The sequence below is a fragment of the Triturus cristatus genome, chromosome 2_1 (genome assembly GCF_964204655.1).
Source record: "Triturus cristatus chromosome 2_1, aTriCri1.1, whole genome shotgun sequence".
Taxonomy (NCBI): Eukaryota; Metazoa; Chordata; class Amphibia; order Caudata; family Salamandridae; genus Triturus; species Triturus cristatus.
Genome location: NC_140581.1, coordinates 196,705,038 through 196,777,126, shown reverse-complemented (window position 1 = coordinate 196,777,126; position 72,089 = coordinate 196,705,038). Strand labels below are relative to the sequence as shown.

The following is a 72,089-nucleotide window of genomic DNA, read 5'->3' as shown; positions in this document are numbered from 1 at the left end:
ATTGTTGTGCCTCAGTTTCCGGTTGTCCCCGATATAACTGCCTTGTTAACGATGATTCCAGCCTCTGCTGCATGGTTTTCAGTGATCGATTTAAAGAATGCTTTCTTTAGTATCCCAATTGCAGAAGAGAGCAGAGACATTTTTGGTTTTAGTCTGGGAGGCCGAAGCTTCCGCTTCAAACGCGCTCCCCAGGGCTACTGTGAGAGTCCATCCATATACAGTCAGGCTTTGAAAGCGCAGCTTGATGCACTTGTTTTACCTAGTGGCGCTATCCTGATCCAGTACGTGGACGATTTACTGATCGCCGCGGATACTGAGAAGATCTGTAAAGAAGTCACATTGTCACTGTTGCGCCATTTATCTGCTTACCATCACAAAGTGTCTCTCTCTAAGCTGCAATATTGTCGACAAGAAGTGACCTACTTAGGTCATCTCTTATCGAAGGAGGGAAGGAGACTGACCCCAGAAAGAATTCAAGCCATTGCACAGTTGAGTGTGCCAAAGACACAGAGAGAAGTGCGTGCTTTCTTGGGCATTACCTCATACTGTAGGCATTGGATCCCTAGTTTTTCTTTGTTGGCAAAACCTTTATTAGCATTAACATGCAAAGACACACCGAATCCTATCCCATGGTCTGAAGAGTGCCAGAAAAGTTTTGTGGAATTGCGCAATGCGTTGTGTTCAGCTCCTGTGTTGGGCACTCCTGACTACAGCAAGCCTTTTACATTGTATGTTCACGAGAAAGATGGATGTGCGTTGTCAGTGTTAACACAGCCTTTTGGCGACAGACCGCGCCCATGCGCATATTTTTCATCCACCTTGGACCCTGTAGCGAGGGCATTGCCAAGCTGTCTGAGAGCGACAGCTGCTGCAGCGATGTCTATCCGACAATCTGCTGGTCTGGTAATGGACAACACATTGATCGTTATGGTTCCACACGCTGTAGACACATTATTGAATAGGACCAAGACACAACACTTGACTAGTGCGCGATTATCAGGGTATGAGCTCACACTGTTAGCGAATCACATACACATAAAAAGATGCAATACGCTGAATCCAGCCACATTATTGCCGATTCCAGCAGACTCAGATGAGATTGAGCAACATGACTGTCTGTTCAGAACAGAAGAAGAGACGAAAGGGAGAGTAGATCTCAAAGATACTCCCCTGACTGAATGTGATGGCACTTTATGGGTAGATGGGTCCTGTTTCAAGCTCCCTAATGGTGACACGACTGCTGCATATGCTATCACGACTTTGCATACGGTCGTGGAAACTGCACGAGTGCCACATAATTCGGCCCAAGCAGCGGAATTGATCGCCCTCACGAGAGCATGTGTGTTGTCTGAAGGAATGAGAGTGAACATATACACAGATAGCCAGTACGCCTTTGGCGTGGCTCATAATTTTGGGCGTTTGTGGAAAGAGCGTGGGTTCCTGACGTCGCATGGAGCTAAAATTCAGAATGGCAAGTTGGTGAATGATCTCCTTGAGTCACTGACCCTACCTTTGCAAGTTGCGATCATGAAATGTAGTGCGCACAGGAAAGTCACAGATGATGTTGGACGTGGGAATGCGTTTGCTGATGAGACCGCGAGAGAAACCGCACAGAATGTGAAGACTAGAATGTATGTTGCAGGCCCCGCAAGATGGGTTAATGATGTGGGAATGTGTGAGAACACAATAGAGAGTGTGAAGTCGCTTCAGGCTGAAGCTACAGAAGAAGAGTTAAGCAAGTGGAGAGAGAGTATGGGTAAGTTGGATGAGAATGGTTGTTGGATTGACCTGACAGAACATAGGCGATGGTTGTTGCCTGATGCATATGTGCTTCCAGTGGTTACTATGGCGCATGGAATGGCACATATCAGTACGAAAGGTATCTGTAAGTTGTTGGCTCCAGTATGGCAGAATGTTGGGATTCCCAAGTGTGCAGAGAATGTGGTCAAGAATTGTATAGTATGCTTGAAGTACAACCCTGGTAGGGGAACCCCAACTCCGGCCGGTCACTTTGCACCCCCATCATGTCCATTCGAAGTTTTGCAGCTGGACTTTATTCACATGGAAAGATGCAACAACCTGAAATATGTATTGGTGGTTGTTTGTGCTTTTTCCAAATGGGTAGAGGCTTATCCTCTGAAAGATAACACTGCCCTATCCACAGCCAAAGCCCTTGTGAAAGAGTTTTTCCCCAGGTTTGGGATGCCGAGAATGGTATGGTGTGATAACGGAAGTGAGTTTGTGGGTAAAGTGATGAAGAATGTATGTGAAGGTTTAGGCATAAGGCAGAAGTTTCACGCTGCAAATCACCCCCAATCAGCTGGACTGGTTGAACGCTACAATGGAGCCTTGAAGCTCAAGTTGGCCAAAATCCAAGCGAGCACTGGTCTTAAATGGCCTGACGCTCTGCCTTTAGCACTCTTGTCCACCAGAATGACGATACACTCACGAGTGGGACTTAGTCCTTATGAAGTAGTCTTTGGCCGCCCGGCCAACGTATGGGGTGTGCCAAGGCCTACGAAGTTCAGCGAGATAGAGCATCCAGTACTGCTCGATTACCTGTATGATTTGACTGTTAAACTGCGTGTTTTGCACCAACAGGTACATGATACTCTTCCCCAAGCCTCTGAACCTCCTGGACACCCCATCAACCCTGGCTCGTGGGTCCTGGTACGGAATTTCCAGCGTAAGGGCAACGACGAGCCTCGCTGGATTGGCCCTCATCTTGTTCTTCTTTCGACAAGATCAGCAGTGCGAGTGAAAGGGAAGAAGCACTGGATTCATGGTACTCACTGCAAGGTAGTTCCCTTGCCTCTGCCATATGACCAGTGGGTCAAAGAGGGTATCACCGACTCAGAGACAGACACTGTACCTCGTTTTGTACCATTCAGTGACGCACGCCTAAGAGACACAGCTTCAGTTAATGTTAATGTTAATGTTATATGAAATTTGTTAAGCGCTCGTACGCCCGGAGGCTTCATGGCGCTATAGGAAGGAACAGGCGAAGCCATCGGTAGGTAAGGAAAAGCAGCTAGTGATGCGCCTGGGAAAAGAGCCAGGTCTTCAGAGAATGTCTGAAGCTGAGGATGTTGTCGATGAGTTTAAGATGAAGAGGAAGAGAGTTCCAGAAGGCGGCTGCCAGATGGTCAAAGCAGCTGCCTCCCAGACGTTTCTTCTTATACGAGGGAATAGTTAAAAGAGCTTTATGAGCAGACCGGAGGTTACGGGAGGGGCTGTATTTTTTAAATAGGTCTCTGATAAAAATAGGGCCAATGTCATGTAGAGACTTGAAGAGAATACACCCAGCTTTGAAGGTCACGCGTTGCTCAACCGGGAGCCAATGCAGCTGTTTCAAGCCAGATCTAACTGATTGCCTATTAGAGATATTCAAGAGAAGTCTGGCTGCCTGGTTTTGAACCAGCTGGAGGCGTTTAAGCTCTCCAGTATGGAGCCCGAGGTAAAGACTGTTGGAAAAGTCCAATCTGGACAATACAAGGGAGATGACGATCTGAGTGAGGGCAGCTTGGGAAAAGAAGCGGGCGATTTTCTTTATTTTCTTCAGCTGAAAGAAACTAGAGGAAACAACAGCTCCGACCTGTTTTTTCAGGGAGAGATCCTCACTAATAAAAATACCAAGGCTCTTGACCGAGGAAGATTTGGATGGGGGAGCACCCATACAGGAGGGCCAGAAGCTGGGGTTCCAGCTGAGGGTGCTACGTCCAGGCAAGACCAATTCGGTCTTGCCTGGGTTGAGTTTCAAGTGATTGCGGCTCATCCAACTCAAAATGTGGGACATGGTGTTTTGAAATTCTACCACAGAGTCCTTGGTGTTCAGAGGAAAGATGAGCTGCAAATCATCGGCGTAGTTAAAAATGGTGACCTTAGCGTGCCTGAGGGAGTACAGAAGAGGGCGTAGATACAAATTAAAAAGCAGGGGAGACAGCGAGGAGCCCTGGGGTACTCCACAGATGGTAGGTATGGTGGGGGCAGTAAACGAGCCCAATCTGACCGATTGAGTGCGGTCGGTGATAAATGAATGGATCCAGCTCAGCGCAGGGCCCCTAAGGCCTGCCTGTTCGACACGGTCGACCAAGATGGTATAGTCGACCGTGTCGAAAGCGGCAGAAAGATCTAAAAGTACCAGAGCTTGATGGATCCCCTCATCCGCATTCCGCCTCAGAGTATTCTGCACCGAGAGGATGACCGCCTCAGTAGAATGGCAAGGGCGGAAACCGGCCTGATTAGGTGCTAAGTATTCCGACTTTTCAAGGAATGTGGAAATGCTGTCACATACATGAGATTCCAGAAGTTTAGCACAGTATGGCAGCAGAGATATAGGCCTGTAATTGAGAGGGTCTAATGGGTTGGCTCCTGCCTTTTTTATGAGGGGAATAAGGAGGGCTTTCTTAAAGTTGTTAGGAACTTTACCCTGAGCGAGTGAGCCATTCAGCAAGGGGAGTAAGCCCCCAGGGATGATGGTGCCCACTTCTTTCAGGATGTAAGGGGGACAAATGTCATCAGGGGAACCAGATTTAATTTTAGAGAGAAGTAAAGATAGATTAACGTTATCAATGGGGGGGTAGGAGTGCAAAGTAGCAGGGTTGTAAAAAGTGTCTGCAAATAAAAGGGGAGACTGAGTGGTAGAAATGTTTTGTTTAATGGTGCAGATTTTGTCAAAGAAAAAAGAGTTTAATGAATTGCAAAGTTCCTGAGTGGGAACAGTCGGAAGGGAGGTTCGATTACTGGTGCTAAGGTCTTCCACAATGTTAAACAGTTCCTTGGATTGATTGTGGGCCTTGAGAATTTTTTCCGAAAAATAGTCAGTTTTGTGTTTTAGGATAAGCTTTTGATAGTTTTTGCGAGCCTTGCAGTAGTTAGCCTTATCTTGTTCTGAATAGGCTTTACGCCACTTGCGTTCCAGTTGACGGACCTCTAGTTTGAGGGTTTTCAGAAAGGGTGTAAACCACCTATGGGCGTCATTGGGGCGAGAGCGTGAAGAGTAGGTACATGGAGCGTGAGCATCCGCTGCCTGAAGTAACCACCCTGAGAAAGCTTCTTCCATTTTTTCGATGTCCCGGTCAAACGAGGGAAGGGAAGAAGTTAATGAAGAAATAAAAGCAGGGACATCAACATTCTTCCACCTTCTAGTTTTTCCTCCTGGCTTAGGCAGGGGGTTTCTACTTCTCCCGGTGGTCATAGTAAAATTGATCAGATAATGGTCCGACCAAACACAGGGCGTAATAGACTGAATAGCCATGGAAATATTTTGGGACCAGATTTGATCTAGGCTGTGCCCTTTGACATGAGTAGGAAGGTGAATATGTTGAGAAAGGTTCATATCAAGAAGGGTTTCTTTCAGCGTGGCTGCCTGAGAGTCAGACTCGGCGGAGTCCAGCCAAAGGTTGAAATCTCCTAGCAGCAAAATTTTCTTATGGGAGATTATCAGAGGAGCAAGTTGTTCAGCTAGAGAGGCCGAAAAAGAGGACGTATTTTGGGGGGGCAGTAAATAAGGATGAGAAGTAATGATTCAGTGTTAGTATCCATTTTAAAAATCAGATTGTCTGTTCCTGGTATGTCCAGAGATGGTAGAGAGGAGACTTTATGGGTGCTGCGAATAATTGCAGCGACTCCCCCGCCTCTTTTACCGGCTGGTCTATCAACGTGCAAAATGTAGTAGTTTGAGGGAACTGCCGCTAAGATATCGGGTAAGGAGCCCTCAGTAAGCCATGTTTCAGAGAGAAACAGGAAATCAGGTTGTTCCTCCTGAAGCAGGAGAAAGATATCCAGATGGTGTTTGACCATGGATCTAGTGTTAAGGTATAAGCATTTGAGAATAACCAAAGAGAGTGACAATATTCTGCAGGAAGCTGTGCCGCCATCGAATCGACTGGACACCACTGAGCCTGAACTTCTGTTTCAAGACCAAACGGCACCTGGCCGTCTCCGCTATAACTTGAGACCTAGGCCTATGGACAAATAAAGATTTCCTCATTTTTTTCCCTTTTGACATTTTTTGCTCTCCCATCTGAAGGACTTTCTTGATTTTTGTTTTTCGAACCACCATCCGGGTTCTGCTGCAGGGTCGCGGTGCCAAGACTTTGGGGTACAGGCCGAAGACGCTAGGTCGACGGTTCTGGTTGGTCTAGGGCGTTTCCCTGGACTGACAGGCGTACTCCTTAGCAGAAGCAACTCATCCACCGCGAGCGGCCCGAGTAGAGGATGGAGTTTTGTAAGATGGAGAGACCGATTGAGGAAATGAACTTTCAAGCCAGAATGTGTAGAATTGTAAAAAGTAAATGTTTTGTCTTTTTGTGCCTTTTTACATTGTGTAGTATCATGATGTTTATTGTAGGATGTGTGTTTTTCTCTGCTCCAAAGCCCATTGCACCCACTCAACAGCCTATACTTCTTTCTACTGCCTCCTCTCACTCTTTTCACCCTTTGCCTGAGCACGAACAGACCAGACGATCAGAGTTCGTAAATAACTCGTTTATCCAACTCTTGCACCAGCACCAACTGGTAATGAATACGACCAATTGCTGGGTCTGTGGGTTAATGCCACATACCACTAACAAGGGTATTCCCTACCTGGTGCTACCGTACAGTTACAATGGATCGTCATGGGCATTCCAGACCATGTTTCTCTATGCTCTAGATACGTACTCCCCTCGCCCACCGCGTTCCATCAGACCCATCACCAATAATAAGGCTTTGATGAAAGGAGTTGCCGATATGAGTAGAGATATCGATGCATACTCATCCATTCCCAAAGAAGAGCTGAGACCTTATGTAGGATGGAACGCGACGGGGTATAGTATTAGTCTGGGTGAAAGACAGCGAAAAATCTCATCTCCAATCTGGGTCGTACCCCACATGGGTCGGTTCTGCTTACAGGGTAATGGTCAGAACCCTAGGGCTCAACTGGGAAGAAGTGACTGTACTGAAACGTACACTTTCCCGTCACAGTTTTCCCCTGCGTTTTTGGCTGCTAAGGGCACATATTTCATCTGTCATGACCGAGCATATACATGGTTGCCCCCTGATTTCTCGGGCACATGTTATATTGCGAACTTGCTACCGCCGACATTTACTGCCGCCTCTGACTATCACAAGACCAGAGTTGTGAGAGGTGTGATTAGTAAGGAGGACACTGCCGGTCAGGAAGCAGGAGACTTCTTCTTGGGTTTCCTGCCGTTTTGGGGACCTATGGTCAATAGTAGGAACCTGAGACAGCTGACTCGTGTGGTTGAATCCACCGTCAATGTAACGGCTGGTGCCCTTAGTAATTTGACAGCTGAGCTCCAAGCGGATCGCCTTATGACTTTGCAGAACCGCATGGTCCTAGACGTTATTCTTGCAGACCGCGGTGGGGTATGCAGGGTTATCCAATCCAGTTGCTGCATTTTCATACCAGATAATGCTCCAACAGTGTATCAAGCCATCTCCAAACTCCATAAAATATCTGAAACCATACACGTGGATAAGGGAGATTGGTCACTGATGGGATGGTTCTGGGAATTAATATCTGCCTGGGGTTGGAAAGTTCTGATGGTCATTGGAATGATCTTAGCCATTCTTTTCCTGTTCTGTCTATGTATACAGTGTGCTCCCGCGATATGTGGCCTCTGTGCTACCTTATGTGTAAGGAAACCTGTATCGAGGGACGAGCTAAGCAATAGGATGATGCTACAGCAACATCTCCATGACTTCGTGAACATCGACCTAGACTCGGATTAAGATGAGTATAGTGATTGCCTATGTAAGGGCAAAAGGAGGGTCTGTCGTACTTTGATCTTCGGAACCGCGTAGGGAACAGGGCCCTACCCCTGTCTATTTTGGTATTAGCGAACCGCAAATGGTAAATGCGGCACGTACGAGTGCTTTGCGTGTCGTTCTAGCTACGAATGCACTGCGTACATGTTATTCTGCTCAACTACGCGGGTTCCATTTTGGAAGCAGTGGCCATCTTGTCATTGCCCTCACATAGGCTATGATGGAGTTAATACGGGCCTCACAGTACATGGGCTTTCCCTCTGACTTCTCTGTGACCTGGGCAGCTGGCTCTGCTGCCCCGGGTCAAACCGGTCTCACGAGCTCCCCTTCCTCCGTCCACCTGTGATTCGTATCAGGGCTTGACCCGTCATAAAACCCTTTCATTCTACACAATCCCCCGGCTAATCTCTTCCACACCTGCTTGTTCCTACTTTATGACTTGTTTCCCAAAACAGGAGATGCTCATGTTTATTGGGGGGTCTATTTACTTCAAACATGGGATCTGAACCTTCCGGTGTAAATCATTGTGGGCTGGCCGAACTGGAATGTGGGATGGTCATCATGACTCTGCTTTTTCGTTTGTAATGTATGCCTTTATATGACCATATCGTAAACCAAGGAATGTGTGCCTGGAGCATGATATTTTGTACTTAAGGAGAAGTCCGTTCCTATGATTTTCAGCAGTCTCCTGAGAACATACACGCTGGTGTACTTCTAGGATACCTGTCATTGGTCTGCAGCCAATAAACGATTCTTTGACTTCACCCAGAAGACTCTGTGTTTCTGTAGGTCCGGAACAGGGTGAAACCCCGAAGTCATAGGGTGTGTGCCCCTGCACCGCTGGGTCTAGAATACCCAGTACTTCACTATGCCACGCTCAGCCACCCACTCCGAGCACTGACCAAGCAAGGACGAACGTTTGAGTGGACTTCCGAGTGTGAGCGAGCCTTCCAGGAAATTAAACAAGCTGTAGGAGCAGCTGAAAGTCTGGCATACTTCAGCCCGGACCGCAAGACTGAAATTACAGTAGATGCAAGCCCTGTCGGCCTAGGTGCTATCCTAGCCCAATATGACAATGACACTGATCAGCGTCACATAGTAGCACATGCCAGCCGAAGTCTCTCCGACACGGAAAAAGCCTACTCCCAACCTGAAAAGGAGAGCCTCGCGGTAGTGTGGGCCTGCGAGCACTTTCACGTGTTCATCTACGGAAAGCACTTCACCATGGTGACGGACCACCAAGCGCTCGTCACTATTTTTGGGAATCCGCGCTCGAAAATGCCACCTCGCATTGAACGCTGGGGACTGCGACTGCAGGAATACACATTCACCATTGTCCACAAGCCGGGGAAATCAGCCAACCCCGCCGACTATATGTCGCGCCACCCTGAGGCATCTCAACTTCCCAAACCGTCTGTCGCTGAGGAGTACATCCACTTTGTGGTGGACCAGGCGAGATCACCGGCTGTTCCTCTGGAGGTCATCCAACAAGCCACCTCGCAGGACGAGATGCTGCAAAAAGTGATTCGCAGGGTGCAGACGCACCGATGGCGGCAGGAGGAACCCTATGAAGGGAGTGATCCGTTAATGCGTCAGGAACTGCAGGCGTTCAGGAACGTGAACGAGGAACTGTCCATCACCACTGAGGGTCTGCTATTAAGAGACCACCGAATCGTCATCCCCAGGCAACTGCGCCAAGGAGTCATCAACCTGGCTCATGAAAGCCATCGAGGCGTAGTTGCGACCAAGAGGGCCCTCCGTGAAACTGGTGGAACGCACCCTGAAGGACTGTCCGCAGTGTCAGGTGGTGGGGCATGGTGATCCCCCAGCTCCACTGCAAAGGACGCCACTGCCAACGGGGAGTGTGGCACAAGCTAGCCATGGATTTCTACGGCCCAATGCAGTCGGGCAAATACGTTCTGGCAGTCATCGACGAATACTCCCGATTTCCCATTGCCCAGTTTGTGTCATCTACCGGTGCAGCCCCTACCATTGCTGTGCTGGATGAGGTCTTCGCAGCCTTGGGTGTACCTAAGGAACTGAAAACAGACAATGGCCCTCCTTTCAACGGGCGGGAATTCAGTGACTTCATGAAGCTGATGGATGTGCGACACCGGCGGATAACGCCACTATGGCCACAAGCCAATGGCACTGTCGAAAGGTTCATGGCCACCCTCAAGAAGGCATTCCAGCAGGCCTCACTCGACAAAAGAGACCTGCAAACAGCCCTCAACGACGTGCTCCGATCATACCGAACAACGCCTCATGCCACCACAGGCAAATGTCCAGCAACACTCATGCTGGGGCGCCCCATTCGAACACGGATACCTACATGGGAAGGAGCCTTACGACCAGTGTCTCCAAGTCGCATCCATCAAGAAGTGATGGTTGCCGATAAAGCCAGCAAAGAAAACATGAAAGCGTTTTTGGACGGCAGGAGGCGAGCCCGGTCTCTCTCTCTCCAAGAAGGGGATTGTGTGGTGGTCAAGCAAGAGCAGAGCAAAAAGACGGACAGTAGGTTTAGGGCGGAACCTTTGACAGTCACTCGACAGAAGGGCACCATGCTGACTGCGGAATCAGACAATAGGCGCATCACGCGGAACGTGTCCCACTTTCAGAAATGCAGCCCTGCCCTGCAGGAAGCCCTTGAGCTGCGGTCAACGACGCCGAGAGCTGAGCAGACCGAGAAACGAATTGAGTGCGCCGCCAATCAGGAGCAGGACGATGGGGGCACCCCCAGAGCGGCGGCAAAAGGCCGGTCCCTCAGACCACGACACACAATTCAACAACCGAAACGGCTAATTGAGGAGATGTAGACTCATGTTCTTTGTGTTATTAACAAAGGGGGAGATGTACAGTCGTGCATGTGTGACGGTCTAGTAGTTGGAGGGGCGGAGTATCCGGGCAGGGGAGGAAAAGGAGGAGCGAGAGTGGGGACGGCAGTTAGAGTAGGGACAGAGAAGAGGAAGGTAAAGAAATAAAGAGTTGGTAACGAGAACACGGTGTCGGCCGTTATTTGGTGTAGAAGCACGACACGACAGGGCTGATGCAGACTGTGCTGGCTCTACACAAGTAAGAAGGTGATTGTTGGTGCTGGCTGCTCGGCTCAGCTGCTTTCTTTTTGCGGGCACCTGTTTACCAGTGGCTCTTTTTCTCTTTACTTCTAGTGCAGTAGGGGGACAGAGATCCATCAATGTTATTGCAGGCTCTGGAGGATCTGGATCATTACTAGAAAGTGTACTTATGTTTACACTATGTGTCCTATGCTGCAGGGGAGCCATTTCCTTGGGTTTGTTGTGTTATGTTTTGTTAATATAACTTATTAAGCCCACATATACCCGGAGGTGTCTTGGCGCTAAGACTTAACGTAAGCCCGGGGATATGAGGAGACGTAGTTTTGGAATAACCATGTTTTAAGGCCTTTTCTAAATAAGGCAAGTGAGTTTGCAGCTCTGATGGCCATAGGAAGCATAGTCCATCGTGTTGCCGTGCCGTAGCCAATGCTTTGGCCTCCCCTAGAGGTGCTAATCCTCAGAACCATCATAAGCCTGGCGCCAGTAGAGCGTAATTGTCTGCCAGGATGATACCATGAGAAGATGCTTTTCAAAAATACTGGTCCCGTGTTATTCAACGCCCTGTAGGCTAAACATAGTGGGCCCGATTCACAGAACTAACTTAAGCCAAAATCCTAAACTTACTACCATTTTGGTATTCACAGAAGGCACTTACTCATTTTGGTATTCACAGAAGGCACTTACTCATTTCGGTATTCACAAAAGTTAGGAGTCCTAACTTTAGGACTCTTAAATGCCTTCTGTGAATACCGAAAGTCTTAAAATTAGGATTTTTCTCAGTTTAGTAGTAGTATAGTTAGGACTCCTAACTTTAGGACTCCTAAATGCCTTCCGTGAATACCGAAAGTCTTAAAATTAGGATTTTTGTCAATTTAGTAGTGGTAAAGTTAGGACTCCTAACTTTAGGACTCCTAAAGGCCTTCTGTGAATACCGAAAGCCTTAAAATTAGGATTTTTCTCAGTTTAGTAGTTGTAAAGTTAGGAGTCCTAACTTTAGGACTCCTAAACTGAGAAAAATCCTAATTTTAAGACTTTCGGTATTCACAGAAGACATTTAGGAGTCCTAAAGTTAGGACTCCTAACTTCTGTGAATACCGAAGTGAGTAAGTGTCTTCTGTGAATACCAAAATGAGTAAGTGCCTTCTGTGAATACGAAAATGGTAGTAAGTTTAGGATTTTGTCTTAAGTTAGTTCTGTGAATCGGGCCCAGTGTCTTAAACTTGATAAGTTGTACCACAGGAAGCCAGTGAAGTTTCCAGATTTCTTAAGAGACTGATTCGAGCTTTGGCAGATTTAATAGGAGCCTTACAGATGCATTTTGCACCATCTGCAGTTTTCCACCTTCAGCTTAGAGCAATGGCGATCTCTCAAGGTCCAATGATAATCTATGTTGTACTAATTCTATCTCATTGCAAACTATCCCAACAACTCTTTGTAACATGGTGTCAATAGTGACAGTGGGTCAAATATCATGACTTGGCTCCTGCATTATATTGAAATCTATGAGAAGAATCTCGGTGTTTGAATGATTACTACATCAAGTCGAATTTGGAATACTTACTTGACCTCCCAAGCAATTTTTGTTCATTGGCTGGACCTGAAAGAAGAAGTTGCATGATTGGAATAGAATCTAGACTGACATTGCATTGAATTAATTTAAATTTCGATTGAAATGTTTTTTTTAACTTCCCAAGCACTCCCGTTTTATGTATATCTCTGCAGAATAGGTATGCCTCTACAAAGAGGACCTCTGAAAGGCTGGGGCCCTGGGCCACAGTCCACTTCACACATGCCTCAAAACCTCTATATACATAAGACCTGTGGATTGATATATATCAAGGACAACTAATAGCAAAACCAAGTGCCATGCATATTTGGGAAAACTTTAAGTGCAAGTCATTAAAGCAAACCCAGCAGTAACAGCATTTGTCACACATTTAGATAAAGTAGGTGTAAGGTTCACACATGAAAATGAACACATATCCATAGAAATATCCACTATGGTGTGACAATGTAATACCCTCCATGTGTGGATAAACAAATATCTAACTTGCACACATTAAACACATATCCAACCTACATCATAGGGAGACGTGCAAGCCAAATGATGATATTGGCAAAGCCAAGCTGAAATACTTACCATATGAAATTCCCTCCAATGCAATGTTAGCCCCAATTAGAATGTATCCCACATATCCATCCATTGAATATTTACCCTTGTCCTGTGTGACTCCAGAACTGGTTACAAGGTAGTCACACATTCTAAAGTATCCTATAACATCATGTAGTTAGAAAATGAACAGTGGGACTAATGTGAACTAAAACAAGCAATGTTTTTTATTTGTCAGAAATAAACAAATGGATTTAAACAAAGGTCAATGGCCAATCTATTACCACAATGTGTAGTCCAGCACACAGCTGTGCCAGGAAACATGCCTTTCATGACACTGCCAGGGGAATCTCCCCAGGAAGGAGCATTTAGTGGGCAGTCCAGGCACCACAATGATGTCACTTGGGAGGGGTTGGGTCGGCATTGGGAGTGGTCGGTTTGGTTTTAGGAGGGGTGATCCTGAATTTGGGAGGGGTCTCTTTAGTTTTGGGAGTGGTTTTGGTCTTCTTAGAGGTACGGCTGGGTTTATTGTTGGGGGATCATGTTTCCTAGGGTTCTATTAAGATGTGGAAGGGATGGGTTGGGTGTGGAAGAGGTTTTTTTGGCTTTGGGAGGGGGGGCGGCTTTGACATGGATAAGGGCAAGGGCAAATAATGCAGGATGTTTAGTAAAGAGTAGGGGCTGGGAGGTAGTTGGAGTGGAAGTGTCAGGTGTGGGTAGGTGTGTTGTTGGTGCAGGCGTCTGTGTGTCTGATGTATCCTGTTTGCGTTTTGTAGGTGTCTGGTGTGTGGTTGCGTGAGTGCATTTGTGTTTTTTGGGGATGTGTGATGTGGACGTGCTGGCAATGCTGGGTGTTGTGGATGAGTGTAGCGGTTCAGGTGTGGTGTCTGAGGTAATTCTTGGGGTGATTGATGGGTCTGGTGGTGCAGGTGTGGTGTCCGGGTTAATGCTGAGGGTGGTGGATGGGTCTGCTGGCATGGGTGTGGTATCTGGGGGAATTCTGGGGGTAGTTGGTAGGTCTGGTGGTGCAGGTTTGGTGTCTGGGGTAATACTGGATTGGTTGATGGGTCTGTGGGTGTGGTGTCTGAGCATGATGCTGGGGGTGGTTGATGGGCCTGTGGATGCAGGTGTGGTGTCTGGGGGAATGCTGCTGGTCGTGATGGTGAGGGGGTCAGTGTCAGGTGAGTGGTTGTGTGCTTGCTAATTTTCTGGTATTTCAGTTTGCATGTGCTGCTTGGGGCTGTTGAAGTGTGTATGTGCATATGTGGGAGTGTACTTGGGACAGGCATGGGAATTGGGAATTTGGATGGGGGAGAGGCAGGAGGTGGTGTGGAAGTTTGGGATGGGTGGAAAGATGCCATAAGGGATGAGGCCAGAGCCTGAAAAGATCGTTGTAGGCTAGACATAGCAATGTGGATGCCTTCCACGTAGGCCACCATCTGTTGCAGGTTGCTGCATTGCCCCTGGATGGCATTCAGGTGTGCCACCTCACCCACAGAGATGTTTCTCAGAGGTCAATAGCCTCCTCACTCGGGCCTGAGGTGCCTGGAGAGAAGGAGACTCCTCCCCTCTTAGGTGAGCTGGCCCAGCCAACTGGGTGGGGAGTAACTGGGAGGGAGGCGATGGAAGGAGGGGTGGCGGTCAGGGATAGTGCTGGTACAGGTCCTGTGTGTCCTGCCACCTTTAGGAAGTGTCCACTGGAGGTTGACTCTGAAGATTATGATGCTGAGTCTGTGTCCTCCGTGGCACTCCCCTCACCCTCTGGGCCACTGGCTCACTTGGTGTCATGTCACAACCGGAGTCCCTGTGGCCAGCTGCTTCCCCAACGATGTTGGTCCTTTCTCCTCTGCTTGCCTGAGATGATGCTGAATTGACTTTTAAAATAGGTTTATTGCATGTTCCAGAACACACTTGACCAATAGCTTTAATTACAGAACATTAATAAAGTGTACAGAAGACTCAGGCTACCAGATCCACTATAGTGGCTTCAACATTGGCATGAGCTCATGCTACATGAACTGTAAACAGTTGTTCACAGTGAAGTCATAACTAAAGACAGCTCCAATTGCACAAGTGTAGTTTTCTGATCTCCATCCTCATGTATCTAGTAGGAAGCTTGATAACCTTGTATAATTTGACTCTTGTAGAATACCCTAGTAACCTGATGTCATCAAATGGGATGGTAAAGACAAATTAATACCTACAGATTCCACACAAGGCCCTGCAATTAGTAAATGGTCATATATGTTGCAGAAATATGTACAGTAGCAGGAAGAAGGTGACATTGAAATGCTAATTTCACATTGTTGATGATTCCTAATAGAAACTTCCTCATATGTCCACTGTCAGAATAGTCTCATGAAAGCTGTACTTAAGTAGCTTTGCTATGTATCACGTAGCACAGAAAAGTTGTCTGGAGAAAATCTGGCCGAAATATCTTGGAGATGCGTCTACAAATACCCACAGCATAATAAATTATCTAGGCCTAGCAACATCCCCAATCCAGATTGGACCTGGTGAGAACATAATTCTTACATTGCATACCTAAAAACCAAAAGACCATTGAAGGTTGTTGAGGCTCCAGGAATCTCCATTACAGGAGAGGCGGTTTTACCTGTGTCCTAATGGGAAGGCACATTGCAGTACCTTTTTGTCTTGCAAATACAAATTCCATTGTAGTACTTAGAGTAGACACTCACATATGATCTCTACATTCCTACATATTATTCCCTGATGTATGTCACGTGTGAGTGTACTTGACAAATTGACATATGCAGTTCACATACCTGAATACTCCCACATCAATGGCATAGAAATTCAGATTGTGACATATTACTGTAAGACTACCTGTCATGTACTTCATTGCTTCATCAACTGGACCTGACTAATCACATTGAGTAATTGCTTACGGTATGTGGGACCCACCCACCAATGTCTACACACTCCTGTCTGTAATAACACATGAACTGTATACCAATCACAAATAACTATTCTCAAATACAGATTGGCCTCCGCACACATTTAAAAGACTATAGGCAAAGCACATCAGCATGCACCTACTACCATACCTACACAACCATGCGTTGCATTGCACAAGGGCCACTCTCAACATTGATGAGAAATGTCTGCCTGTAACGCACAAATTTGGCAATGTAACATGTATGAATCTGGCCAGTACCTATCCTTTTTAGCTGCTGTTGGGCCAATCAAGTTCGGGGCAGGCCACCGCCAGTAGACAGGCCATTGGGGTGGTCAGGTCCGGCTTGCCCCGCATCCACTTTGGGACAATATCCCCAGATGGGCCTCTGTGATCTTCCGGGTCCAGCGCCTCAGGTCCACCCACCTTTTCCTGTAACGGGTGCCGCACCGGTGATAGACCCCTAGGGTCCGCACCGTTCAGGCGATGGCTTTCCAAATGACTTGCTTCTGATGTGCGTCGACCTATATAGATGCACTAGATAAAGAAACAGGTTATAACTGAGTTTTAGGATATCTGTTTGGTTGGCACACATTTTGTATACACCAAGTGTGGAAATGTGGATTTTCCTGATCAGTTATGTCCCCTATCTTGGACCCCAACGGTTCTATGTACATGTCACAAGTACATGTATGTTCCCTCCAGTTCCAGTTTCCAAGACGCAAACATATGTGTGTCTACCGTCGACATGTTCTCTGTCAGATCCGCCATCAATGGGCTGGATATTCGATTCCTAAGTATGAAAGGCCACCGACTTTATATGGCTAAGTTACTCCATTTTTACAGTTCAGGCAAGTAGGCCCGATTCTGTCCTCAAAGCCTTCCCTGCTCTCTGTCTCTGACAGCTTCAGCTTGAGCTCGCATCTGTATCCATGAACTTTGTCCTACTCCCTGTGCAGCTAACGGTGCCTGCCTCGGCCAGTTTGCCTGCCTGCCAAGAAGCTGTATTTCACCTTCGAATTATCTACTTTGCTCTTCAGCCGATGCATTCCTGTCCAGTGATTTAGGTAAACATTTCCTTTAGCTCACAAGCAAAGGACTCGGCCTTTCCGTCCTCCTGCAAGTAATTCATAGCCCTGTTGCCATGGAAAGTTTTCTGCCCCTCGCATCTCATATAGACACTTAGACGCTTGTACACGCACACACAGTCAGTATAGAATAGATTCTGTCCGAGAGTCTTTTCTTGTGGATAACATAGTTCTCTAAACATAGGATGTTAGATATGATTTGGGATTAGGTTGACTTGACCCCCCAGACTTCTCGTCTCCACATGTAGAGCTAAATGTCAAGTCCCCGTCACCCCCTAGTTGCACGTCAATCACACGTCATGCTGCTGCGCGCGCATCTATGTTAAGTATTATCTTATAGATCCACCTATGCATGATAATCAGAGCCAATCATGTATCTTTCTGCTCCTTATTACGCCTAGTTTCGATTACGTACCAATATGTCACTTCTCTTATCAATTGTTACGCCTTTTGCATTCATTTCATTGTAATGTGTGACCTATAAAAGTTACTTCTTGTCAATAAAGTATTGTACTTCACTTCCTGAACCCTCGTGGTGACGGAACCTGAAGGCCGCCACTCGAGTCGGCCATTTTGGAATAAAGCCCATTCAGAAAATCTCTTATACCACGGATTCTGCCTCTTGTTATTCTGAGCTATTTTACTTTATTTTCCGCATGAAATTCAGTCAAGGTAAAAAGAATATTTATTTACCACATAATGGCGCCCGAATAGGGACACTTTCTCATCTCACGCGCCGGCGGTGCGTTGCAGGCCCGGTCTCCTGCCACAGCTGGACGGACCATAAACGCGTACCAGCAGGATTTCCTGTAAGCTCCCTCCGGTCAAGCGGGGGCGACTGAGGCTGCGATCAACCCAGACGAGGCGGTGAGAAGTGCGAAGTATCCCGACCAGAGCCTAGCTGAGAGAGCAAGATCCGAGGTATACAGAGGCCCACCAGGTTTTCGAAATCCCGATGTCCAGAGGGTCCGCTGTCCGCAGTCATCGAGTCCCGTTCATTCTCTGAGGCCTTCCGTTTCAAGGAGCTACTCGGTGAGTACCATCGCCGGGGAGGCGTGTTGACAGCACATAGGTTGTGCCGGTCAAGACGGATTTGGGTACACAAATCCGGTCTGCACTGTTTAGCAGTGTATATGTACTGTTTAGCAGTATATCAAGTATTCCGAAGTATTCAGTTATTGTCAAGAATTCAGCTTGGTGATTAGTTATGCAGACTGTCATCATCGTCGGTCATTTTTAAAAAAAATGTTTAATGTTTAAATGTTTAAGGTGTTCAAATGTCTTGCATATTGTGGTATGAATGATTGTTCATTGTTCACCGTTCATTATTGTGTTTTTCGTATTAAGTGAATTCAAGAGTAAGTATCAGATCAGTTGTCAAGATGCCGCTCTTCTCGAAGTTAAGACAGATTACTACCAGAAAAGGGGTGCTCGAAGAAGCAGTTCCTATTCCTCCTAGGGACACCCCAGGGCATTTTATGTATCACAAGCATGGCTTAGATGCCATATTGTTTCTTGATCTATGGGTAGATTATACCAAGGGATTGCCGGAAAGTCAAAGGTGGCCAGCAGCGGGAACCTGGGATGCAGAGTGCATCATGAAAGTGGAGGAAGAGTTATGGAAAAGAAAAGTCAGACAGTCACAGAAAGACGCTGTTGAGTTATGGCGTAAAGAATCTCATAGACGTACAGAAAAAGCACGTAGACAAGAAGAGAGGAGTAAAGAGAGTTCAAAGGAAGTTCAAGAAAATATATTAATTGAGGAAGGTATCCGAGTGAAATCAGAACAAGTAGATAGACAAAGAAACGCTCTTATGAGTGGTATGTATCCTCTCCTAGCCGAAGGACTACCTAAGGCTGTTCCAGAGATGCCAAAAGACTTGCCACCCCCATTATTTCCAATTAAGGTACATCCAAAAGGGCATCCCAGAACCGCAGAAGATGTTTTTCTTTCCTCATATCTAGATGACGCAGCTCCCGAGTATGCTAACCCCACACCACATAGACCGTCTGGCAGAGGGGTTCAACGTCAGGATCAGGTATCTGTCCCCGTGCAACAGCAAGTCCCGACACAAGCTCCGGCAAGCACATCTGTTTCCGCATCTGTCTCCGCAATCGATTCTACAGTGGTATCGACACCTATAGTTGCTGTGTCGCGTTCGACGAATCCATTCACACCCGACGCCCCTGAAGGGGCCACGGGAGGTGCAAGCAATACTTTTACGCCACCTAGAATAAATAAACTTGTTTTTCAAGAATCAGCGCATTCACGTACACCCAAATTCGTAAGTGAACGCACGCTTAAGGAACTCCTTATAGATTGTAGATATGACCCGGTGGTCGGTAAAGAGGACGAAATGGTCCTATCATCATTACGTATCAGACGAGCCGCAGAGTATTTAGCGAGGTTACCAGGAATGACTACGCATCTAGATAAAATATATCATTTTGTTCAAACAGGGCGAGACCCAGAATGTATTAACAGAGCTATGGAATTCCAGAAAGTAGAGATACAGGGGGAACTGTTACGTTTCCTCATAAACTGCGTGATCAGAAATCAAGACCGTCCGGGGGTAGACCCGAATACAATGGTTATTCTTACAAGATGGAGCCAGAATATATCAGAAGGGAGACACGATAAGAAAAACTGTATAATAGCCATGTGCCGAAAAATCCGTAGAGAAATAGAACGTATTCACGAAGAAAGATTGGAAACAGACGAGTTCGAGCAAGATGAAGTCTCCGAATCAGGGAATTCCGCAAGACAGTCAGAAACCATAGCATACGTAGGCAGAGGAAGATCCTGTAATAATACTAGATGCTTTTCTGATCCCATACACTCAGAATGTCCAAATAATAGCAGAACGTATCCGACGCCTGTAATAAATTTAAAGTCTCCTGAACATCTGTTCCAAGCCGCAGATAAACTACTACGAGAACGAAGGGGTTACCACCTCCTCGATTCCATGGATGAGCAAGAATTGGCCAGATCAGCCGTTCACTGGATTGACAGTCCTGAAAAATACGGTGATGAGACCGTAGCACACACGTTTTTTAACCTCAGTGCAGATGAACAACGTTTAGCTGGAATCTATATGATTCAGCAACTCCTTATACTATATAAGAGCCAACATGCTGACCCTGGTCCTTTACCTGATATATTAACGGAACTACTCACGAACAGATGGAGAGGTTCTAGTAACAAGTTAATTAAGGAAATATTAGTGTCACGTAAACAGTATGTCCTTTTTGTAAGTCCGGATTCTTTCTCGCTGCCCCGCAGAGAAAGAACGCCGTATTATATGGATAGACAAAATCCCTTACGAGAAGTGCACCCAATAAAAGGCGAAGACAATGAGTTTCACCGTGTATTTGTATACACACCCATATCAAAAATTGAATTGTTAGAAATGAAGAAAGTAGTACCAAGCCATGACAAAGACCCAGCGGGTTTCCATCGAGAAATTAAGGACATGTTGCTGATGGGAGAGTATACCTATCCTGATATTATGACGATATTAAAGGTGCTCTTACCTGCTGGCATTTATGAAAAACTGAAAGAAAAAGAGTGGGAAGTGGGAGACCAAAAGATAGATTGGACAGCATTAGAAACGGAAGAAAAGGCCCGAGCTGCAGGTTCAGGGCTCGGGGATAAAGTCAAAGCATTACCAGGTTTACTAGTACAAGTACTGCCACGTTTGTTAACTACGAAAAAGGAAGATTGGGGTGCAATCACGGCCTGTAAACAAAAGCATGATGAAGACACAAGTGACTATTATGCCCGTTTTGAAAAATGTTTTGGAATAAATAGTGGTATAAAAACAAGTAGTGAGTCGTATCCACATTTATTTGTGACAAAATTAGTAGAAAATGCATTACCTCCAGTAAAGAATAGAATATTGAAATTCGAGAGTACCTGGCAAAGTAACACTCCGTCACAAATGCTACAAATGTTACAGTATCATCACAATAGAATTAGAGATGAACAAGAACACGAACAAAGACGTATGAAAGATACAAAAATGAAAATGCTAGTGTCTCAGACAGTACCGGCTGAAGGACATAAAAAGGGTATGACACAGTCCGATTCAGCAGGACCGGTAAAAGGGACATGCAATTATTGCAAAAAGCCAGGTCATTACGTACACGATTGTCCAGTTTTAAAACACAATATCGCCATAGGTAAAACACAAGAAAGATCACGGCCACTCAGACAAGATCAGAATGAACAAGGAGCTATGCCACATTTGGCACATTCCCAGGCCATGCCAGCCGCACAACAGCCAATACAGTTTGTGCCAGCTGCACCACCGTTGCCTGTTACTGCCACACAAACCACAACACGACAAATGTATCAGACTGCACAGTATGAATATCCTGAGTATCAGCGTTACGCATGAACCAGCCTAGAGAGGGAAGTTGACTTACCGCTTATCGAGATTCCTGTAGATCAAGAAGGACCTTATGTACATAGTGAATTATTAGGTCAAGATAGAAAATTCTTACTCGATACAGGGGCAAGTCGAACAACTATAAAACGTAGTGAAGTTCCAGGGGCACCCCTCTCAGGCTCTCAAAATGTTTCCCTTGGTTTTTCAGGAAAACCTATTGTTAACGAAGTATCACAGCCTCTTCCACTTACGATAGGACCTTTGACACGAACTACAGACTTATTGCTTACTAAATCATGCCCAGAAAATCTGTTAGGAATTAAAACTCTGAAAGCCCTAGGAGCCATAATATGTTGTTCTCCGGGAGGAATAAGGTTGTTTTTACGTGATTTTAAAGGTCACTATGTGTCTAGAGACATGGATCCCCGACTACAGACTTTACCAGCGCATCTATGGGCACAAGGCCCTACTGATGTTGGTTGCATGAACATTACACCATACCGAGTTACACTCAAGGCAGGAGTGGTATTACCACGAATGCGACAATACAAGTTACCGCAAGATGCTGTAGTGGCTTTGCTGAAAATCATTGATGAGTTAATTGCCCAAGGAGTAGTTGTAGAAACAGACTCCAATGTATGTAATTCGCCGATAATCCCGATTCTTAAACGAACTGACCCTACTGCTCCGCCAGTATACCGATTGGTTATTGATTTGCGTGAACTAAACAAGTGCATTGTGCCACAATTTCCTGTGGTCCCCGATATATCATCATTATTGACAGCAATTGATTCCGAAGCAACATTCTTTACTGTAATTGATCTCAAGAATGCCTTTTTTAGCGTCCCAATAGATCCGGAAAGCCAATATTTGTTCGGATTCAGTTTAAATGGGCGCAGCTTTAAATTCTCACGCGCTCCCCAAGGATTCACAGAAATCCCCAGCATCTACAGCCAAGCACTGAAACGAGAACTTGACAGTATCCACATGCCAGTTAACACTGCACTGCTTCAATATGTCGATGATCTGCTGATCACCGCGAGAAGCGAACCTGAATGTGAAAAGGCTTCTCTGACAGTTTTACATTTTCTAGCCGACAAGGGGCACAAGGTGTCTCCTTCTAAGCTGCAATTCTGTGTCCAGCGAGTTATTTATCTTGGTCACTCGCTGTCCAAGGAGGGAAGGCAGCTTACACCAGATCGCATCCAGTTAATTGCTAACATGTCAATACCCCAGACCCAAAAGGAGGTGCGGGCTTTCATAGGCCTCACTTCATATTGTAGGCAGTGGATCCCTCAGTACGCATTTCTAGCAAAACCACTCATTCAGTTAACCACACAGGAGGCAGCCACATCGACTGTTCTCCCTTGGACTCAGGAACATACACAAGCTTTTGAAAGCCTAAAAGAAGCTTTATGTCAAGCACCTGTTTTAGCAACACCATGTTATAGCAAACATTTTACACTCTTTGTCACAGAACGCGAAGGTACTGCTTTATCAGTACTCACTCAGGATCAAGCAGGATCACGCAAGCCATGTGCTTATTTTTCCAGTACATTAGATCCCGTAGCTCAGGCTTTGCCCGCGTGCCTGAAATCAGTGGCAGCAACAGCTTTGGCAATCAGACAAAGCGATGCCATAGTGTTAGGACATCCATTGACAGTACAAGTACCACATGCAGTAGAAGTTCTTGTGAACCGAACACAAACACAACACTTGACCATAGCAAGACTTACCGGTTATGAACTGACATTGTTTCAACCACACATAGAGATCCGACGGTGTAATACATTGAATCCTGCTACACTATTACCTGTAATTGGAACAGACCCACTAGCTCATGATTGTGTTGAAATTATTGAAATAAAGACGAAACCTAGACAAGACTTGACAGACGTTCCATTGTTAGATCCAGACCTGACGTTGTATGTAGATGGATCGTGCACGAGAGCAAGTACAGGAGACTTAGTGGCCGCGTATGCAGTCACAACAGACACTGAAGTTATTGAGACAAATTGTATAGATACTTTGTCAGCCCAAGCAGCAGAACTTATTGCCCTAACACAAGCCTGTATTCAAGCCACAAATAAGAAAGTTAATGTATACACTGACTCACGTTATGCATTCGGAGTTGTACACGACTTCGGCGTGCTGTGGCGAGAGAGAGGTTATTTAACCTCCCATGGTGCCCACATTCAGCACGGAACCCTCATTCATGCCTTGTTAGACGCAATACATCTACCAACTGCCATATCGATTATGAAATGTAAAGCACACACGAAGGTTACTGATATCATTTCTCAAGGCAATGATTTAGCTGACAGAACAGCTAAACAGACTGCTCAGAATCGCACATTAGACATGACAAAGCCAATAGTTCAGACACCAACACAGTGTATGACAATTAAGGATCCCGCACTTGACGTAATTGACATACAGACACATGCTACTGCAGAAGAATTAAAGAAATGGACTGAACTAGGAGGGATCCAGACAGATCAGGGATGGATGACGAAGGAGAAATCTGTATGGTTTCTTCCTGACTCTATGGTCCAAGCCATTATAGCTACAATTCACAGCCCAGCGCATTTAGGAGAGAAAGCTATGCTAGATAGCATTCAACACATTTGGTTCAACAAACATTTACGAGCAGCAGCTAAACAAAAAGTCCGTACCTGTATGATATGTTGTCAGTTCAACCCAGGAAAAAGTGTTCCCGTAGAACAGGGTGGATTCCAGACTCCTGATCATCCTTTTGAAGTGCTCCAAATGGATTATATCCAGATGGAACGATGTCGAGGATTCAAATATGTTCTGGTAGTTGTCTGCGCTCTGTCCCGTTGGACAGAGGCGTACCCGGTTTCAGATTACACGGCCCCGACTACTGCCAAACAGTTAGTTCGAGAATTCTTCCCGCGGTACGGTTTACCACGTGTTGTATATTCAGATAACGGCCAGCCTTTCTCATCCGAATTAATGAAACATGTCTCACTTTTGTTGGGATATCAGTGGAAATTCCACTGTGTCCGACACCCCGAGGCAGCAGGTCTCGTGGAACGACATAATCAAATTTTGAAAATCAGATTGTCTAAAATATGTAAGGAGAAAGGTGTTGACTGGATAGTAGCATTACCAGTTGCACTATTTTACATAAGAATGGTAGCACACTCTCGAACAGGGCTATCCCCGTATGAGGTGATCTTCGGAAGACCACCAAATATGTGGGGGACGCCTATACCACGTAAAATAACTGATGTTAATTGTAATATGCTGACAGATTACTTGGCTTCCTTGATGTCTGCACTACAATCTTGTCGTTCACAGGTAGCTGCAGCTTTTCCTGACAACACTGAGGTGAAACCCCATGACGTTGCTCCGGGGGATCTGGTGTTTGTGAGGAATTTCGATCGGAAAACCCAATTGGAGCCCAGGTGGAAAACACCGAAGCTAGTCCTGCTGACCACAAGAACAGCCGTGAAAGTGGAGGGCCGCAAAGGATGGATACATTCCAGCCACGTTAAGAAATTTCATGGACTATCCTCGGATATAGACACTGTGCCCTGCACTCCCTCACAGACTGATTCAAAACTCCCTTTTGTTGAACAGAATGACTCTCAGTGCTATAAATTAAAGCTTAGGCCCAAACAGTCGAGCAATTTGATTGTTTAAGTCCTCTCCAAGGTGAAGCGGTTGAATTGTCTCCGACATGTATCCCTTGGACCTGAGTAGAGAAAATACCCGAGAAATGTTGAAACGACAGGCGTATTGTAAATCACTGCGTAGCTACTGTATGAGGACATTATTAATTTTGTTTTTATTAAGTGTTTTAATAATTATTACGAGTGTGATTTTGCACATATATCATCCTATTTCTAGACATGTTTATAATGTTGCTGCTGAACATTCTTTTAGTGACCTACCGCCACATGAATTATCTTATAGACTTGCGCTGCGCAATAACACTTTCATTAGTATGTTACATCATTCCCATCAGACTAGTAATGCCACCAATTGTTGGGTGTGTGGCCGACTCCCTCCCTATCAGAATAACAAAGGAGTTCTGCCTTTCTTTCCACATCCGTTCACACACAATGGCTCCTGTGGAGCATGGTTTAGTTTACTAAATTCCATAGACCCAGACACAGCAGTTTATCAACAACATTGGATATGGGGAAATCTGAATCTAGTTTTATTCAAAGTCTGTCATCCTAATAAGGAGGGTCACCCCAGTAGAACAGGAACTGATCTAGAAAATGAAGTGTATAAATTAGGTAATTTTACACCTAATCTTATGATTCTGAATGTCAAATCCGAAGTTGAACTAATTCTGCCCACTATGTCAGTATTTCCAGTTAAGGGTGAATTATGTGTAAGAAAAGTTGGTTCCATACATATGGGCCATAGCCAATGCGTTACTACAGTAGAATATAGTGATCAAGGTAAATCTTCATTTAGAGCTTCTCGCCATTCTTACTTTATATGTGGTCAGACGGCATATATGCTTCTGCCTCTGGATTGGGATGGTACCTGTTACATAGCATTCCTTCTGCCACCTGTTTTCCTAGCTCCACCTGATTATTATCGGAATGTTCATTTAGTACACAATAGAGAGCGAAGAGATCTCCCAGTTGTCGATTATACTGAGACGGCATGGGACAAGTATGTAGATTTCAATAAAGGCATCTTTCCCTATATAGGTACAATATCAAATAGTAAGCTGATACGCAGACTAACCAAGACTCTTGAAGCTGTAGTAAACGAGACTATAGCCGCCCTAGGCAATCTGACAGAGGAACAATCAGTGATGAGAATTGTTGTTCTCCAGAATCGTCTTGTCCTTGACGTCATCCTGGCCGATAGGGGCGGAGCTTGCAGGGTCATCGGATCCAGCTGCTGCATATTCATACCAGAAAATTCGCCATCTGTATATAAAGCTATAACACGCCTTCATAAGATTGTGAGCCAGATACACGAGAATCCAGGCACTTGGACGTGGTCCGGGTGGTTTTGGAGTGTGATATCAGCCTGGGGATGGAGAGTTCTATCCTTCCTAGGTATTGGCCTTCTTATGCTCTTCAGTTGTTGTTTATGCCTGCAATGTGGACCAGCGATTTGTGGTCTGTGTGCCACATCATGCATTCCATATCAAGGTTCTCGTTCAAAATGCCGGAAGAAGAAGGAAGAAGAAATGATGCTCCATGAGCAAATCGATGGAATGATGAAGATTGATATCTCTTGAAGGGCAAGTAGGGGACAAGGAGGGAATGTGGAAATGTGGATTTTCCTGATCAGTTATGTCCCCTATCTTGGACCCCAACGGTTCTATGTACATGTCACAAGTACATGTATGTTCCCTCCAGTTCCAGTTTCCAAGACGCAAACATATGTGTGTCTACCGTCGACATGTTCTCTGTCAGATCCGCCATCAATGGGCTGGATATTCGATTCCTAAGTATGAAAGGCCACCGACTTTATATGGCTAAGTTACTCCATTTTTACAGTTCAGGCAAGTAGGCCCGATTCTGTCCTCAAAGCCTTCCCTGCTCTCTGTCTCTGACAGCTTCAGCTTGAGCTCACATCTGTATCCATGAACTTTGTCCTACTCCCTGTGCAGCTAACGGTGCCTGCCTCGGCCAGTTTGCCTGCCTGCCAAGAAGCTGTATTTCACCTTCGAATTATCTACTTTGCTCTTCAGCCGATGCATTCCTGTCCAGTGATTTAGGTAAACATTTCCTTTAGCTCACAAGCAAAGGACTCGGCCTTTCCGTCCTCCTGCAAGTAATTCATAGCCCTGTTGCCATGGAAAGTTTTCTGCCCCTCGCATCTCATATAGACACTTAGACGCTTGTACACGCACACACAGTCAGTATAGAATAGATTCTGTCCGAGAGTCTTTTCTTGTGGATAACATAGTTCTCTAAACATAGGATGTTAGATATGATTTGGGATTAGGTTGACTTGACCCCCCAGACTTCTCGTCTCCACATGTAGAGCTAAATGTCAAGTCCCCGTCACCCCCTAGTTGCACGTCAATCACACGTCATGCTGCTGCGCGCGCATCTATGTTAAGTATTATCTTATAGATCCACCTATGCATGATAATCAGAGCCAATCATGTATCTTTCTGCTCCTTATTACGCCTAGTTTCGATTACGTACCAATATGTCACTTCTCTTATCAATTGTTACGCCTTTTGCATTCATTTCATTGTAATGTGTGACCTATAAAAGTTACTTCTTGTCAATAAAGTATTGTACTTCACTTCCTGAACCCTCGTGGTGACGGAACCTGAAGGCCGCCACTCGAGTCGGCCATTTTGGAATAAAGCCCATTCAGAAAATCTCTTATACCACGGATTCTGCCTCTTGTTATTCTGAGCTATTTTACTTTATTTTCCGCATGAAATTCAGTCAAGGTAAAAAGAATATTTATTTACCACACAAGCACAAGCATTAATCAATAGAAAACACAATACATGTGTAATTCTCACATGCTAAGCACTACAAATACGTGAATACACACTTTTTGTAGTCATCTGCTGACTATCTTCAACCATGGTCATGACCTACACTGACTATGCCAACCCACTAACATCATATAGCCCTGGGGCATCATACATTATGATGTGAGCTACTATCAAACACAACACACCATCTGGAGGGAAAACTACTTGTGCATGACTGTATAGACACCTTTAAACTTTAAAGCCAAGCCCATAGTCTTGATGCATACGGTCCATACAGACTGGTACCATAGTATAGACTACATCCTAAGAATTAGGTCACAAAGAAAGAGCTGGCATGTGTGTCACTAAGAGCTTCCTCTCTGGGGATGTGTGGATATATAAACAACTTAATGGGATATCAAACTATGACTGATTGATTGTGTTTGGTATGTACTGACATCACAGGATACAGCTTTTGCCATATGTGGCACTATTGCAGGGATGACGTTCAACATACCACTGTACGTCTTGTTTGATTGGTTGAATGTAACAAAGCTAGTGATTCACATGTCAAAATCCCTTAAGAAGTAGCCAAATGTCTGCACTGTTAATGTGTCATATGTGCAATAGGTCTGTACAATCCAGGCATGATTTATGGAAAAGTGACAACAGACCTGTGGGAGCAAGGGGCCTTTCATTTGTAAATGTCACACACTGACAATGTCGGTCAATGGGAAGAAGTATTAGGTCCTGGGGTTACCTCAGTCACCATCCCAAATGTAGTCCATGTAAAAGCAATCAAGGCTAATATTGGTTAAGAAAACTAATTGTGGGAACAGCAGGTCTACAGGGAGATTACTCTGTACATCAGTTGTATTGCCACAGTAACTCTGCCCCAGCCTAGGCCATGGACCAGCTTGGGCACAACCCCTTGTCGGGCCTTGCTCTCTGCAGGCTGAGCATACTGATCCCACATGAACATTACATTTCCAGCAATTCAATACATAAAAGTACATCTTGTGGCCATCCAAAACGCAACCTCAAGATTGTGTGGCACTTCGAAGGGGTCTGTGAGATATAGCTAGTTCAAGGGTAACTGTTATTAAAGAAAAAGAAAAGCTGGCCAGTGCGGTCACCAGAAGAAGTAGTGAGTGAAATTTAGCTCACAAAAAAAGGTTGGAAACGAAACACTGTGGATGTAGGGGAATTTCTCCTTTTGGTAAAAGTCTCCTCACATACCGATGCGGGTATCATGCTTCATCATTGGGCTTTGCTCCTTGTGGGGGTGGCGCTGCAGTCCCCCACAGGCCCCCCCACAGGCCCCACGAGAAGGCTCTTTTTCTGAGTTCTTTTGGTAGTAATGCCGCAGTTGTGAGTGCAGGTGTTTATGGGGGGGGGGTTGGTGAGTGCATTAAAATTACCACGCTGGTACCCTAAAAACCTTTATTCAAGTGTCTGAGTGATAAGGTTAAAATGGATGACAGGGAAGGCCTCTAGAGACATTATATCCGAGGGATGAGTATTTTCCTACTGTTCTCTTGTCAGTGAGTGAAAGTGATAGAAACAAATCACTTTCACTCACTGACAAGAGAACAGACTGCAGCGCCACCCCTACGAGAAGTACTCACTACTTCTTCTAGCGACCGCACTGGCCAGCTTCCCCTTTTCTTTAGGAACAGTTATCCTTGAGTGATTATCACATTAGCCTTGGGAGCGTGGGTACTGGACCATTTTTTCCTCTAGCTCCCCGTCCCCCCTCTTTGTAATTAAAGATATAGCTAGCTCCCAGACAACAGTTTGATGAGGCCTGATGTGTGCTGAGTGATATGTGGGATGGTACACATAGCTAACATCATCCTCAACTACTTCTTACAGTATACATACACAGCTAATGCTGTAAAGCTTATACAATTCTTTGCACATTTACCATGATCTGATTAGAAAATATATCATAGGTACCATGAAAAGTATGCATGCAAAGATATGTGCATGCAACTCATCACAATGGTGATGTTAAGTACACAAAGTACAGAACTCCAAAATCCGTTACATGACTGCCCTATGTTGGGACAAAAACATGCTTCAAAAGTAATCTGAATTCACTCTGGGACTCAGAGGCTCATTGTAGCCCGTGGGGATTTAAAGGATGGAGTTGAACAGAGTAAGATATGTATGTGAGATAGTTACCTGTTCCTCTAGTGAGCCATATAGCTGGCCATTGAGGGGAAGTACCTCTTCAACCAGTTTCTCCAGATCCTCTGGAGAGAAGGCAGGGGCCCTTTAATCTACTTGGCAAGGCATGATTGTTCTCAAAGGTGGCAAGCAACAGCTTAATTGGAGGGGGTGTTGATAGCAGCAGTGTCAGGAAGAAAGTTAATTCTTTTTCAAACCTCAATGTATATGTACGCCACGTATGCGTTCAGCAGTGTAGACGGACACAGCGATTGGGCCATGACCATCACAATCACCAATGTTAGCCTATGGCTATGTCCGCCGTGGATGAAACTGCAGTCGACTTCTGCCTGGCGGGGGTAGGTTCTGAATGTCCTATAGGTGAGGTCAGGCATCCGCCATTTTAGAGGTTGGAACTACAGTATTGGTGACCACTACAAATGTGTTGCAACATGGTTAGAGATGTATTACTCCACTGCTCTGTCATTTCCTTTACACAAACATCAGTAAAGTGCATTACTATGCATAAACACTATTTTACCGTGGTACACTGTACACCGCCAGTTGAAGTATTTTGTTAGAACAATTCAAACTTTACCATATTAGGGTGCTCATGATACATTTTTGGATGTATAATGTGCACATTTTTGTTACAGCTACATGTGAAGTCCACAATGGGGATCATAGGTGGATGTTGGACAGTAGATAATTATTATCTGAATTATGTGTATTGCTTTCTGAAACAGTTATGTTGTGTAACATTACTTTTGGCTTACTCTTCATCTATGTTACTCTGGACACTGTGACCAATTTTCAAAATTATTATCACTCCACACATAGGTAATCTGGGAGAGGGAAATGACGACAGCCTCCAGTGTACCGCCCATTTCCTGCCCTTCAAACCATGGAGGAAAGGGATGTCATCAAAAAGTTGTGTTTGAATAGGCAAAAATGACAGGATTAATGTCATCAGTAGGAGCTTGATCTCCTTCCTCAAAACACTAATCACACATGTATCTCACCTATTGTGAGACTCATAGCAGTATTACATTTTCTGGACAAACACTGTGGCTATATCTGGTGGTATATGCAAAAACAACAGTTGATGGACAGAATGCAGAACAATGTCATAAATTCACCCCAGTACAGAGATCTGGGCCTAAATCCATTGTTTTTTGCTCACCATGCCGTTCCAGTTTGAACACAGCCATATGCAAATCAGTCTTGACCCTGTGCCTCATGGGAACAGTCTAGCCCGAACTTCCAAGCCAGGTCCTCCCTGGCCTAGAAACAAGCATCCTAGGACCGGTTTCGGGGTTTCCCCCTCTTCAGCCAGGATAGCTTGATTCCAGTGGCATGGGGAGCACGGGACCCACGTCTGGGCATACCCTTCTCACTCAGGGTGACAAATGCAAAAACAACAGTTGATGGACAGAATGCAGAACAATGTCAATTGTGTGTCTATTATATCTGGTGGTATGTCATAACCAATGTTCAGTGGTTTACTACAAGATGTGCTTTCAGCAATGATGAGACAGATTGACAGCTACATCCAGTTCCCCGTGAGGATTTAGCCAATGTGAAATTTGACTTGTATGGATTTGTTCATATTCCACAAGTGGTTGAAGCCCTTGATGGCACCCATTTTGCCTTAGTGCCACCACAAGCCAGGGAACAAGTTCACTGTAACAGGAAGCACTTCCATTCTATTAACGTGCAAGTTGTCTGCTTACCGGATTTATACATCTCAAATGTCTGTGCCTGATTTCCAGGATCAGCCCATAATTCCTTCAAACTGAGGAACAGCACCACTCCTGAGCTGATGACTACCGGAGACGGCCTGGGTTAGTGGGTAAGTTTGATCTGGCCTAACTTTGTGTGGATGATGTCAGGTGGTATGATCAGATAGTGTGTAACTTATTGTTGCACCTATGTCTGTCTTCCATCTAGGAGACTCAGAGTATCCCAACCATCCATGGTTGTTGGCACCGCTGAGGATTTCAACAATGCCAGGGGAAGTCTGTTGCAATGAGGCTCAAGGAAGAACACGGCGGCAAGTAGAGCAGGCTTTTGGGCTCCTGAAGGCCAGATTAAGATGTCTGGACAAACCTGGGGGACCCCTCCTATACTTACCCAGTAGCTGTTTGCTCCACAACATCGCCCTGCGATGGAACATCCCTTATATTAGAGAAGATGAAGAACATAAAGTACCAGCGGGTAAGGATCCTGAAATGACAAATGATGATGATAGTTATGAAGAGGAAGGAACTGACTTGCATCAAGAGCTCATTGGCATATTCTGATGTAAGTATGTTGTGAGATGCCATGACTTTGACTATAAAGCGGCTCTTGTTGTGATGCTGTGAGGAGTATGTTTAGGGAACATATTAAAAAACTAAGGCTTTGTTTGTGGAGGAAGGTTTTGGCACATGCTCATTTTATTAGTGTTACTTTGTTTAGCTTAGATTTTTTACATGGACTGTGTTCTCCAGAAGTTGACTAGGTGAATTGTGTAATATATATTGTTTCATAGCTAATCTCTTTGTTTTGGTCTGTTTTCGGTCCTCTTCATTTGGACATTTCAGAGTTGTGACATTAGCAGGTATATGATGCAACTTGGATGTACGAAGTGGACATGGATTGTTCCTGGGAATGTCTCTCACAGACTTTGGGTGTACAACATCTGTACCAAGACAGCTTGCACAGTGATAGGATGGAAGATAAGAGGAATCCATTGGACTTGTCCCTTGTAGTGTGGTGGTCTTAATGCAATATGTGTGCCATCATGTGCTCCAATAAAATGTTTTTGTGCTCCCAAATCATGCTAGTCTCCCTTCATATTGGCTAAAACCTCATTGTTTATGAACTGTAAGTAGCTGTTGATATGTCTCCTCATTGTAGGCCAAAGTGTTTGTGGCCCATTACTGACATTTGTTTGGGACATTCCACCATATGCAGCAGCACTGGATTGGAATGACCCTGGGATCAGAAACTGTTGTACTGCCATGTGTCTGTTTATTGGTTTATATGATGTTGTTTTCCTTTTGTGATGTAGGCGATATGGCTCCAGCTGATGACATAGACCAATTTTATAGAAAATTGTCTTATGTATTCCCTCCTTTCATGTTATTAAGGTCTGCACCTAAAAATGTGATCACTGACACATAATATTTGAGTCATGTTGGATTTGCTATGTTTCTGACATTATGCCACCCTGTGATTGGAACAAAAGTATAAAGAGGGTTTAAGACATGACACTTGTATGTATGTGCTGGTGTGACATGGTTGTAATCCTGAGCTAAACATTGTGCATATGCAACATAGCTTTTTTGGAATTGTACAGTTCAGATGGGACTTCATATATACATTGATAGATATAATATTTACTACAGCGCACAGTGAGTTATTGACTTGTGTATACTATTTAGTAAAATGGTTAAGGTGGCAAAAACAAACATAACAAAAAAAGTGGTCAGTCATGGTGAATAAAACCACAGTTGTAGATGAGAAATTGTCTGAAGCCCAAAGTCCAACATCTTACTCCCATCAGAAAGGGAAAAATGTCAAGAAATAGTCCACCGAGTGAATGTGTTATACACACTGGAGAAAATTAAGATTGAGGTTTCTTGCTGGTGGTGGTGGTTTTCTTGCCAGTTACACCGCTGGGATTTTTTCATGGAAGCCCACCGTGGGTGGGATTCGCTGCTGCAGGGACAGGGGTGTCTGTAGGCATGTGTTCATCTAGCAGGGCCTCCCTTCCTGTGGTTGCCACAGATGTAAGAGGCCCAGATGGAGTTGGACCACAGGAAGAGGTAGATGGTGGTGGAAAAGCCCTGCACTAGCTTGTGTTCATGTGCTATTGCACCCCAATGAGCAGGCCCATGTTGGTGTTGTCGGTGGCCCGCTCCTGGTGTATGTCCCTCTACAGCTAATTTGTTTCCCGGATTTCCGTCAATACCTGGCCCATCACATCTTGGGACTCGTGATAGACTCCCAAAACTTGCACATTGGTGGCCTGGGTGTGAGTGGCCCCAGTGGCGTCACTCAGTAGGACCATAGTACCCCTCCCACGATCCCTACCTCCACGGGCCTGTGCTCTTGACCCAGGGTACCCTCTCCTATTGGTTCCTGGTTCCTCTTTGACTGGGCTAGTGATTCTCACCTCATAGTCCAGGAATGGGGGGCACATGATGGTAGTAATTGTGCTAGCTACACAGGTTGGGGGGACTGGGGTTGGCTAAGGTGTTGCAGCTGGGGTGAGAGGAGTTGGTGTGAGCATAGTGAGACTTACTGTTGCAGTCTGCCCAGGCTGACCAGATGTGCCAGGACCGTCATCCAAGTCCACATGTCGATAAATGTTATCATCACTCAGGGCTTCATCCAGGGGTGGAGTTGGTGTCTGTTCGGTGGACAAGATCTGCCCAGCTGCCGTGCCATATCGACCTGTTGTGAAATAGAGAACATTGCTGGTGCAAGTGTGGTAGCTACAGCCAAATGTTTTTTGTCACTGTAAGTAGAGACCTAGGAAAAACAAAATAGGTAGAGATCGCTATTGTGATATATTTCCATGGTACTGAACTTGTTAACAAGACATTTGGGGAAATTCAATACATATACTAGAATTGAGCAGCTTATTAGATGTGCTGATATATTGCATTTTGCATTAAGGAATGCACTTGATATCTCTCAAATATTTAAGCCAACACAGCGGAGAAGTAACCTGTGTATTTCAAGGCCTAGTTGTGAACATTACAGGTGAACACAAATCTTGGTTGTATATTTAGAATTAGGGCCTCATTTAGATCCTGGCAGAGGGGAACACTCTGTCACAAATATGACAGAGATCCAGTGAGCCGTATTACAAACCCATTATATCCTATGGAGATCGTAATACTATGGTTAGGATATCCATCACATTTGTGACGGAGAATTCTATCCGCCGAGATCTAAATAAGGCCCATGTGAGCACAGTAGATTCAATTGGTCACCTGCCACTTCTAAACAGCTGACTTAGCTTAATGCCTTATAAATATTTGAGGAACACACTTGATATGGTGTCACTCGGGCCATCAGTAGTTTCATATGAGGATACCAGAACAACAGCAAGCTAAGTAGGCAGACATGTCTCTGAGTAGATCATTGTATGTAGATTGTTCAGTCCATGAATGTGAATATCAGTTGTAACATGGCAGACAAGTGAGAATGTGCAAAAATCACTATTGCATCTTGTTTTTTTTTTTTACAGAAGCACGGCCTAATGGTAGTTGGAGTCATTTCAATCACTACATCCCAACTCTTGAAAATTGGTTAGCCTTACATACCTGTTGCCAAAATGCAGTTGGGCTGGACCATACATTTACATATTGACACATATCACAGGTTCTGGGATGACGATTTAGTGGTACTATACTTACAGGCACTATCCCAACATGTGGCATGTAATGGAGATTGATACATGTGATCTTATATGCAACAATACACATTGACATGGACAAACATCTCTGGCACTTTGAGTATTGCATGTTAGGAAAATAGATAGACAAGACTATAGCAAAATCTGAGATGAGAGCATTCAGGGCATTGAAGTATTGTGACAGTTATTGAGATATAACTTACCAGACTCCACTCCCCTAGCTATTCCTGTCAAGCCCTCAGGATGCAGGTTGGCCAAGACCTTCTCTTCCCAGGGAAACAGTTGTAATGGGGCACTGGGAGGACTACCACCAGTCTATCAGGCCTCCATGTGTTGCTCAGGTCATTCCACCTCTTCCTTATTTTCTCCTTTGCGTGCAGGGTGGTACCTACAGCATTTTCTCTATCGTCTGTCCTGTCCCACATTTCCCTTTTCCTACTGAGAGGAGTATGTTGGACTTGGGCTCAAAGCAATTGTGGCAGAACTCCTATGATTTCATCCACCATGACTGACAACTCAGTCTCCAAAAAAATGTGTTTTTTGTTTCCGTAACATAACTCTAAATTAAAGAGAGTGACAATAACAACAAAAAAACCACAAAGGGACATTGGAAAAGAATGCAACAAAAATGTGCCGAGAGTGTTAAATGGGGTAGGGAAATAATGGCTGCCTTATCTCACCCAAAAAAGTGTGGTCTTTCTCTCGCTGCGCTGCAGTGGAGAGGCAAAGGATCATGGTCTGGGATGGGGTATGTTCACTTGGCCAATGGATATCAGCTGTTCTGGCACTTTGCTCAGAGTGTACAGCGATGGCCTACCGCCGTCGAGGAACCGCGGCAAGGGGACCACCAGTTGAACTGTGATTCTGTAATTGGCTTGCAGTCCGCTGCAGCCCAGTTGGGACACACTCCATCAATGAGGTCCACGGTTCAGGCTGCATGCATCGTAATACGGTTAATGGAAGATCGCCAGATTAGCTGTCTTCTTGGGAATGCCGTTGTGGCGGTATGGCAGTAAGACCGTCAAACTTGTAATCAGGTCCTAAGATTGGTCCACTGCTGCTTTCATCTCCTCTGCTGGTGGATGCACAGCCTTGCATTTGCACTGTCTATTATAGGATTTGTACTTGAAGCTTACTCTTCCAATACACATTCCTATAAAAAGACAAACTCAAAAGCCTTCCATGTATTGGAGGTGTGCTCTGCATTAAAGCACCCATTCAACACATAGGTATTTTGAGAAATATTTTTTCCCTTGTTATCACCTTTAAGGCTGGCTTTTTTTAGCAGACTGGTATTTGCAGCAAAATCTACCTGTATGCTACAATAAACCCCCATTAAGGGCACCTTGATCCCAAACAATATGTAACAGTGGAAAGGGTTTTTTGCGCTGAGAAATAGGCACCTTTCCAGATTTAACACTGCAAAGTAAATACCCTAGTGAGACTTTGCATCTCTTTATGTCGACTTATGTCACTCTGAGCTGGGGACATGCTTTAGTAAATCTGGGAAGTGGTGTTATTTGTACTCGGATGTCTGCTCACACCTGGACAATGCTTCTTCAATGATCCTTAAAAACATGTCAGAAATTATTTTTTTGGGCTGCTGGTCTTAAGTGACATTTTGTTAGTTTAAAAGTTTTGAAATGTTGGGCCTCATTGAACGTTTAGAGGAACCGGAGTCCAGCTGTAAAACTAAAGGTGGGAAATGAACTTGGTGGCCGTTAACATCGCCTCATCTGGTTCCGCTGTTGAAACCTGTGACCCGGTTGCCCACCTGCCACTGGGCCACAGGACCACAGTAGTCCTAGATACTACTCTTTAACATGCGGTTACCACCACTTATTGTTCCTGTTCGAGACCACTGTCCAAAGCATAGAAAACTCAGAAGGAATATAAAAGTCCAGTACAGGTATAAAAAATGTCCCAGCACAGAACGAAAAAGTGGCTTTTTTGTTCTGCACAATGAAATACCTGGTTTGTGGTTTTCATTGTGCAGAACAGAAAATATGGATCCTCCCTGCTGACAAAAGCACTTAAGGCAATGAGATCTCCTAAAATGGCGGGTGGTCCACCACTTAGGGGAGGCGGAGCCAAGTCTCTGCTAACTGAGCGGCTGACAGGCCACCTGCCAGAGTTAAAATGATTCTCTTTGTTTGAGTAGAAAATGCATTTGTCTATTTCTGGCTTGGCATGGATGATATTTTGCTAATCCAATGCACACATACAATTGCCAGAATATAGGTTTATGAGTTTGCTTAAATAAAGTGCTGTTTGTAGGCTGATTTTATTCATTTGACATGGGTGTCTACCCAGAGTTCATTCTTTAGTTTTGCACAGTGCTGAAATCTGATAGAGATAGGATACCGATATTCAGGTTGAACCACTGACTTATACAGTCAAATCCAAAAAGAAAGTAAAATATTTGTTTTAACTTTCCTGGGGCAAACATTTGCATCAGTGTACTGTTTGGAAATAGAACAGGGGGGCATTTCTGGATTGGAAAATGGGATGTAGAACTGCTCATGCTTTTACTAACCTATTCCTTAATTTTCTTCAATGTAGAAGCATTTTTTCCATTGGATTCCCACTTCCCCTACACTTGTATTCATTTTGGGGTTTTGGCTCCACTTTACCACAGTCACAAGTGATTTAACCCTGCCCTTGACAAGAGTGCATCTCTAGCCATTTTCAAGATGAACAAATGCCTGCACATATTTTGTTAAGACCCACAAAAGCGTGACTTTCTTAGCCACACAAGTCTTCCTGAAACTCAAGAGTCCTCCAGTCATTCGCTAGACACAAAGGGGCAAATTTATGTGGGACTTGCGCCCCTGTTACGTGCCGTTGCATCACTTTTGTGACGCAGCGGCGGCGTAAACCCTGCGCCACGTTGCGCCCGATGTACATCGTGATGCATCTATGGAGATGCGTCACGGTGTAAAGCCCTGCGCCACGTGAAACCTGCGTCAGGTTTATGTGGGCGTTGCGACATGGGGGGGGCGTTCCGTCGGAGGAACGCCCCTGAAAAGTGACTCAGTTAAACTCTATAAGATTTCACTGAGTCACTTTCCCAACGCTGATGCGTCAAAACCCTGCGCCTGCTTGAAGCAGGCGTAAGGCTTGACGCACCATGTTAGGGATAGGGTAGGTTGGAACAGTGCTGGAGTTGCGTCGCGCTTGCGACACAACTTCAGCACTGCGCCAACCTTACGCCGGCAGATACGTCCGCATCTGCTTGTCCTTGCGCCACGATGCACCGCATTGTAAATGCAGCGCATCTGCGGTGGCGCAAGGGCAAACTTGCGTGACGCATCTTCCCTGGCGCATCCATGCTGATTTGCAGGGATGCGCCAGGGAACATAAATCTGCCCCAAAATGAGTTTGCCAAAATTACAGGGGTCAACATTGTAGTGGCATGTGTCTAGGTGTAAAGGACTGAAATTCTGGAATGTTCTTGTTGCATAAACTCTCTGGCTCAGCTCTACAAGGCTTGTTTTCACACCCTCAGGTGACACGAATGAACTTAATCCAATGAACCACACTGAATGTGAAAGACAGGTTACTTTAGCCCCGCAGAACACTACCCAATATATAAATGAGGTGATGTTAATAATTTTGGGTTGCTAGCAGGGAGCATTTGTAATCCAAATGATCATTCATTAATGATTTGCACACTCATGATCACTAGGAATAAAATAAGTATTTCATCATATTTATATTAAAATCCCGGGATCCAGTGCACATAATATTGGTAACATCACAGCAGATAATAAAAAGCAGCTAACCTTTTCAATAACAGTTAAAACAGAGAAAAATCGAAACATCACAATTTATAGCCCTTAAATCCTTATTGTGCCATTTCTAAGCGCTATGCTAGTTCTAGCAGATGAATAAATAATAAACCTGAGTTTCTGAGGTGGTGCGCATACCTGAACAACAGAGCTTTTTATCTGTTTGGAATACAGATCTTTGGAGTGACAAAGATTCTGGGCCCAAGCAACCCTCCCTGGTTTGGGCTTTGTGTCCTTCCTCTTGAACAGCACTCCGACCTCAATCTATGAGATCTATCTTCCTTGTGAACCAGATTGCACCGCTAAAGAGCTCAACTATGACTCCCTTCCTGTGGGCAGGACTATTGCCTTCCCCCTTGATACCTCCTTGATACCTGCTGGTCTCTGGTGACATCCTCTTGCATACTGTGAAACTGAGCTTTCTCCCACAGTCTAACAGCCACGTCCTCTCTCTGATACAGGTTCACGGGGGCCGTGTCCTAGCCTTCCATTGTAATAACCTACTAGATCAGCAGATCTTGACCACTAGACGGATGAAGAAAGACCGTACGCTCAAGACATGCTCACCAAAACACCCACTCCTCCACTGGAGGGAGCCTCTACGTCCCCAGGATAGGGCATCATGGCAGATCCTGAAGGGGCAGATGCCCCAGTCACCCGCTCCTTTATAGAAGCCTTCTTTGCTTTTTTACGAGATGACCTTTAAAAGAGATCTTTCCAATGATCTCAAAGTGGTCCGCAGGGATGTGGATTGCCATGCGGATAGGGTCGCATCACTCGAGGACAAGGTGTCTTCGCAAGAAACATTTAGACCTTCAGGAACACACAGAAGATTTGGATATTAGATCAAGATGCAATAACATTCAAATTAGAGGGGTCCCCTCAGAAGCTGAGGGATCAGACATTATGCTATTTCTCACTGAACTTTTTCATTCGATCTTAAAGGTTCCTCCAGAGACTGTGATCAAATTAGATCAAACCCATTGAGTAGGCCCCTGAAGACTGTCTTCGGCCCCTCCTGCAGGCATTTTGACATATGTGCACGAGTTCCCCTTTAAGGAATGAATCCCCCAAATAGCCCAAAACAAACATCCCATACAATAGCAATGTTTCTCTCTGATGCTGTATCAGGACCTTACTGCCTCCACCCTACAGAAAAGCAGAGCCTTTAGACCTGTCAATACCCACCTTAGATCTGCTGGTACTTCATACTCGTGGGGTCATCCCTTCCTAATTATCTTGTGCATAGTGGGGAACTTCATCAGCATTGTTCACTGGAGGAGCCCTGTCAACTGCTGGGCATCGAAGATACCCCCACTGAGCCATCCCGAGCAGAGTGGCGTAAGCGGGGTAACTGGAGAAATCGAAAACAACAGATGACCAAAGTGCCTTATGAAGAACTGCGCCCAGATCTGGAGAGCATAGCTAAAGAGCGCCAGGTGGTGCTGGAATCAATCACTGGAGATCTGACTGAAGCAACGGGATCGTGAGACTGACTTGCCTTTCTTTTTCTTTTCTATATTAGAAGGGGGGACTGGGTGGGGTTGGGGCAAGAGCATTCGGCCACTACAAACCCACACTTCTATTTTACTAATAGGATATTGAGTCCTGCACATTGACTCTGTTTGACATGTATTAATGGTTAAATATTTCGTTTTTCATCTTCTTTCGTTTTTTATTTTGCAACCCACTAGAAGGAAAAATATATATGAGGTCATTGCTTTCACTACGGACTTCCTTCTATTATACCCTGTGAGCTTCAAACCCACCTTGCTGCTCACTCCCAAAACCTTTCCATAGCTTCTTATCTTACTCGATCTCATGTCACGTGATCTATTGATTTTCACACTTAATGTTAAGGGCCTAAATATTCACACCAAGTGACCTGTCATATTGTCTTAATTTGAACACTCTGTGGACCACATCTGCCTCCTCCAAGAAACGCACCAACTTATCAGAGACACTTAAAGGTTCAATCAATCAATCACTCAATCAGGGAATTGTAAGCACGCTACTCACTCATGAGGGTCTCAAGGCACAGAGGATGGGGGGGTCCGCAGATCTGTTTAGCTGAAGAGCCAGGTCTTGAGGGTCTTCCTGAAGGTGTTCAGGGAGGGGCACGTCTGATGTCTACCAGTAGCTCATTCCAGGTCTTGGCTGCAATGTGAGAGAAGGATCTTCCACCTGCTCTGGCTCTGTGGATGTGCGGGGTTTCAGCCAGTGCGAGGTTGGAAGATCTGAGGTTTCTTTTGGGTACGTGGAAGTTGATTCTGTCATTGAGGTATTTGGGTCCATTGTTGTGTAGGCATGAGTGAGGATTTTGAAAGTGACTCTGATCTCCACAGGTAGCCAGTGGAGACTTCGTAGGTATTGACTGATGTGTTAGTGTTGGGGATGCTGAGGACGAGTCTGGCGGCGGTGTTCTGTATCGTCTGGAGTTTGCGGAGTAGGGACTTGTTGATGCTGGCATAGAGTGCGTTTCCATAGTCCAGTCTGCTGGTGGTGAGTGCGTGGGTGACTGTCTTCCTTGACTCAGGGGTCATCCACCTGTAGGTCTTGCAGAGGATGTGGAGGGTGTTGAAGCAGCTGGAGGTGATGGCGTTGACCTGTCGGTTCATGGTGAGTGATGAGTCGAGTAGGATGCCGAAGTTCTTGGCGTGGTCTGAGGGGGTAGGTGGGCTGCCAAGAGCAGTCGGCCACCAGGTGCTGTCCCATGCAGAAGGGGTGGTACCAATGACGAGGACTTCTGTCTTCTCGGCGTTGAGCTTCATGAAGCTGTTGCGGTCCAGAACCTTCCCCCAACAATTTCTTTTGACAAATTCCACCAAAACTGATCCCCACCCCCGAACGGCTGCTCCTCTTGGAAGGGGACTTAAATCTAGTAGTTGATAACGACCTAGAGAGATCAGCCCAATTACATGGCCCGGCTGGCGCCCTTTCTCGAGAGGATGTGTTATGGTTGGGGGACATGGGGCTATCAGATATTTGACAATCACTACACCCATGAACAATAGACTATGCATTTTATTCTTATGCACTCAAAACATACGCCTGACTGGACTATTTTTTAGGCTCACCGGGTATAAATTGTATGGTCTCTGCTTCTGCAATGGAACCCCGCTGCTTGTCAGATCATGCTGGGTTATCACTTACCCTGAAATTTCCCTGAGATCCCCAACCTCACCAAGAACTTGGTGAATGAGAGAAACCCTGCTACAACACCCTGAAGTGGTTAAACAACTCACCAAAGCAATGGGAGATTTTTTGGGCTATCAATGATACCTGACATCTCCCTCTTTACATCATGGAAGACGTTTAAGGCAGTGGTCAGGGGTGAACTAACCGCAATCTCTGCAGCCCAGATATGGCGGCAACCCGAATCGGCCCACGCTCAACTGGCAGAGATTGACCTAGACTGAGCAAAATATACGGCTCTCCAGCTTTGACACATGTATTATGTAGGTGGAAACAAATGTGGATGCCTGCTAGCCAACAGACTAAGCGTCCAACGCCAGGAGACAGGAGTTGAGCTGGTGTGTGATTCTGAGGGTCTAGAACAAAGAGAAGATCAGCACATTGCGGCAACTTTCCTGGACATTTATAAAGACTTATATGCAGAGCAGCAATTGACTGTAGATGGTCCGGTTTCATATCTCCGGGACCCTTACACCTCAAATTTAACACTAGAGCAGACAGTGGACTTGGATCGTCCAATCGATTGGTAGCAGCTATCTCCATTATAGCCCGACAGAAACTTCTCAAATCACCTGGCCCAGATGGCTTTTTAGCGATTTCTTTACAAAACATTCTGCTCGCTCTTGTCCCCCGCCTTACGAGATTGTTCAACATGATCAATGACCCTTATTTACTCCCACCCTCTATCCTAGCAGCTTCTTTAGTTGTGATTCCAAAATCTAACATGGACAAGCACTATTGTGCATCTTATCGTGCAATCTCCCTCCTAAACATTGACCTTAAACTTGTTACAGTGATCCTAACAGCATGCCTAGGTCCCATATTACCAGGCCTTATTGTGCTGGACCAAGCAGGTTTTATACCCCACCGCAAGTATAGGGATAGTATTAAAAAGCTACTGCACCTCATTGACAAAGCACTCCGACTTGGAACGCATGCTTTTGGCGTTTGATGCAGAAAAGGTGTTCAATCAAGTTTATTGGCCATACTGACTGCCACGCTTAAGCACTTTGGTCTTGGTGAACAATTTTGCTCCTGGGTCCTCAGTAACTATTGCTGTTGGACTGCAAAGGTGGGAGAGAATGGCTACTCCTCAACTCTGTTCCCAATTGGTAGAGGTACACGCCAGGGGTGCCCACTCTCGCCCCTAATTTTCGCATTATATATAGAACCTCGGCTCAAAGAATTTAGAATAATCCCGCTATCACAGGCCTCCCATTTACGAGAGAGGAATACACCATTAGTCTCTTTGCTGATGACGTTTTGGTGGTACTGGATAATCCATCTACTTCACTTAGAGCCTTTCTCAATGAATTGGAAACATTTGGACATGCTGCAGGTTTTCGAGTAAATGTATACAAATCTCAAGACCTCAGTCTATCTCTCTTGATACCCATGCGGGAAGACTTGACACATCGATTTCCCATATAATGGGCACCTACACCTACACCATACCTGGGGATTCAATAAACAGCTACGGCCCAGTCTACTGATGCTCTTAACTATAGGAACTTGACTCACCAAATAAAATACGACTTGCATAGATGGAGGCTCTACAGCCTTTCCTGGCTTGGCCAAATCACAGCTGTGAAGATGTCAAATCTACCCAAAATTGTGTTACTATTTCAGATGCTCCTTTTGGAGCCCTCCCCCAGAAAAATTCAGACCCTCCAACGTTAATAAACCACTTTGTGTGGGCCGATAGTCATCCTCGTATGCAGTGGGAACTTAGCTGCCGACCCCCAGATGAGGGAGGCCCAGGCATTTCAAATTTATTGCACTATTACCAGGCAGCCAACTTAGTTTCCTTCTTAAGGGGTCCCGCGAGGAGTCTGAAAAGCACTGGCTTTGCATGGATAGTGCGGTGGTGGGACATCATCTCTGAAAGTTTCCTTTTCTTCACAGAAACGAGCGCCCCAAGAGCCTCTATTCTTCTCCTATCACTAATACACCCATTGAGGTTTAGGACAGAGTGGCTAGGTGTGATGGCCTCACTTTGTCTCCTTTCAATCTGATGCCAGTTTCTGGTAACCAAGACTTTATCCCATGCCTGAACCTCATAGCTTTCCTAAAGTGGTTCCTCAAAAGGATGCCGATCTATCTGCCATTTATTCGATGAGGATGTCTCAATACCCTTTGAATACTAACGCTCTAACCATGCCTTCCCTGAAACTAAACAGTTACACTATCTTCAAATAAGACACTGTGTGATGCTCCCCTCAATCTGACCCAATGCCCAATGTTTCCTTACCTCCTATGAGAAATGGCTGCTCTCCAACACTTCAAACACACTCCTCATAACTGAACTATACAACCTCCTCTGCTCTGCCACTACGCAACCGAAACCACTAGTCAGCAACGTTGGGAGACAGAATTAGGCCATACGTTGACACTGAGGGAATGGGGGGGCAAATACCATCATGCCCGACACACGGGCTGTAACCCAGCAAGCATTGAAATTGCTGCCAAGATCGCCACATACTTGTACCTTACTCCCATTCGCCTACACAGCGGCAATCCTGCTAAAAACTGGACTGTTGGCTCGATTGCGGCTCCCCAGGTATACTCTTACATTTATTATGGGAATGCCCAAAACTCACCTCCTATTGAACACAATTGTTGGACGGCATTGACTCTCATCTTAACACACAACTCCCTTGATTCCCAGCTTATATCATTTTAGGATCCCCCAATGCACTCATGTTCCCTCTTAAATCCTGTAGAGCTCAACAAATTGTGTTGGCCCTAGGAGCAGCTCTACAGACTATCCTGTCACACTGGGGCACAAGACAGCTCCCTACATGTCAAGGGTGGTTACATCGACTTTGGTACATTCTGGGGTTGGAGTGCTTGACCCTCTCTCTCAGTTTAGGGCACTTCCTTCCCCGAATTATGGCACCCTTTTCATGTTTTATTATCTACAGAGTTTCGAGAACTTACCTGACCACAATATATGCGCCTTCCTAGATTAATGGGAGTTCCTCATCACTATACAAGTGAAACTCATGCCTGAACTGACACACTTACTTTCAAGAGGCTTTACTTTCATCCTTTTTCACAAGCTGCGTGGTTCCTTTGGGGGAGGGGGAGTTTGGGGTTTGTTAAACACACTCATATATGTATCATATCTTGATGACCAATAGCCTATGTATCACAGATTTTTGGATGTTGAAAACAATAAAAAGATTTGAACGATAAAATAATAGAATTATGGAGTGAAACAGTCATAAGCTTTATAGCATCCCAGGATTAGTTTCTAAGCTAAATAGACACTAAATTATCACTAAATCTATATTTGATAGATCTTGCTTATCAGACATATTCATAATACATTTACAGAATAAAAGCACATGCCAGAATTGTGCATTTGATGACATCAATTAATCTCTTGGTACATGTTCAATAACACATATCTTCAAAATGAAGTGACAAAGCAGTATCTGCGCTGGAAGACATGATCCTTACAACACTCTCAATTGGTTACTGTGAATGGTTTCTTCAGAAAATTACAATGTTCAAGGTATGACACTATAAGACGCAGCACCCCAAGAATTCCTGACTAGGGGACTAAATAATATCTGTTTTTGCGTGTCTGTGTCCTATTGTTTACCTTGGGTGATGGTGTGGGCTTGTGTGGGCATGTGTGTGTCTTCCATACCTTCATTTGCATCTAGTAAATAGGTTAACTTGTCTTACTTAGTGAAAGTTAAATGTATTGTAAGCACAGGCCACAATGTGATTTTGAAAATATATATAAAACCTGCTGCCTAAACGTTTGTTGAACCTATGTTCCAGTGGTTCATCCTTACAGCACACAACTCACAGTAAGATCTTGCTTCTAAATGTTTTGCTTAGCAGGAAATTAAAAAGAACAATTGATGGACAGAATGCAAAACAATGTCGTACATTCACCCAAGTACAGAGATCTGGGTCTAAATCTATGTTTTTGCTCCCCCTGCCATTCCAGTTTGAACCCAGTCATATGCAAATCAGTCTTGAGCCTGCTCCCGATGGGAACAGTCCAGCCTGTACTTCCCAGCCAGGTCCTCCCTGGTCTGGAAAGAAGCATCCTAGGACTAGTTTCAGGGTTTTTACCCTCATCAGCCAGGCTAATTTGACTCAGTGTCATGGAGAGCACTGGACCCATGTCTGGCCATACCCGTCCCACTCGGGGTGACAAACGTAAACAGAACAATAGATAGACAGAATGCAGAACAATGTCATACATTCATGCCAGTACAGTGATCTGGGCCTAAATCCATATTTTTTTGCTCCCCATGCCATTCCAGTTTGAACCCACCCATATGCAAATCAGTCTTGACCCTGCTCCCTATGGGAACAGTCCAGTCCGAACTACCAGACCATGTCCACCCTGGACTGGAAACAAGCATCCAAGGAACGGTTTCGGGGTGTCACCCCTCATCAGCCAGGCTAGCTTGACTACAGTGGAATGGATTTAACCCAGATCTATTGACTAGGGGTGAATGTATGATTTCCTCTGCATTCCGTCCATCTTCTGTGTGTCTTTTGCTTTCTCACCCTAAGTGCGCCAGGTATGGCCAGACGTGGGTCCTGGGCTCACCATGCCAGTAGAGTCAAGCTACCCTGGCTGATGAGGTGTGATGCCCCGAAACTGGTCCCAGAAGGCTTGTTTCCAGAGAGGGAGGACCTGGCTTGGCAGTTTGGTCTGGACTGTTCCTATAAGGCACAAGGTCAATACTGATTTGCATATGGCTGGGTCTAAACTTGGATGGCATGGTGAGTAAAAGAACGATGGATTTAACCCAGGTCTATTGACTGGGGGTGAAGGGTTGATTTGCTCTGCATTTCATCCATCATTTGTGTGCCCTTTGTTTTCTCGTCCTAAGTGCCCTGAGTATGCCCAAACGTGGGTCTTGGGCTCACTTTGCCACTGGAGTCAAGCTAGCCAGGCTATATATTCTGTCCATCATCTGCGTGTCTTCCACACAAACGCGCGTGCATGGGCGCCCGCGCAAGCCCATTTCTCACGAGAAATGTGCATGCACGGGCACCCACGCATGCACATTTGTGAATAAGAAGTAAGCGATAAAGCAGGACGAGGGAGCCCCGGGACGTCGCAGCTCAGGTAAGTCGTTTTAATTACTTTAAAAATGCTTTTAAAGATTGTAAGGGCATCTAAAAAAGGGCGGGAGGGAGGCGGGTGGCGGGCAACTCTGCTCCACCATGGCATGTGCGTAGCCTGCCTACTACGCCTACTTCGCGGAACGCAAAGTAGGCAACACTATGCACACTCCACGGGCGGAGCGGAGCACTACGCCCACGGTTAATTATGATGTCAGTGAAAACGCTAGGTGGCGCACCGGCGAATGGACGCCTTCCTGTAGGGCTCCCGCTGTCCGGCGGCATAAATCCGGTCATTTATCCTTAACGGGCACACCTGGGTGCCGTCATCGTCAGCGGAGGTCCAGGACGACGTCAGGAGTGGACAGACGGCCGTAGAGGGCTCTCGCTGCTGTGGTACCGGTGAAAGAGGAGCCGACAGTTGCGGCGGACGCGACGACGGAAGACGCAGGGCCGCGGCCCCGGATCGGGCTGGTAGGCGAGGCCGTGGCTGAGACCGCAGTGGAAGGCCGCAGACAACGGAGACGGTCTGGGAGGCCCCCCCCCCGGGATCGCAGTGACCTGGCTGGGCGAGAGGTGCGGATAGGAACGACTGTTTGCCGGGTGAGAGCGAGCGGAGGTGCCTCCTCCCCCCCCCGGTCCCCTGGAGTGGCTGCGGGGCCTAAGCACCTCCTGCGGCCCGGGATTTGCCTGGCGTTTGGTAGGGGACCTCGGGGCGAGAATCTTTTGGAACCGGGGACAGGGCAAGGGGTGTCGATCCCCCCACCCCCTGATACTGTGCGAGGAGCAGCGCTACGAGTCCCTAACACAGACGGGGTAGTATCTGATGTGCAGGTGATGTTCGGCTGAGGGGCGGAAGGAGCCACGACTGGTGCCACCGGTTACAGTGTACTGTCCCCCCAGGACTGCAGATACTGGTTGGTGCACCCCGCTTGAGCGGTTGAGAGCAGATAACAAGCACGTGGCCTGAGATTGGCAGAAGGAGCGTAAGTGGTGGTGTCGCTGTGGTGGTGCTGGTGGTACCGGAGGCCTTCGCCCGAGGACAGTGATGGGCAAGACGGACACTAGGCAGCCCAAACTCACGTTTGTGGCCAGTAAGAAGACGACAGCGCCGGGAGAGATGGCGCGCCACCCGGATGAGACGGCTGAGGCGTCGGGGGGAGCTGTGGACACGGCGACGAATTTACAGGATGTACTGCGCGAGGTGCGCCAAGGGTTTGCGACAATCGCGGACAAAGTGGACAGGATCTCGTCGCGCATGGATGCGGTGGTGCACAAGCTGTATGTGCATGAGGAGCGCTTGAAAGAGGTGGAACAGCGCATATCGGACTCCGAGGATAAGGTGACACAACACTCGTCGCAGTTATCCAGAATGGACAATCTCCTGCATGTCATTGCAGCTAAAAATGAGGATTTAGAAGCGAGGAGCAGACGGAACAACGTATGCATCGTAGGTATTCCAGAAACGACCAATGTGGGCAAAATGGAGGAGTACGTCGAGAAGATGCTGGTGGCGGCGATTGGCTCAGACGTTCTCTCTCCAACCTTTATAGTGGAGCGGGCGCATCGGGCCCTGGGCCCCAGACCGAAGCCGGGAGCGACGCCTAGGCCGATTATAGCCCGGATGCTAAATTACCGCGATCGTGATGCGGCCTTAAGAGCGGCAAGAAGTTCGAGGTCGTTGTCGTATGAGGGTAATTCCTTCACGCTGTATCCGGACTTCACTCCACTGATCCAAGAGGAACGTCGGAAATTCCTTGCAGTCAAGACGAAATTGCGGAACCTGCAAATAGACTACGCATTGCTCTACCCAGCGCGCCTGCGGGTCACGTTCCAAGGGAGACAGAAATTCTTCACAAATCCACAGCAGGTGGAGGATTTTCTCAAGCAGCATAAACGGACTCGGAGGTTGGGGGCTGGAGCGGAGGACGAAATGGCCCCTAGTCAAGAGATGCTGGACGATGGTGAACCGTGAGTGGACAGTACTGTATCTGCCTACAGACTTACTGCTGAGCGTAGAGTGTTGCCCAAGAGCTCAGATTGGGATTTATGGTTGACGGACAGTGTAAGGGTCTCTGTATTGGTCTGTTTGATGTGGGAGAAGTGGGGGTATTAAGATAGACGGTTGATACCGGGGTCCCTATGGTATTGGGTCCATCTCCGTCTGCGATGCAGGACCTTATTGATATAACAGGTTTATTGATATTATTAGCCGCTGAGGGTCTGCCCCAGATGCCTCTGATTATAGCGCCGGACGCCCCTCCTGGTTGCTGGGCTGGGCTGCACGGTGTGGTTCGGGCGGGCTGTCATGGGGGGGTATTAGTGTTGCCACCTAGATACGTTTCCCGATGGGAATTACCCTAGCATACGGTTTTGGAGTTGTGGGGTGTCTTCGCCCTAGTTTTCGGGGTGTGGGTGGGAGGGATTGGGAGGGTACGCTGCTGGCAGGTTGGGGATTGCTTCAGTGGGAGGGGGGGGGGTTCAAGGGTTGTGACGTTTGTTTATCTGAATGGGGTTCGAAAACTGAGATGAGTGTGACGGTGTGGTACGGTGGTGGTTGGCTATGGTATGGGACAAGGCTAGGAATGCACAGCGCTTCCGGGGCGGGGGTTCCTGTGGTTGCATCGGCTGGTTGTTGCAGGGATTATGGCTGTTCCCTTGGGCGGGAGATGTGGTTGAGGCAGAGTGGCGATCTGGATTATGTGTGGTTGACTGTAGATAACTGAACGAGATCGTAATTCCAGACTAACGGTCCTGTCCTGGAACGTCCGTGGGTTGAATGACGCGAGGAAGTGTCGGAGGGTGGTGGCCTATTTGGACCAGCATCAGGCGCAGGTCGCTCTGCTGCAGGAAACGCATCTCAGTCCCCGGGATACTTATACATTTGCGAGTAGATGGGCGGCTGTGCGTAGTTTCTCCTCATATTCTGGGTATGCCAGAGGTACGGCGATTTTGATAAAAAAAACGGTGCCATTTGTGCAGTTGGGTGAACGTACGGATGATGAGGGTAGATTTGTATTGTTATGGGGTAGACTGGGTACTGATACGATCACGATTGTCAACTGTTATGGGCCAAATGTGGATTCGCCTGCGTTTTACACCAAGTTGTGGGGTGAGATACTGAATACGGGATCCATGCATATCATATGGGGTGGAGATTTTAATATTACATTGACGCCTGGACTAGACAGATCGGATGGTAGCCCCCAATATAACAAAAGTGCGAGAGATGTGGTGGCGGGCATAATGCAGGAAGGCGACCTTATAGATAGTTGGAGGTTCGTGCATGCTGGGGTCCGTGAGGGGACACATTACACAGCGCATGCAAACACTTGGGCTCGGCTTGACTATTGCTTACTGTCCCGTGGATTAGCGGTGGATTTAGGCAGAGTGACACACTTGCCGCGGTCCTATTCGGACCATTGTCCGGTGCTGGCTCAGATTGCTATCCCGGGGTACGGTAGGGCAGCGGCCCCATGGCATTTGCAACCCACGGCACTATTGGATCCCCTATTCCAGACAGAATTGGGGGAGGAGATAGCGGATTTCTTCCCGCGCAACAAAGGGTCGGTAGAAAGTGTTGAGACCATCTGGGAGGTGTTTAATGTAATGGTGAGGGGTTATTACATCTCCAAAAGCTTTGGGGTATTAAGGGCCATACGAAGCACGCTCGCCAAACTGGAGTCCGAACTTAAGGAGCTGGAGACTGGCATGGCCCGAGAGTCGATGGGCCCTCTCCACAAGGAGATTAGGGAAAAGCTGTCACAATACGAGCGAGAGGCGGACAGAGAGGCCAACTTCAGGGGGAAACATTGGCAGGCCCGTCGATATTGTGAGGGAGAAAGACCTGCTCGGGCATTGGCGGGAATCACTAGGCGTTCATGGGGCACTTCGCACATATTAGAGATACGTGCATCGAGCGGAGTTATACATCAAGACACTAAGGGGATTTTAAGGCAATTCACTGAGCATTACGAGGGGTTATATCTGCCGTCCGTGACGGTGTTGATGTCCAGTTTGGGGACTTCCTAGACGACGTAGCACTATGTTGGTTGAGTGATGAACACAGGCAATTCCTGGGAGCCCCATTTGAACTGGCTGAGATACGGGAAGCGATTATGTCTCTGAGTAATGGTAAGGCGCCTGGTCTGGATGGTTTACCTGCGGAATTTTACAAAAGCTATATTGATATAATGACCCCTGTGCTTCGCGAAGTCTATGAGGACTCCCTGGAGACAGGAGTGTTGCCGGGAACGATGAGAGAGGTGGTGATAACCTCCCTGCTGAAACCAGATAAGGACGCGGTGGATTGCGACTCCTATAGACCACTATCCTTGATAAATTGTGATGCCAAGATTTTGGCGAAGGTGTTGGCCACGCGACTCTCACTGTTAATGACTAAAATTGCCCTTCCTGATCAGGCAGGGTTTGTCCCGGGTAGATCCACCGCAAGTAACTTGCGAACGCTTTTTTCCTTGATTCAAACAATAGCGCCGGAACTGCCTGTCGCGGCTATATTCCTGGACACCACCAAGGCGTTCGACTCAGTTGAGTGGAATTATTTGTTTGCTATTCTGTACAGGATGGGTTTTCCCAAAATCTTTGTTGCTTGGATAAAACTGCTCTATACTGACCCTACGGCCAGGGTGTTGATCAATGGGGAGCTGTCTGATCCGATTTCATTGAATAGGGGAACCAGACAAGGGTGCCCGCTGTCCCCGCTGCTGTTCGCCATAGCAATTGAACCTCTGGCATCTCGTATCCGACAACTGCACAAGCAAAGTGCCTTCAAATGTTTTCAAAGGCAGATAGATGTGTCCTTATATGCTGATGACTTAACGCTCTATGTGGTGGACCCGCAGAATAACCTGAATCCGCTGCTTCGCGAATTTGTGGTGTTCGGGAGAATGTCTGGAATTCACATTAACTGGAAGAAATCGCAATTTTTCCCTATGACGACCGCGGTGGGGAGATATGCACTGGATTTCCCGCTTGAGTGGTGTGAGTCGGATCTCCGATACTTAGGAGTTCGAATTTTGAAAAGCCGGGAAGAGACTTTACGTCTGAATTATGGCACAGCCATAAGTAAGTTGACGGATGATGTTACGCGTTGGATATCAATGCCGTTGACTATGGCTGGTAGGGCCTCCTTGATTAAAATGGTGGTGTTGCCTCGCTTCTTATATTTTTTCCAGAACATACCATACTACCCAGGTGCGTTTTTTTTCCGGACATTGCGCTCTGAGTTATTGCGACTGTTTTGGGCTGGTAAACAGCCCAGACTGGCTTGGTCGACTATTACCCAGCCGTACAGTAAGGGGGGATTTGACGTTCCCGACTTCCAGGCGTATTACCTGAGCGCGCAGGCACACTTTGCTTACCATTGGTTTACCCCTACGCCCTGCATGCCGCAGTTGGCGGTAGAGGACTGGATAGCTCGGCCTCTGCCATTGCAAGGTCTCATACATGGTCCCGTCACTGCGATTGAAACGCCGCTCACCACCGTGACGAGCACAATTGATGCCTGGCAGCGCATACTGTGCAGGATGACCTATAGTCTGCTATATGCTCCGTCGTTGCCGCTGGTTTATCATCCGAGCCTCTCTCTGTTACAGGAAGGAGGGTTCCGCGGGTTATGTGTTAAGATAAAGATCCGACAATGGGGAGATCTTTTCGTGAATGGTCAGTTCAAGACGAAAGAGCAATTTTTCGAGGGTTATCAGCCTAATCCGCTGGAGGTCTTTTACTATCTCCGGTTGCGGCAAGGGATGAGACTGGTGATACCGCATTATCCGGAGGAACCTGAGGTGGTGAAGCCGCTGCAGGTTCTGCTTGCTTCTACGGATGGTAGGCATTTGGTCTCTCAGCTGTACCGCGGTATTCGAGAGTGTGGTGGGAATGCGGGCTGTAAAGCGCTTCGAAGTTGGATGGTTGAGTTGGGTAGGGACATCATGGAGGCACAGTGGGCGTATTGTTGCAAGCTCACTTCCCAGATCTCCTCCAGCTGCAGATTGCGTATGATCCATTATAAGTTTTTGCAGCGTTGGTACTACACTCCTGTTAGGAAGCTTCGATTTCGGTTGTCGGATACTGACCGATGTGAAAGGTGCCGCTCGGAGGGGGCTGATTTTCTACATCTGGCTTGGATGTGTCCAGGGGTGGCTGCCTACTGGTTGCAGGTCCATACTGCACTTACGGCTATGGTGGGGGCTGTGGTTGAACTGGACCTGCTCGTGATGCTGCTGGGCCATACAGCGTCGGTACCTAAGGAGCACCATAAATTTGTTAGCATTGTACTGTTGCTTGCGAAACGGCGTGTTGCATGTAGGTGGGGTAGGGGTCGAGCACCAAAATTCAAGGAGTGGCTGGAGGATGTTCTGTACTGCCAGGACCAGAATGCGATCTATGCCGAAACGCAACCATTGAAGAGCAGGGCTAAAGACATATGGGATCCGTTTAGAGCGTATCTGTCGGCGCAGACTAGCTCTGCTGAAGGGGAACGTCAGGTACCAGAGAGCGCAGTGCTGACTGGTGCGGCATCCGACTAGCAGGTGCTCATTGCGGCTTGGCCGTGGTGGGGATGAGACAAGTGGGGACATATGTCGCAGGGTGCTATGTTCGCTGGCCCAGAGTGATCGGGACTCGTGTGATAGCTGATGGCATATGGTCCGAATGGGCCTGATGGACACACCCTCATCCCGTGGCCCGGGACTGCTATGTAATACACATCACTGACACTCAGGCGGGTATATATATATAAACGTGCCGCCGGACCCCCGGGTTGTCAGCAGATTGGCTGTGTACAAGGGGGTTGAAATCTCGATATACTGTCTACTACAGCCGGCCCGTGAGGTTGTAGGCGAGAGGATGTATGGTTGTTGAATGTTGAAATAAAGCTTTTTGAACAAAAAAAAAAAAATTATGATGTCAGTTTCCGACAGCCAATCTATGTCAGCCATTCTGACAAGGATTGGCTGTCAGAAACTGACTTGGGCCCTGCCCCCCCTGGCCCTCCGCATTTGGCCGTGTACATCCCTAAAAACATCCATTTTTCAATGAGAGCTTGTGCTGCAGGTGGTTTCAACCCACCGCACAAGCTACCACGGAAAAATTGAAGTTTACGAGCACACCATATGCTGTCACACCCAAATAATGGGGTCGGAACTGCCGACCTGAGGTCGGTCAATTCTCAATCCGCAACGGTGGCAGTCGGAGGCAATGTAATGAAGGCCTAAATATCAGCACAATGAAACACCTAAACTAAATTTAATACATAAAATGATCACAACATACACCCAAAAAATTGTAATCAAATAAAAATGTATACAAAATGTTAATATGTCATTATAATATGTAATAAATTAATGGTAAACCATTACAATCTTAAAATGTGCATTATTAATTAAAGCAACAAAAACTATATATATATTTATTAAAATTAATGCATTTATATGTTTGTAATCGAATATTTATACAACTTGACCAAACAAAGACTAATAATGTTCACCAAATAAGATTTTTTTAAAAACAACATATACATTTTCTCATGCAACTTCTCAGTTACCAATACATCGTCACAGATTTTGTTATAGAGACATAGACACACTTACAGACCCACTCATACACCCATACAGCTACTGACACAGTAAATCAGTTAACCATTCACCTACTCAAAAAACTACTTACTCACCCATACATTCACTCACGCAGCCATAAACTCACCCATACAATTACATATCAACTCAGTTACTTATACATATACTAATGTATATACTCACTCACCTATACAGTTACTAAGATGACCACATACTTTCCCATACAACCACTCTCATAACCCCTCTAACCCCCATTCGCTCACATAGACAGCCTCTCATACACCCACTCACTCACTCATATACCCACTTACATACCCATTGATGCACCGAGACAGCCACTCATATACCCTGTCACTAGTCTATACAGACACTTTTGTATCTGCTCAAATATGCATTCAGCCACTCATGCACCTTCTTATTCACCATTTACAACCACTCAGTTAAATATACAGATACTCACACAGCCACTCACTTACTCATACACGCACAGGCACACCTACTCGCTTACCTATACAAAAACTCTTGTATACAGTCTATTATATACCTAGTCACTCTTCCATAACTCACTTACACATCCACTCAATTATTCATACAAGCACCTCCACAGTGAGTTACCTTAGTATATATGTTTAACACTCAGTAACATTTTGAAAACACTCACAATCACTGGATGATGTTATCCGAGATGTCATTTCAGATATCATCAGTGATGTAATTTTAGATTTAATGAGTGATGTCATCAGTGATGTCACTGACCATGTCAAGAGTGATGTCATATGTGAGGTCATAAGCAGTGCATTGCAAGGGCGTGAGTTGTATGAGTGAAATGTCAGCCTAACTATAACGTCCCTGTAACCTTTGATGTTTTCACTGAATTTCTAAGGTTTTAAAAATTCTATTTCCTAACTATAATGCCCCTGTAACCTTTGTTTTTTTCCAGTGAATTCCTAAGGCTTTTTTAATGCTAATTCCTGACTATCACATCCCTGCAAACTTTGTTTTTTATGTGTATTTTAGCGACCACCACATTCAAAACTTATTACTGCAATATGGATTATAACCAACACACTAAACACATTACTATCTAAATGACTATATAAGAGCATGTATAACTCTCTTAATATCAGTATATACATGAATAACTTCTTTGGGCAGTCAAGCCAATGGTGTATTTAAACGTGACAATTACGTCTTACCTGTGTTCAGTGACCAAGGCGGCAAGTCCGTCGAAACGCGTTTGGCTTTTGGTGTGAATAAACATTTTTCTTGACGGAATTCTCCCACGGAGTCAGCGCCTTTTCAATATTGTTTGAATTGGATCGTCAAGTTTATAGAGACTGGCCGGAATCTCCCACGCTGACCCTCCTTGTTCAGGAGCTCTTCGTCACCGGCAAAAAATGGTGTGTCTTTGAAGTCAAGGAAGTCGAAGAGCCCCCGACGAGCCAACAACACAGGAATCGAGCGGAACCGGATCACTTTCACGCTTTCAGGCAAGCCGAGCTCCGGGGTCGCTGGAGGGCAATCTAGGATCTCAGGTAAGCCTGTGTGTGTGTTTGGTGTATCCGCGACGCGATCCTAAAACCAGTGGCTTGTGGGAAAGGTAGTCCGCAAACGATTTGCGAGCAGTGGGCGTCAAGAACAATCATACAATTCACGACCATGGCAGAGGAGTGGGTAAAAAAGCGCAAAGAAGAAGCCCTGAATATTTTCAGTGATGCAGACACTGGCGGAGTAACAGCTACTAGCAGTATCGGAACGAGAGACATACAATCAGTCAGCGAAGTCAAATGACTTGCATACGATCTGGAGAAATTAAGGAAGTTGGAAGTGTCGAAGTGGTGGGAATGCAAATCCCTGCAGAGGTATTTGGATGTCGGTCGCGTTCCTCGGGGCTTGAGAATCTTAATCGCCCCAACGTACGAAAATCCAGACCCAGCCATGCTACAAATGTGGGCGGAAAACAGCGCACAGTCATCTAAGAATATGCTACAAATTCTAATCAAGTTTGCGGTAAGCGACCGTACTAAGATTATGGAAAAAATCAATCTAATTCTTAAACAACTACAAGAGTTGACTAATCAGGATGAAGTCTCCAAACATTTAACGGACATTGAAAACAAAGTATTAAAACATGAGCAGATTATCAAACAAAGGAAAGCGACGAAGTTTCAAAGAGATAGAAACGATTATCTCCAAGGACGTATTTACACGTTTTCAAAGAAATTCGACAACATCAGGAGGCAGCAACTATCGTCATCCGCTGGCCATATCCCCAGAGTCAGCGACCCGAGCGAGTCAGAACTCAGCTCAGAACTTGAATCAGATCCAGAAGGAGCAATTCCACAAGAACCGAGCTGCAGCGCCCCTACACCCATCCAGGAGTTTGGTTTTTTACGTTTAGAAAGGATAATGAGCCTGAGACCACGAACGTCAAAGCCAGACCAAAAATCAACAAATCAACAAAAAGAAGGCGCAGGAAAAACAGGAGGTGGGGCAAATGTGCAACAAAAGGCGGGCAGACCGACATACAGAAAGAACAAGCGCAATTAAACACAAATGATGAAGAAGACAACACAGTAATCAACTTATCACAAATGGAGTTAACAGATAAAGAGAAAAAGATTCTATCATTGGGACTTTCTTTCTGTACAGTTACTAATTTCGACTATACACAGACTAGAATAGACTTTTTTCAATATATTCGGAAGTTAAAACTATGTAAGTACTTCTACAATGTCAACAAAAAGTCAACAACTATGCCATTAACTGACAACACAAATACCACTACAAGCAACCTAAGAGTAGCAGATATGTCTCTTCTACAGAACTTACAAGAATTGGATCAGGAAGTAAGCCAGATATCTCCTGCGGATGCAGCCATTAGTTCAGACATCAACATATTTCAACGGTCACAAAGTCCCTTTAAACCCAAATCCATCTTTTCACCGGTGATGCCGAGGGATGGCATAGATACATTTTCAGAAAATGTTATCAAAGACCTTAAAGAATTGGCCCTCACCAGCAATAAGAACTTCATCACAAATCATAATAACAGATCCCTTGAATAAAACAATTTAATCAGAAAAATCAAATCAAGGAAAGACATAATGGTTAGATGGTCCGATAAGGGGGGCAACATTGTCTTGTGGCCAACGGACATGTATCACAAGGAAGCAATGGCACAACTTCAAGATGCCAATTGCTATTGCCGTATCAGCTCCACACACTCCACAGGGGTGAAAGAACGATTTCATAGAGCCCTGTATGAATGGAAGGGAACTGGACTATTATCAAAAGAAGAGATGGACTTTCTTAAGAATGACTATCCTGTCACACCACAATTGTATCTTATCCCTAAGATTCACAAAAATCCTCTGTGTCCCCCTGGCAGACCTATTATTTCAGCAATTGGGGGTCTTTTCGAAAATACCAGTAGATACATTGATTTCTTTCTCCAACCCTTTGTCCGGAGTTTACCTTCGTATATTGGAGATACTGGGGACTTTCTGAGAAAAATACAGAATCATCAATGGAATGACAATTATGTTTTTCTGACACTTGATGTACAGAGTCTTTATACAAGCATCAAGCATGAAGATGGTCTCAATGCCATGAATTTTTTTCTAAATAAGAGGGCATTGGAACTTTACCAACATACAGCCATGCTATTAGACATGGCAAAATGGTGTTTGCATAATAACTTCTTTTTGTTTGACAGGCTACACTATCAGCAAATTCAAGGTACGGCCATGGGTACTTGCTTCACCCCCAGCTATGCTAATTTGCATATGGGCTGGTGGGAGGAGCGGGTACTCATGGCTGATTACCCATCACAAATGCTAGAGAACATAAAACTTTACACAAGATATATAGATGATATCTTTATCTTGTGGAAAGGCACAGAGGAAACTGCCATAACATTTTCCAAAGATCTCAACAACAATGAGCTGAATTTGAAATTCACTTGTACTACCAGCAAAGAGAAAATTCATTTCTTAGATCTAGAATTGTACATCCACGATGGCAATATAGAGTCAAGATCCTATAGAAAGAGTACCTCAGGTAACTCTATCTTACACGCGAGCAGTTTCCATCCAAGCAAGCTTATCGAAAGTATCCCCTACGGTGAATGCTTGAGGATGAAACGAAACTGCAGCTCTGTTTCCAGTTTCAACCAAGCAAAGAATGGACTCTTTGATAGACTAAGTAACAGAGGGTACAATCCTGAGATCTTACACAAGGCAGAAAACAAATGTGCCAAAATAGAAAGAGCCAAGCTACTCAAAGTAGACAAAACCATTTCCACTTCGACACAAGATTCCCAAACTAGCACACCACCAAGACTCATCACTGGCTATAACATTTATCACAACAACATACGCAAAATACTTATTAAACATTGGCCATCAGTGCGTAGTGATCCAACAATAGGAGAGATATGCAAAAAACCCCCACAAATCACATTTAGACGAGCAAAATCCATGCGTCAGGAGCTCGTTTGCAACTCCCCTAGATCAGACACAAAAGCAGAATGGCTTAAAGCACGAAACGGATTTTACAAATGTGCCAAATGTAAGGCATGCAAGCATGGGATTAACACCCGCAGCCTCAGTTTACCATTCAAACATATTCCTTTTGAAATCCGTAGCAACTTTACATGTAAGACAGATTTTGCAGTGTATGTTTTAAAGTGTACCTGCAATAAATTGTATGTAGGTAGCACCATCCACCAGGTACACATACGAATTTTGCAGCACCTTCGTGCTATTAGCAGTGATGATCCTTCATATCCCGTGGCACGTCACATAAACACTGTACACAGGGGTAGAAGTAAAGATCTCTCATATTTCATGATAGACAGTGTCCCTAAGAACATCCGAGGAGGAAACAGACTACTGTCTCTACGAAAACTTGAATCTAGATACATTTTGTTACTAGATAGCAAGATTCCGAAAGGATTAAATGCTGATGAGGCCCTCAGTGTGCATCTGTAATGAATACAGCACACATAGCACTGCAGCATCAATATTTTCTTTTTTGAGTTTTGCCCACTCTTTAAAAACACAGGTTTGACACTTTGGTAAGCACATTTTATTTTTGGCTTGTTTTTCCCTATACATGTTTTGGTTCTTAATGTTGGAGTCACATACAGTCACTACCCACTAGGGTTCAACTGCTTCCTTTTAAGCGAGTCAATTCAATAACAATGATGTTTATATTATGTACTTGGTGTTTCACGATGGGAGATAACATTTATTTGATTATTGTTTCTCTCAGACTCGCACTCGCAATTGTGACTCTTTCTATGTTTATGAATAACTTCTTTGGGCAGTCAAGCCAATGGTGTATTTAAACGTGACAATTACGTCTTACCTGTGTTCAGTGACCAAGGCGGCAAGTCCGTCGAAACGCGTTTGGCTTTTGGTGTGAATAAACATTTTTCTTGACGGAATTCTCCCACGGAGTCAGCGCCTTTTCAATATCATTTGAATTGGATCGTCGAATATATATATATATATATATATATATATATATATATATATATATATATATATATATATATAACTCTTTCAGTGGAATCTGTGACATTAATGTATCAGTAAGTCACTCATTCACTGTATAAGTATTTGAGTGGAACTGTGAGATGGTGCATCAGTCTATCAATGACTCTGCTTGCCTATCTCAGTGTATCTATGAGAGGGTACATCAGTGTCTCAATGTGTCTGTGATTGGTTGCATAAGTCTCTCAGTCGATCTCTGAGTAGGTGCATGAGTGTCTTTGTGCATTTGTAAGTAAGTATATGACTGTCTGACTGGATCTGTGAGTGGATACATGAGTGTCTAAGTAGGTGTCTGAGTGGGTGAGTGAGTGGGTACATGAGTGTTCAAGTGGGTCTGTGAGTGAGTGAGTGAGTCTCTCAGTGGGTGTATGAGCTTGAGTGCCTGAGTGGGTCTGTGAGTGGGTGCATGGGTCTCTAAGTGGGACTGTGAGTGGGTGCGTGAGTCTCTGAGTGTTTGAGTGACTGGGTGCATATGTCTGTGAGTGGGTCTATGACTTACTGTATGGGTGCGTGAGTGGGTCTGTGAGTGGGTATATGAGTGGATCTTGAGCGGGTGTATGAGAGGCTCAATGGGTCTGTGAGTGAGAGCATAAGTCTCTGAATGGGTAAGTAAATGGCTGCATGCATGAGTGTCTGAGTGTGTCTGTGACTGGGAGGGTGAGTGTCTGGGTGGGTCTGTGAGTGGATGTGTGAGTCTCTGAGTGTATGAGTAACTGACTGATTACATATGTTTCTTAGAGGGTCTGTGACTAAGTGTGTGACTCTATGGGTGTGTGAGTCGGTGTACGAGTGTCTGAGTGGATCTGTTAGTGAAGTATGAGTTTTCTCAGTGAGTCTGTCAGTGGGTGTGTGAGTGTCTCAGTGGGTCTGTGAGTACATATGTTGAGTGGGTCTGTAAGTGGGTGTGTGAGTCCCTGAGCAGGTCAGTATATTGGTGTATGACTCTCCGAATGAATCTGTAAGTGGGTGCATGAATATTTGATTGGGTCTGTGAGTGGGTGCATGAGTACCCAGGTGGGTGTGTGAGTGGGTGTAAGAGTCTCTAAGTGGGAATGGGACTGTGTGCATAAGTCTTAAAGGGTGAGCTGATGTTCACTGCTGTGCGGGCAGGTCACAGTGTGGCGATGGAGCCAGTCGATATTCAGGCTGGGCAGCGACAGAGTCGGGGACGTCCTTGCAGCATGTAGCGAAGCGGTACAGAGTGTGAGTGTCCACAGGACACGGTGCAAGCAGCGGCTCCTTGACAGAGTCGGTGAGACCAGGGTTCCTTTGCGAAGTGAGACATTGCTCTCAGCTGGGCTTTCAGGACACGGAATCCTGTGATGCACTCAGTGACAGAGTCAGTTACCCTTTTCTTCTGCGTAGATGATCAGAGACAGTGCCCACAGACACAGTGAGGTCTTTGCTGTTCCTGAGACCTCTAGAACAGGGGGCAAGCTCAGTTCAGCCCTTGGAGATCTTTTCTACAAGCAGGGGGACAAAGCAAGCAGCAAAGTCCTTTTCTCTTTTCCTTAGCAGCAAGTAGACACTGCAGGCCAACCCCAGACAGCAAACATCACAGGGGCAGTATTACTCCTTAGCTTCTCCAGCTATTCTCCTTGGCAAAGGTCCCTTTTGATTTCCCAGAAGTGATCTAAAAGTCTGGGGTCTAGGCCCCTCTTTTCATACACCAAAATCCTTTGTTCTCTGAAGGCAGAGAGTGTCTGTACCCAGCCAAAACCTGTTCTGTCCTCACTGGTGCAGCTTCCTGGCAGGGGGTGGAGACAGCATTGTTGAAGGCAGACCAGGCCCATTCAGGTGAAAGGTAATCTGCTCCCCTACTCTAAATGCAGCCCAGGTCTATTCAGCCCAGCCCTGACTCATCAGACTTCTGGAGCCACTGCCCCTCTCCAGACCCTGTCATCCAAAAGCCAGACATGCAATACACAAACCTAGCAGAGGCCCACTGGATGGTTTAGGCAAGAAAAAACCTACTTTCTAAAAGTGGTATTTTCAAACGCAGAATGTAAACAGCACCCTCACTAAAAGATGCCTTTTAACATTCTAAGTTCACGCATACTAAACTTTATTTTCCTACCTTGTTCCCAGGGCCATTTATGTTTATAAGAGGTTATAAACAAACTACCCATTCTGTCCTATGGGAACAGGTAGCCTTGCAATAGTGAAAAACAAAATTGACAGTAATTCACTATCGGGACATGCCACACACACTAGGGCATGTCCTATCTTTCACATACACTGCACCCTGCCCAGAGGGGTACCTTGGGCCTACCTTAGGGGTGATTAATATGTAAAAAATGAAGGGTTTAGGGATTGGCAAGTGTGTGCACTTGCCAAGTCCACATGGCAGTACCAGACTGCACACAGGCTCTGCATTGGCAGGCCAGAGTTACATTTTACAGGCTGCTTCTGTGGGTGGCACAATCATTGCTGCAGCCCACTAGCAGCATTTGATTTACAGGCCCTGGGCACACATAGTAAACTGTACTAGGGTCTAACTAGTGAGTCAAATATGCCAATCATGGAATCACTAATCCAGTACAACATTTTACGAAGGAAGCACTTGCACTTTGGCACTGAACAGCAGTGGAAAGTGCCCAAAGCATCTAGACCAGCAAACTAAGTCCAACACACAGCAAAAACACAGGAGGCAAAGGCAAAAAATGCAGGGGAGACCCACACCAATGGTGCCAGGTCTAACAGCGATTTACAGCAAAATGGGCACAAAATATCCCCGATCATCACAAAATCGCATTAAATATCCGAGGCCAGAGATATCTCTATATTTTTTCCCTTTCATTTCACAAAAACTACTTAATGAATTAGCACCAAAAAACAAAAAGCACAATCGGCATAACAAACAATATCGACCTTTCTGCCACGTTTGGTGTAATTCCGTCCAGCGGAATGGGCTGGAGGTCTGACAACATGGTTCTAAGGGAATAAACATTACAAATGCACCCTTATTTCTTGTCCCCACAGCATGGATCACCCCAAAACGTTTCATGACACACAGAATCTACTTTGACATTTTTGGGAAACTTTATGAAGATTGATTAAATTACGCCAATGTTATAGGCAAGTCAAAAAATGCCTTTCCTATGGAAACTAGATACTAAATGTAACTACTTACTGGTGAATGCCAGTAGGTAATATAGCGATAGTCTTAGGTAGTTATAATTAGGACCAACATCTCCCCTAGATGAAGCATTTTCCTTATTGCTAATAACATAGATAAATCTCAACGAAAATTTCCAAAACAAGTGGCCTACTTTACCTAGTTATGCATGGAATGTTTTGAGGTGATCTGTCAAGTGGGGGCCGAGAAAAAGAGGGGCTCCCAAAACAGTTTTCCCATATGCAATGTTTATGGGGATGTTGCAGTTTTTAGACTTGGCTACAGGCTGAACCGCTGAACAGATTTACACAAAATTTGGCAGGAAACCTAGCTCTTGGTCCAGAAAAAAACCCTTTTTGTAATTTGGTGCGAATCTGTTCAGTAGTTTTGGAGTTATTAAGGAAACAAAACTTTAGTTTAGTTGTAGAGTGACTGGGACCAAAATGGACAAACTCGTGTGAGGCTGATTGTACCGGTGCAAGGATTTACCTCAATAGGGGGAGATTCCTTGAGTCATAGGACCCACCGAGTGGAGCGGGGATGGCGGACTCCATGCTGTACCCGTTGGCCAAAACTACTGGCTCGTGTGGCACGCTTCCCCAAGTTAAATGCACGGATCATTTCCACAACAGCTTTAGTGTGTGGGGCCAGCTGGGATTTACTTGTGGACAGAGCTGCCTGTGTGTGTGGGCTGATGCTGTGCTGCCACTTGTTGTTGGTGTGGGTGCTAGGCCTGGGCTGGGAGGCCACGGCTTATGGGCACACTGTGCATAGGAGGCAGGTGCTCCACCCAGACCCACATCCACCCACTGGGTCTCACCCTGATGACTCCAGGATACACGCAAGGAGGTGCAGTGCCCCTGCTGGACTGGTGGCTGTGACAGTCAGTCTGTGTCTGTGGGAAGGAGTAGCATGCAGCACTACAAGGGGGGGTTTCTTGCAATGCATACTTGCCAACACTCCCCTGGATGCCTTGACGGTTGCCCACTTGCTGCCGGACCTGCTTCTCTAGCTGTGACTCACAGGTTCTGACGGGGCTCGTTTGGCAGAGCTGGTGGCACACAGTGTGGTGATGTCTGGCTGTGGTGTATAGACTCATGGGCCCAGCATCCAGGGGGCGACTCCCTGCTGACTTGGACGACACAAACATTACACAAATGCAAAACTCGGAACAAGTTTGGCCTTCCATTTGGTCTCTTTACCATCGGGAAAGGAGACCAAACGTAAGCTAAACTGCCATTTGAGGTGAGGCGTGCCAAGGGTGCCCTGCCACCAGATAACCCACAGATGGCATTGTATGCAACGGAGGTCCTAGTTGTTGCATCACTATTGCTTGATATGCAAAACATGCCTTTTGCATATAATGGGAAGTTGGACACACTCATAGCGAGAGTTGATAAGATATTCACAAAGCTCAACAAGCAAGAGACTTTCTGAATTTAGAATATCATCCCTGAAGATGACACTGTAGAGTACGGCAATACACTCCTCGACATGACTACAGCCCTACAGGCCATCCAGGCAAAGAATGAAGACCTGGAAGCCAGGTCCAGATACAATAATCTACTAGTGCTAGGCTTGCTAATGCTGGCAACATGACTGACTACATGGAATCTGTTCTCAGAACATTTTTTGATGTGGAGAGCTTTTCCTTGGCTCCTGCCTGGGGCCCCACTGCTTCCCACCGTAGCTCACCTGCTTCCACTAGAGAGGGAAAAGCAGACTCCTCTACATTAAGGTAATACCCTCTCTATTTTCCAGGCTTCACCCTGACTCTCCAGGCGGTGCACTGTGATTAATTGTCACTGAAGTGCAAGCAGCAACAGGCTTGCATTCTCTTAGCAATGCTTTACCCTGCCAGCATCAAGATCTTCCAAAACCCTCAAAATACATCCCAATTCATAAAACAATTCATTTCTGAGACTGGCACCGCATCCTCAGTGGGCTTGTTTGTTCACAATGGAAACGTCTGATTCTTTGCATTATGTAAGTCACACAGACTGGCCCTTTGACACCAGCTGATGACCGACAGGTTAACTGCTGCATAACCACATGTGCTCCTCCAGTGCCAGTGGGGTGGTGCCCCCTCTCCATTTCAATAGATTGGATAAAGCATGTAATTCACATCTATGCTATAATTTCATCACACTACAGTACTTCTACACCCTGAGTGTCATGTGAACATCAACATCGAACTACACGTCTTGATAACTGTTGTCTTATTGTATGTTTATGATATTATGTACCCTGGAAAATGCCCCCAATTGGAGGTTCTCTGGTCTCCCCTCGGGGTAAGCCCCTTTTGAGTTAGGATTACTGTTTGGCATGCATGTGAATGTATTTATGCCATGTTGATTGGGTTTGATCAGTTGACCACTGGCAGGTTGAGATGGGGGTATGAGATGTTGAGTTAGACCATTGTCACATTTAGAGCATGCAATATATAACCAGGAAATGATGCACAATTTTTCTGGTACGAGTATAAATATGGGTCTTTATGCTTAGGCACACCAATAGCAAGCAACACTACATTACTCAGACTGCTCACCTGGAACATTCTAGGTCTTAACAACCCTAGAAAAACCAGACAGGGGTTCTTGTACTTAGACAGGCACCATTGACATAGCCTTCCTGTAGGAGACGCACCGGCCGACCCTTGGAGCTCCCTCATTGCCACAAAGTAGAGTGGGTTCAGAGTGCTTGCAGCATTCTTCTCTCACGTGAGAGGTACAGCAGTCCTGGTTAGATGAGGTATTCCATTTCGACTACTCAATAAGATTAAGGATTATCAGGCATGCTACATCCTGAATCAGGCCATCATAAATGGTTGGCACATGATGCTTCTCAATACATATCGCCCAAACACCGACAATGCTGACTTTCTCTGACAGGTCTCAGTAAATACACCATATCATCCCCACAGACTGTTCTGTGCAGAGGGGATGTCAACCTCCTCCTCAAAAGGCATGCTGATAGCTCCAATTCCACATTCCATACGCACAACATGGCCGCAGCGGCGCTAGCTGATGTTATGGAGATGAAAGGATTAGATGATGTATGGAGGTTGAGGCACGCAACTGCTAGAGAGGGCACATATATATTCATTGCACAAGCTACATGTGTGTGGTTAGATTCCTGGCTGGGCACTCCAGAGGCTTGTACATGGGTGAAAAGCATGGAACACCTACTCCTCACTTTGTCGGACACCAGCTTGGACATATCAGCTTCTAAACATCGCACATTCACTTGGCGCTTGTCCATGATGGCCCTCCTGGATAATACATTCAAGTGGAACTACAGATAAAAAAATATTGAATTTCTTTTAGACAAATGAGGGGTTAGTGGATTTCGTGGACACTACATGGGAGGCTTTTAAAGCCTATCTGGGGATGTTTGTGTTGCCAAATAGCATGAGGTATATAGAATACTGGTCCCAGCTCAACATGCTAGAATCTGAAATAATGGCCATGAGGATCACTTGGTGCAGGGCCCCAATGGGCTGCCCGCACTACATGCCAAGCTGTCCCAGTTTACTGAGCACTGGACTAGGAGCAGAAACACTTGCGTTAGTACACTTGCACAAGGGTGTGTGGGGAGGTGGAGAGAAATGGCAGAAACCTGGCTGTGCTGCTGCACTGTCATCAGACTCCCCAGGCCATAGCACAATTAGGGAGTGACACTAGACAGACCATATATGAGGCAGATGAAATGCTAGAAGAGTTTGTAAAGTGCATCTCTGCTCTATTTGCTTTGCATACAATCACATCCACACAGAAACATATTGCTTTGATTGTTTACTTATGGTGTGGGTGAGTGTCCTAGACCCTTTAATGGAAGTGGCGCTGATAGCTTTAGCAGAGATCATTATAGTGATGTTGGGCCTGCTCACACGTAAGTCTCCTGGAAGCAATGGCCTAGTCACACTTGCTTGCCTCTCACCTCCTGTGACTTTATAGCGAGGTACTGGTGAAAAGGGGACTCCTCCGTTCCTTCAGAGAAGCCATAATTGTGTACCTCTTAAAGTCCAGCAAGCCCTTCTAACACTGTGGCTCTTTTCACCTATTGTACCCCATCCCCATTGATGCAAACATCCTGACCAAGGTGCTGGCAAACTAGCTGCTACTTTTGCTACCTGATCTAGCTCTCCCAGATAAAGCAGGTCCACTACCCATAATCTCACACAATATTTGCCCTGATGCATCAGCTGAACCCGCAACTGTGCTGTAACATCTTATATAGATGCCGCAAAGGAGTTAGGCTCTCTGGAATGGAACTACCTATTCGGCTTCCACGCTGGAATGGCCTTTCCCTAAAGTTACATTTGCTGGGTGAAACTCATATACATGGAGCAACAGATTGAGCGAAACTTAAAGCCCTGCTTTCTGATTAACTGCCACTGGGAAGGAGCACTCAACAGGGCTGTCTATTTTACCCCATCTTGTATGCCCTGTCCTTCGAATCGTTGGCCGGCGCAATTAAAATGTTGCAAACCCAGTGCAGCCTGAATTTCACCCCTTGTAATGTCATTGTGTCATTGTATGCGATGATATTCACGCAAATCAGCTCACAATCTTAGTCACGTCATCAGAGAATTTACACTCTTTAAAGAAGCTTCTGGCACCACCATTAATTGAGTTCCCTAATTCTTGGTGCACCATGTCAGTTTAAAACCTTGGCATCTGGGCCAACCACGATAAGAATATGTGCTATCGGAGAACTACAGGCTGGCCACGTCCAAGCTTTAGGACCTGATCAACAAATGGCGTCCTTTGCCTCTTTACCTGATGTCCCAGCTAGCCATAATGAAAGTGGTTCTCCTTCCCCAGCTACTACATCTCTTTTAATGACCCACTTATCCTGCCCAAACAGTTGTTCACAATGCTGAGATCACATATTATTTTCCTGGCATAGGCAAGCAAACAACCAAGGATTTGCAGGGAAATTCTCACCTTACCGTATGCCCAAGGATGTCTTCAGATGCTATATTGTTTCTGTTCTCAGGCCCATTTTGTCCTTTATTAGCTACATCCCCCACTGCACATAACGCATACAGTGATCAAATATGAAACTGCACTCCTGTTCCCCCTTGGTGCACTAATTGAGTGGCAGCCTGCGTGTAGCCACTCTGAAATCCGGTCTGTGGCTTGCACCCAATGAGCCTGGGATGGTATCCGCTGCAGGTCAAAACTGCCAGTGCTCTATGTCCCAGCACAGTCACTACCACATTATCCACTGACAAAGCTCATACAGGAGTCTCAGGTCTGCCGTACACTTAGAGACTGGGGACTGCGTCACAGTGGGGACGTTTACCCAAAGGGACACTGTTGGAAATGGCCTTCTTGCATGGTTATTCCCAAATTTATTTGCTTCTTCCTCCTCTTTTTCCTGACCTGTTTTTGTTGGCTACAGGAGTCCAGTCCGGACACTTTACCACTGCTAATCTGTGCTAAAGTGCATATGCTCTCTGTGTAAATTGTGATGCTGACTGGTTATCCATGATGGGCATATTGCATTTACTGGTAGGTCCCTAGTAAAGTACACTGAGTGTGCCACGGCCTGTAAATCACATGTTACTAGTGGGCCTGCAGCACTGATTGTGCCCCTCAAACCAAACCTGCCACTGCAGTGTCTGCACGTGTAGTTTTAAACTGACATGTCGACCTGGCAAGTTCACCCACTTGCCAGGCCGCCAATCTTCCCTTTTCTTAAACGTAAGGCATCCATCAGGTAGGCCCCAGGTACCACCATGGGCATGGTGCAGTATATGTAAAAGTTAGGACATGTGCTGGTGTGTTTTACATGTCCTGATAGTGAAATACTGCCAATTTCCTTTTTCACTATTGTAAGGCTATCTGTCCCATAGGCTAACTTTGAAGTTGCTTGGTAACACCTTACAAGTATAACTTTCCATTGGGGCAAGATATAGAAACGGACTCTAGACTCTCTGAACTCAGAATTTATTCTTTTAGGGAAGTGGTTTTTGAATTGTCTGTTTGAAAATGCCACTTTCACAAAGTAGGCATTTTCTTGTTCAACCATTCTGAGTGCTTCTGCTGTTTGTATATTGACTGTCAGGTTTTGGAGTAATAGAGGCTGGGAATGTGAATTAACTTTAGACAGCCACAATGGGGATTGAGGTTTTCCTGCCTTTCCTGTGTGACTCATAGGTGGGCTGAATAAACCTTGGCTGTATTTACAGTGATGGGAGGAGTTTCACTTGCACCTGAATAGGATGTGTCTCCTTTGCACATTGCTGTCTCCACCTCCTGTGATCATGCTACATTAGAGAGGATAGAACTGGTTTGGACTGGGCTCAGAAACCCTTGCCACATAGACAACAAAGAGAAAATGGGGTATAATTATTGGACCTTAAACCCCAGAGAATTAGATCACTTCTGGACTCAAGAGCAACCTCTGCCAAGGAGAAGAGCTGGAGAGCTGTAAGGAGGAGTGCTGCCCTTTTGCTGTGTGTGCTTTGCTGGGTTGGCCTGCAGTTTCTGCTTCTGCCAAGGAGAGGACAACGACTGGAACTTTGCTCTTAACCTGCTTGAAGAAGAATCTCCAAGGGCCTTTGTGTGCTGACCTCCTGTTCTGAAATTTAAGGGCCAAAAAGACTTCAGCTGCAACCCAATGACCAGCACCTGGACTACTCTGTGGACTCCTGCATTCTATAAGGTGTCAATTCCAGTTCCTGGGCCCTGAGAATTGTGTGGTTGGTGCTGAAAAGCAAGAAAAGCAACTGATGCTGTCAGCCATACCGCCAGTGATGGCGCAACTTGCACCGAGGCAGGGGGCACCGCTTGTGAAGTGCACGATGCACGCCCTACCTGCACCGCAGATCCGACACCCTTCAACACCTCCATTTATCAGACTTCCTGATGCCAGCACTCGCACTGATGTCATTACCACCATCGCCAGCATCACGTCATAACTGGGGAGGGTGATTTCACAAACTCTTTGGCGTCGCATTGCCTCACCGTAACTGATGCCTCATCGCCGACACTGCCTAACTTCCCTGTCTTGGACTTTGACGCCTCACCTCCTCAAGGACTCAACCCCTCATCTCCCCCATGTCAAAAACAAACTGGCTTCGCCTTGGCACTGACACCTCACCTCCATATTTGTTTCCAATGTACCGTTGTTTGGGGGACTGTGTGACTCCGTGCCTGGCCCGCGCATCTCACTGTCGGTGCCGTACTTTGGATTTGTGCCTGTCACAACGTGATAATAGACCCAGGTGGAACTATTTGTTTCTGCAAGTGCTATTTTCGAAGTATCTGTTCTAAAAGTAATATCTCAAGACATGTACATTAGATTTTGGTTGTTTTGGTATTGTATGGATTAGGTAAAGATACTTTATGTTTCTAAGCAGGTGCGGTGTCCATTTGTGGTGTTTTCACTGTGTGTTTTGAGTACAAATACTTTACACATTGCCTTTGGTATAAGCCTGTCTGCTCGTGCCATGTTACAAGGGGGTGAGCAGGGGTTATTATCGGTGTGTAATTCCCTTACCCTGACGAGAACCAAGGGTCTCTACTGGGACATAGGTGCATACTTCTGCCAATTAGAGACCCCCAATTCTAACAAAGATGGTCAGCTGGAAGATTTTACTTATATTTGCACTTGACCCACAGTAATTGGTGTACATCACTAGTCTAGTGCAGACCATTATGCAAGCACATACTGTTTTTCCCTGTTTCTCTTCTGAACTTTTTTGCAGATACCTGCAACTCTGGTTAGTTGTTGCACCTGTGAGGCCTTGTCAAAATGGAAATAAACTTTTGGCACCTGTACATCCACACAATGAGGTAACTACAAATCTTTTGCAAGGAGAGGGGGCTACCTGTGAAGAGGAGATACACAAGGCAGGATCTTGAGGCAGCCATGTATAGCTATAAAGTACCACGCTGGGGAGTAAGGCTGTCAGATGACTCTGAGGAGAAATCTGATGGAGAGGATCCCCAGGCAGAATATCCAGAGGGCATTGACCCTGAAAAGGGAACTTTGTGGGGGAGATTGGCTCGTGAGTAAAGGAATTGGATTTGCACTTGTGACCGGAGTCTGAGACAGCTAGACCAGGAGTGCGAGGAGATAGAGTGACCCATATCTGAAAAAGAAATGTGTGTAGCTCATGAAGTGAGCTTAGCTGGGCTGGAGGTGGAAGCCATGAGGACAGAGGCCAGCTCAGATGGTGGCTGCAAAATTGTGATATCTGGGCTGAGGGAGAAGTACACATCCCCAGAGATGTGACGCCTGACTTGAAGGAGGGGGTTTGACATACACCAGGGGGTTCAGGTTAATGAGGGGGTTGAAATGGTGAGCAGGGTCCCTGAGGTGGATTGA

At 45.8% G+C, this 72,089-nt stretch overlaps 1 pseudogene; it reads right to left on the bottom strand.

The window, feature by feature from the left end:
- Window positions 1-33,643: 33,643 nt before the first annotated feature.
- LOC146863961 (uncharacterized) lies at window positions 33,644-45,418 on the bottom strand (annotated as a pseudogene).
- Between the last annotated feature and the right edge of the window lie 26,671 nt (window positions 45,419-72,089).